The following is a 72,089-nucleotide window of genomic DNA, read 5'->3' on the forward strand; positions in this document are numbered from 1 at the left end:
GAAGCACCTCTCTTGCAGCCATGGCCAATAGTAGCCATGCAAATTACAGAGCCTATGGCAAGTGATCATCTCCAACCTTAATGCTCTTGTTATGATGTTTGTGTTCTCTGATTATTGAAAGAATTCTGTGAATGAATGGTCATCTAGAAGATACAGGTCAAGAAGAAGGTGACTGTGGTGGCAACACTTCCCAGATTTCACCAAGGCAGACCTATCAGGAGCCAGTTATCCACAGGACTATCTGGATGGGTAAAATCAGAATGGGGAAACTTGACTTCCGAGTTCGGAACTCTTTCCTCTGTTCCTTCTTCTTTTTATAACTCTTCACTCCTATGCACTTGACCCAGAGATTTCATGCATTTAGGCTCAACACCTCCTTTTATTGTTTTGTTTTCTTAAAATGCTTATGCTCCCTCTCCCTTACCTCAGTAGGCTCATATTAATTTTAACAGAAAACAAGGTATTTGAGCTGAAAGAAAAATACCCAATTACATTAGCCAGTAGTTGTAGTTAGGAATGGAGTTTTGTGGTTAAGCATGGAGTTCTGCTGATAGCTCCCATCTGGACCAAGGACACCCAATTTTTCACCAACAAATAATCACCTATTTTCTGTGTAATAGCAAATCACTTTTAGGATAAAATAATCATTATTCATTGACAATATAGCAACTCCCATTTTTGAGAGCTTAATAAGTGGCAAGGTCCTTATTATACCTGTTACGTACCATGATTAAATGGTCCTCACAAAAGCCTATGAAGGTGAATAGCCTACAAATGTGTGATGATTCACACATTACAAATGAAAAAATGGAGGCACATAAAAATTAAGCAATTTGCCTCAAATCACTGAGGCAAAGGGTGGATTGAAATGCAAATTTACTTCTCAGTAATTAATTTATTTTCCAATTTTTATTAATTGCACATAATTAATACTTTTGCTTAGTCTGAAATAGAGTATCCAGAGTGAGTTGATGCAATTTTATTTCAAAAAAATGTCCATGTTAGTTTTCATAAATCTACAATTTTAATAGCTTTTGGAAAAATTGACAATTGTCCTCCACTGTCACCTTGGCAGACCCAGGGGATATTAATCATTATAACAGTCGATCTAGGGAATGACTTATTTTAACTACAGCTGATATTGGGCCCATGTGACTTTTTATTCCTACCTACTTTTATTTTATTGATTCATAACTTTAAAATGGTCCTCAAACTTTTAACAACTGATTCATTAATTTACTTAAATAGTACAATGATAATGAATAGGAAGATGATGATGAAATAGGTCCAAATTTTGTATATAAATATGCAGATAGTGTAACTGTTAAATGCCCCATGCTGGAGCCAGTCTACTAGAGTAGATTCCCAACTGTGGAACTTACTGCCATAGGGACCAGCGGCAAGTTCCTTATTTTCTTGTGTCTCATAGTAAAATGGGGTTAATATGAAATTAACAATTAAGATGAGGCCAATGTGAAAACTACATGGGTTAATATATTTTTATAAGAAGAATGACTAGGATATTTAGGTACTTGTTAAATATTAGATATTGTTACTGATGAAGGCAGAAATATGAAGAGTAGAAATGTTTGTTACTGTACCCTAAAAGTTACTGTCAATTTGTCTGTTTGATATTTAAAGCCTCTTAGTATGCAAATACTTTTCATGATAAAATTAGGCCACCTCATTTCATAATGCCTACGGCTTTCTGTAAGAATAGCATTTATTTCACATTTTGGAGCACTTATCTCCAATGAAATTCATTTTAAAGGTCTAGTTTAATTGAAGTATGCAATATACAAATGAAAAAATATAATCAAAAATATCCCAAAGTATAAAAAGCTTCAAGAATCAGTGAGCTACATGTTCCCCATTGCTGGTTTTTATATCCTACCTTTATAAGTGGGTCACTTTGTTCCTTGGGTTTTCTACATATTGACTTCTTTCCTTCTTCCCTTTCTTTCTCTTTCCTTCCTCCTCCTTCCCTCCCTTCCCTTTTGACTTTCATACCTCCTTCCTGTCTTCCCTCCCTCCCTTCTATCCTTCCTTCTGTCCTTCCTTCCCACCTTCCTCCTTTCCTTCTTTCTTTCCTTCCCTCCTCTCTTCTTCTTCCCTTCCATCCCTCCTTTTCTCTTTTACTGCTCGTAAGGAGTAATAAGCAAAAAGTAGCTATTGCAAATAATTTGTGCTTTCCTCTGCTAATTTAAGAAGTTTGCATCAATCAATAGTTCTAACTGTTCTCTTTGAACAATGCAAATCATAATGACACCATTTACTACATATGAGGCCCAAAGTAAATCAAACTCATCGAAAGTAACAGTCTCAGATCCCTCTTGAAATGCCATTGCCTCAGGACTTCGGATCCCATGGGACCCGAAGCTGCTTCAGATGTCATTAGGACAAATAATGATGCCCACAGAAACATGTCAATATTTTCCCACTTCAGATGAAGCAATTTTACCTTAGAATGTAAATGTTTCTCACTCTATGACAAAAGACTTTTCAACACAAATATATATAATTTTTTCTCTTATAGGATGGTAATACTTCAATAAATGAAACGACCTCTTAAAATTCTCACTTAGTGTTATAAGTGTGATTGTTTTCCAACATGAAAGAAAACTTTTAGGGTTCTATGTAGCATAAAGATTTATGCACTACTAGCAATAAATTATGAAATTCCTAGTTGGAACTATTTACCTTAGATTCTGACAAGGGCTATGAGATTCCTTGAACAAGGGTGCCTCTCCCCCTAGAGTTGGGTGAATCATTGGGGTATCCATGAAAAAATAAAGGTGTGAGTATGATTTTGCTTAGGAATAGGTATAGCTACATTGTCATTCTCTTGGCTTTCAAAACAGTTATTTATACTGTAGTAAAAAAAAAACAAAACTCAACTCATTCCTTCAGAAAGACCAGAGAGAGACCTGTGTAGATAATTCCCTTCTACCTGCTGTTTTACAACAGTATAAGAAAGCAAGAAATTGAAAATTATACTTGGGTGAACTTAAATAACTTGCTCAGATACAAGATAATAGACATAATGCAGGAGGTTCCTGCCACCACTTTGTCTACTTTCCACTTTTCTTCCTCTGTCCAAAACTGTAGAAATTGGTGTATAACATGAAGCCATTCAAAAACTATTCAGCTATCTCCTGGTCATACAGTTGCAGGGAGCTGCAGAGTGCAATTTTTCTCCCTACTTATTCTAGCTTTTTTTAAAAAACTTATTTACTACCTACATCTACATAGGGCTAAAATTTAAGTAAAGTGGCATTTTCTGATCATATTATTTTATCTATTCATCCATCTTTTGGCTTAAGACTATCTGAAGCTGAAAATGTGTTTTGAGGAGAGTTAGTGGGCATTGCGCGCTCTGAATTCCTTATATTTGAAATTTTAAGTTTGCTTTCACTCTTTAATGACAACTTGATTTGGGACCAAATTTGGGGCCTCACACTTCATTTTCCCCCAAAGCATATAAAGCTCACTTTTCTCCCTTCTGGTGTTGAATCTTAGGTGGAGAAGTCCAAGGCAGGGGCTTCTTTCCCCAGGTGACTTAATATATGCCTGAATGTTCAAATGATTTTTTCTAATCCTTGAAAAACTTGAAAGATTTGGTAACTCTAAAAATATGTTACCTTTGTTGAGAAATAATGCGTTCACTTAACCTGTGGCTTTAACTCTTTTTCCATTTGCAAAAAAAATATTAAATAGTTCTTTCAGTACTTTCCCTGCCATTATTTTGGTTTGCTTTTGTCACGGTCACCAACTCTATGTCTGTCTTTTATGTGTGTTACAGTCTGAATAATCCTCTTTAATTCTTTTTAATTTTTATTTTGCATAACATTTAAAAGACTGTTCTCCCTGTTCTTTACTGAATTTCCAGCAGTATATTGTTTCCTTATTTTATTTCCCTCCTTCCATCCTAGACCTGATTTCTGTGATGGTTTTTTATTTCTTCCTCTTCATCATTACTCATCTCCTTTTATTGCGTTTCTGCTAAGCTCTTGCATCTATTTTTGTGAATTTTTTGGCTTTTAGAAGGTTTTTTTCTTCAAGTCCCTTGATTTCACAATATGCTTGATCAAAATTTCTATCTGTCCAAGGCAACATTCTTTGATTTATTTTCTTTGCCTGTTTATTTTTTTCCTGTTCTTTTCTTTCTTTTCACTCACAATGTTTTTGTCTTGTGTGGTGGCACCTTTTCATGCTTAGAATAAGGCAAGATCTTCAAGGACTAATTATTTGTGGGAGGATGTAGTAGGACAATGGCAAGGAACTTTCAGTTGCTTCTAATGAAACTATGGGCGTATTACTTAAGGTTGACACTTTCATTCTTCTCAGCAAACATTCTTGACAGATATTGGCTGCTTACCATTCACGGGTTATTTTCTGCTCTCTTTCTTCATCGTTATGTGTTAACCTAAATGACATATTTCAATAAAATAATCTACAAATAATAAATAACTATATTTTACAAAAAATATTTAGTGAAAATAATAACATTGTCTTACAGTTTTGAAAATCTCCATAATGTCTGTTTAATAGAAGGCAGCTGGATTCTTATCTCTGTTTCTGCATTCAATCTGTTACCATATAGTCTGGTTGGAGTATATGAAGAAAATCTGGCCTCATATTTGTAATTGGAAAGGGGGACATCTTCTAATAGTCTTTTATGATAGTTTTGTATAATCTTCTTTAATAAACCAAAACTCAGCAAGAGGTAGTTTCTTATAGATTAGTTGAGATGCAAAACCTAATACCATATTAATGAGCTTTTGTACTCAAATATATTGAAATCAATTGGTCTACCTTGATTTTGAATTGATCTTCTATTCATGTGTAATTTTGATCTTCAAGACATTCTGAAATTGCCTTGGGCACATCCAATGGCCCCCAAACCCCACTTGGACAATGGCTGCTCTAGGAAATATACTTAGTTTTGGAGCTAGAGATTTACACCATGTGTACATGTTTGTTTATATTAGGAATTACCGAACTGTTTTCCAGAGTAGTTGCACCAGTTTGCATACCCAAAAGCAGAGGTTGAGGACTCTTGCTATTTGTTTTAGTCAACCCTTGATATTGTCCAACTTCTTGGTATTTACCAAAATGAGGAATATGAAACTCTCTGTTTTAATTCCATTTACTTAATTATTTCCTCTCTATTTAGGAATTCTTTTACATTATAATAAAGGTTTATAATTCTTTCCCTGCACAATGTTTCTTGACTTTTTTCAAACTTATTACTGTGTATTATTTCAAAAGATGCTTTTTTTGTTTTTTGGGGTTTTTTGCATGGGCAGGCACCAGGAATCGAAGCTGCATCTCCTGCATGGTGGATAAGAACTCTGCTACTGAGCCACCATGGCCTGCCCTCAAAAAACACATTTTAATTAAATTTTCTAACTATTTTTGCGGCAGTTTAGACATTCATTTTTGAATACTGATTTGAATGTTTATGTTAATGTTGCCAAACTCATTAATTCTAATGACATTTGTACATTCTTTTGGACTTTCTACATAGACATTCAGATCAACTGAGAATAATGATTAATTATAATAATTGTTCTTTTGAATTTTCTACAAAAGGTAATCAGACCTTTGGGAGGTAACTAAAGTACTTTTTTTTCCTTTCTTATTTTCAGAAGTTGAAACTCTCATAGTTGATGGGAAAGTACAATCTAGTGAAAGATATGGTTTGTAAACTATATCTCAATAAAGCTGTTTAAAAATGGTGCAACCACTGGGGAAACACTTTGACAGTTTCTTATCATATAGCCCCACAATTCCATGCCAAACTATTTACCCCCCCAAAAAAAATAGAAAAAAAAAGTCTATACAATGACTTACAAATGAATGTTCATGAAATGTTTATTCATAATAGCTAAGAAAATTAAAAACAATCCAAATGTCCATGGGTGAATTGATAAATTCACTGTGATATATCATAAAATGGAATATTGGCCATTTAAAAGAATAGACTACAATGAACACAACTACGTGGATAAATCTCAGAAACATTTTGTTGAATGAAAGAGGACAGACACAGAAGAGTTCATACTGTTTGATTCTATTTATTTTGAAAGCTTAAAGAAACTAAACCTAACATAGAATTACAGAGAGTAACTCTGTTTTCAGTCTTTCTTCTTTTGTATGTATTTAAGATACAATTGTTTTTCTCTAAGTACATCTTTAGTTAAGTTCATAAGATTTGATAAATAGTATTTTTCACTATATTTAAATTGTATTTTCTAATTCTATTATAATTTCTTCTTTGACTTCTGAATGGTTTAGAATGTCATTAGCTTCCAACTGTTATTGATTTCTGTTTGTATTTCTTAACCTTTGAAATTTTTAGGTTTTGTTTGGTCACCTGCATACGGTCAATTTTTCCAAATACTCTGTCTTTGCTTTAAAATTATACATAGTCAGCAGAAGTTCGGAGAAGAGTAGTTGGTGTTGATCAAACTTCATAACCATATTGTACTAATATCCTGTACCTTTACTGAATATCTTTTCTAGTTAATCAGTCAATGAAATGCGTTGAATTCTTTCATGATGTTGAGTTGGTCCAACCTTCTTTGAAGTTGTCAATTTTTGCTGCATGTGTTTGGAGACATGTTCATTCAAGTTGATAATCTTTGTTAAGACAATCTTTATATCTTTCTGATGAATTGCCCTTTAGTCTATTTGTTTGATCAACATCTAGCAATACCAACTTTCGTTTTGTTAACATTTGCCAATATATGTTTGGTACTTCTACTTTCAAAGTTTTTGCATCATGTGTTTTATCAATGTCTCTTGAGAACAGCATTATAACTAAATTTTTATTTTCTTGTTTATCCTAATTTTTTTACTTTTAACTGGAGAATTTATACTAGTTCTATATATTGGTACCATTGATATAATTAGTTTTTATTTTTTGCATACTATATGGAGAGGTCATGTCTCATTATTTTCCCATGTGAATATCTCATTATTGCAGCATAATTTTTGTTTGTTTTGCTTGCTTGCTTTTTAGGAAGTGTATGGACAGGGAATCAAACTTGGGTCTCCTACAAAGCAGGCAAGAATTCTACCACTGAATTACCCTTGCACTCCCAATATAATTAGTTACCTTTTTTTCATACTTTGGATTTTTTCCAATCTTTTAATGTTTTGTTTCCACCATGTCCTTTCTTTCCTTCTTTTGGAATGATTGCTTTCTCCCCATCCTTTATCTTCCTTCTGTGTCTTTGAAATTGCTAAAAATGGACTTCCAGAGAAGATGGCGGCTTAGTAAGATGCGTGGGTCTTAGTTCCTCCTCCAGAAAAGCAACTAAAGAAACAGAAACAATACAAAACAGCTCCCAGAGTCATGACAGAGACCAAAAAGACAGCGTACCCCATTCTGGAACGGCTGAATGGGCAGGGAGAATCCGCTGCAGTGAGATACCCGAAGGGCGCGCGTTTTCCCGGCCAGGGCGGCTGGCGACTGGGGTCCCCTCCACGCACGTGGCTCCCCGGTCTGACTGGGAACGTTGGATAGCGGGGCCCTCCCATCACGCTTGGTGTCTCGGGCCAGCTGGGCAATTCGGACCGGCACTCCCCCAAGCCGCGGCCAGTGACCCCCGCCTCCACGCACGGTTTCCCGGGCCGACTGCCCCGCAGACAGACGACCACCACGAGCGCCACTTACTGGGCAGGAAAAGAAAAACAGAGCCTAGAGATTTCACAGAAAAACCTTTCAACCAGCTAGGTCCCACACCCAGGGAAATCTGATCAAATGCCCAGACACCAGCAGAAAATAATGGATGACGCTCGGAAAATTGAAGATATGGCCCAGTCAAAGGAACAAACCAATAGTTCAAATGAGATACAGGAGCTGAGACAACTAATGCTGAATATATGAACAGAAATGGAAAAACTCTTCAAAAACCAAATCAATAAATTGAGGGAGGACATGAAGAAGACATGGGCTGAACAAAAAGAAGAAATAGAAAATCTGAAAAAGCAAATCACAGAACTTATGGGAGTGAAGGACAAAGAAGAAAAAATGGAAAAAACAATGGATACCTACAATGATAGATCTAAAGAGACAGAAGATAGAATTAGTGAACTGGAGGATGGAACATCTGAATTCCAAAAAGAAACAGAAACTATAGGGAAAAGAATGGAAAAACTTGAGCAGGGGATCAGGGAACTGAATGACAATATGAAGCGCACAAATATACGTGTTGTGGGTGTCCCAGAAGGAGAAGAGAAGGGGAAAGGAGGAGAAAAACTAATGGAAGAAATTATCACTGAAAATTTCCCAACTCTTATGAAAGACCTAAAATTACAGATCCAAGAAGTGCAGCGCACCCCAAAGAGAATAGACCCAAATAGGCGTTCTCCAAGACATTTACTAGTTAGAATGTCAAAGGTCAAAGAGAAAGAGAGGATCTTGAAAGCAGCAAGAGAAAAACAATCTGTCACATACAAGGGAAACCCAATAAGACTATGTGTAGATTTCTCAGCAGAAACCATGGAAGCTAGAAGACAGTGGGATGATATATTTAAATTACTAAAAGAGAAAAACTGCCAACCAAGACTCCTATATCCAGCAAAATTGTCCTTCAAAAATGAAGGAGAAATTAAAATATTTATAGACAAAAAGTCACTGAGAGAATTTGTGACCAAGAGACCAGCTCTGCAAGAAATACTAAAGGGAGCACTAGAGTCAGATACGAAAAGACAGAAGAGAGAGGTATGGAGTAAAGTGTAGAAAGAAGGAAAATCAGATATGATATATATAATACAAAAGCCAAAATGGTAGAGGAAAATATTATCCAAACAGTAATAACACTAAAAGTTAATGGACTGAATTTCCCAATCAAAAGACATAGAATGGCAGAATGGATTATGACCCAGCAATACCACTGCTAGGTATCTACTCAAAGGACTTAAGGGCAAAGACACAGATGGACATTTGCACACCAGTGTTTATAGCAGCATTATCTACAATTGCAAACAGATGGAAACAGCCAAAATGTCCATCAACTGACGAGTGGCTAAACAAACTGTGGCATATACCTACAATGGAATATTATGCAGCTTTAAGACAGACTAAACTTATGAAGCATGTAATAACATGGATGGACCTAGAGAACATTATGCTGAGTGAGTCTAGCCCAAAACTAAAGGACAAATACTGTATGGTCCCACTGATGTGAACCGACATTCGAGAATCAGCTTGGAATATATCATTGGTAACAGAGACCAGCAGGAGTTAGAAACAGGGTAAGATAATGGGTAATTGGAGCTGAAGGGATACAGACTGTGCAACAGGACTAGATACAAAAACTCAAAAATGGACAGCACAATAATACCTAAGTGTAATGTAACTATGTTGGAACACTGAATGAAGCTGCACCTGAAATATGTTTTTTTTGTTTGTTTGTTTGTGTGTTTGTATCTTTTGTTTTTGTTTTTTTCTTTTTCCTTTTTATATATATATTTTTTATTAGTATTATTATTTTAATTTTCTTCTCTATATTAACATTCTATATCTTTTTCTGCTGTTTTGCTAGTTCTTTTCCTAAATCGATGCAAATGTACTAAGAAATGATGATCATACATCTATGTGATGATACTAAGAATTACTGAGTGCATGTGTAGAATGGAATGATTTCTAAATGTTGTGTTAATTTCTTTTCTTTTTTTGTTAATAAAAAAATTAAAAAAAAAGAAATTGCTAAAAATGTATTCCTAACCTTTTAGTAATTAATCACAAAATATTGACACTAATTTTTTATCACAAGATTAAATTAATCAGTATATTTCTCCTACTCAGAAACAATACTGAGCATTTAGAAAACTTTTCCCCCCAATTGGGTACTCTCTCCACTTATATATATTATTTTGTTCATGTTTTTAATCTTTGTTTTATTTTTCCATACAATGCATTATTATTTTTACTTTATATGATCAATATTTATTTATTTAAATATTTGCTAATTTATTTGCCCTTTATTCTTCCGTATATCTCAGACCTTCCTTCTGGGATCAAGTTCCTTTTGTCTGAAATATAATCTTTAAAATGTTTTTAGTGAGGTATGCTAGTAACAAATTTATTTTATGCCTGGCTGAAAATCTCTTTATTTTACTCCCATTCTTGAAAACTGTTTTCACACTTCATAAAATCAAGGTTGAAACTTAATTGTCTTAAGCATTTCAAAGACAGTCTATGATCTTTTAGCTTCCAATGTTTTTTCTTTGCAGTCTTCTGAAGTGAGGATTAGGGATTTATTTCTATGTATTCTTACACTTAAGCTTTGCAGTGTCAGCTTTATATGTGGTTATCTTATCAGACTCTCCATCCTGGGAAGACAAGTTTTTTTTCTCTTGACTCAGAGCTTTATTGCCTGTAAGAATTAATGCTTGGAGCAATCTGGTTGGCAAATGATCTCATAGCCAAAGCTGGGTTCACTGTTGAACTCACTATCCTGGGGCCCCAGCTTCACTTTGGTTCTGATCTGGGTATTTTTTTCTTCCCAGACCAGGTTGTTTAAATATATTTAAATTAGTGTATTTTAAATTTTTATTTGTTTTCAGCAGAAGATTGTTGTCTGAGTAGATGGTTCAACATGTCACCAGAAATTGGTTTCCCTGTCAAACCTTGATAGAAAATTCACTTCCTTATTTTTATTTAGTAGTTCTTGCATAGGCTGTACATTTATTTTTCAATGTTTATTTATTTCCTATGATGGCTTTCTAGGCTTACTGTTTCTTCAAAAATATAATGAGCATATTCTCTTTTCTTGATTACAGAGGAACCATTTGAATCTTCCATTTTGCGATTTAAGGTTCACACTATTAATTCATTAATTTCATAGCCTTAGACAGGTTGGGATGGAGATATCATTATCTGCCTTCATTAAGAATTCCTCTGCAGAAAAAAGATATTTTAGAAACCTGTGTTCAGAAAATAACATGATGTACCATTAATAGGGAAATAAATTAATTTAGGACAGATTGTCTAAGAACTCATTTAAAAGATTTTCATAAACAGAAGTACTTCCAAACTAAACTAGAGAGATACTCTCTATCTTTGCTTTATTTATGGCAATTATTCTGTGCATGGCAGGGGCTGTACACACATGAACTAATGTAACCCTCAAACAATCTTTTGAGATAGGGTCTATTATCCCCATTTTGCAGACAATGTAACTTGGGCACAAAGACATAAGATAAATTGTTATGAATCATAGAGTTTGCAGGTAGCAGAACCACAACCCCAAAGTGGCTGTCTGACATCTAATTTCATACTCTTATCTATTAACCTATATACAGGAGTTATCATTCTATCAATAGCTTAACATTTCTACAGTATTTTTTAAAAAGTGCTTTATAGATACTGTTATACTTTCTTTTCTCTTTTTAAGAGCTGATGAGCTAAGAAGGGGGGTGCTGAATGGCTAATGATGAAGGTGTAATTATCCCTTCTTACATGTGGGAAAATTAATGCACAGAACCATTGGTAGTTATCCAAAGGCAAAATAAACCAGGGATTTTCCTGTAAAATGGCTCAGTATTTCTCTTTTTTCTGTGTTCACTGTGGGTAGAAAGTAATTTATTTCAATAGAAATTGAAATGACAAGTGAACCTAGAGATTCATTCTCTTCTTTCTTTACAGATCCCAGAATCGCCAATACAGTAACAGGGGGAAGGAACAGTACCATTACTAAGTTCATCCTCTTAGGATTCTCTGAATTCCCAAACCTCACTGTTGTCCTCTTTGCAATATTCCTAGGGATCTACCTCATGACAGTGTCTTGGAACGTGAGCCTCATCGCCCTAATCAGGATGGACTCCCATCTGTACACACCCATGTACTTTTTCCTCAGTAAACTGTCCTTTCTGGACATCTGCTATGTTTCAACCATAGCCCCAAGAATGCTCTCAGACTTCTTCAAGAAACATAAATTCATCTCTTTTATAGGGTGCACCATGCAGTACTTCTTTTTCTCTAGCCTGGGCTTGACTGAGTGCTGTCTGCTGGCAGCCATGGCTTATGATCGATATGCTGCCATTTGCAATCCTCTCCTCTACACAGCCATCATGTCCCCCACACTCTGTGTGCAGATGGTGGCAGGGTCATGTGTAACTGGGTTCTTTGGCTCATTTATCCAACTGTGTGCCTTACTTCAGCTCCATTTCTGTGGGCCAAATGTCATTGACCATTTCTTCTGTGACCTGCCCCAACTGCTGATCCTATCCTGCTCTGACACTTTTTTCTTTCAAGTCATGACCTCTGTGCTCACAGTCATTTTTGGACTTGCATCTGTCCTGGTTATCATAATATCCTATGGTTATATCATTACCACTATTCTGAAAATCACTTCAGATGAGGGCAGGTCCAAGACTTTCAATACCTGTGCTTCTCACTTGACAGCAGTGACCCTCTTCTTTGGCTCAGGTATATTTGTTTATATGTATCCCAACTCTGGTGATTCCTTGAACCAAAATAAACTTGCATCAGTTTTATACACTGTTATAATCCCCATGTTAAATCCAGTGATCTACAGCCTGAGGAACAAGGAAATCAAAGATGCCCTAAACCGATGGAAGAAGAGAATCTTCTTTTGGTGTTACTGATTATGGAATTCAATTCATGTGTACATACAGTGTAAGCAAAATTTCAAGTCAAATATTGATCTTAAACTCTGCTAATTGTGGGGAGAATTACAGATGCTATATTCTTCTGATATAAACCCAAGACTGGCACAAGAGCAGGTAAATCCATGTGAAGAATCTGTGAGTTCAATAATTCTACCATACATCAATTTATCCTAAATAAATCAATAGGCCAAGAAATATGCAAGTACTTTTGTAACTATGTTTGGGGGTATGTCACTTCAACTTCAATTCTCTATCCCTATCTAGAATGGCAATGACCTCAGTGATCAAATATGCCAGTACTGGTCAAGGTTTCCACGGGACTAGCAAGTATCCTGAAAACATCTCATTTTAGGTATGGCAGGAATTACTATTAATAATGAGATATTTTTAAAAAATAATTTCTTGGCTAACTAATTTTTTTCACACCTAACTTATTCTTTCACCTTTGGACATTGTAGATTAATTTCTTCATTTTTGGTTGTGTCCAAAGCAGAAAAACAACCACTCTAGGTGAAATATTTGTTACCTTCACATCTAAATACATTTGTTGAAATAAGAACATGTACCATGTCAGCCAAAGTTAAGGTTTCAGTTGACCAGGTGCTAACAGGCATTACTAAAGCATTTCTTATAATGTCTACAATAGCATCATTTTTATTTCTGTCTTACCTACAACATGTAACCAGAAAAGGAGATAAGAAACTAGCTGTCTGCTGCTGAAGTGATCTGTTCCCTGATTTTAGCACCTCAAACAATGTCTTCATGTTATTTTTTCTGTTTGTGTGTTCAGTAGGAAAAGTCTCTATTGGGCAGTTGGCTTTCCAAAAATCAACAAATGACAAGTAGATGAAAAAATTAACTGTAAGGAGATGAGCTTCTGGGAGCATTAAAAAGTCTAAATTTGGCTGTTTCCTTTGTAACTTTAGTAGGAATTGTCAAAGGACATAAGAAAATACTGGCTAACTAAGCTTAAAAAGACCAACCAAGGAAAGGAATCTGAGACACAAAGAACAGTCCTGTTGTTCATTTTCTGATAGGATTGTGGTGTCCACAATCTTAACTCAGATTTCTGGAATATTTTCAAAAAATTATTCTGGAATTAACCCTTTGTTTTCAGAAGATTAAATACCAAACCTGCATGTGTATTCGCATAGTAAGAACTTAAAGCAAATCATTTGGACAGCCATAGACACTTCAGCTTGGGAGATCCTGTTTCTAAAACTTCATTTCCCTGGAGTAGAATCCATATATGGAGCTTGGAACTGGAAGGCAAAGCTTCTTTGGAGAATGACTGATTTGTACTTATTGGGTCAAATTTGTACAGAGAAGTTAGATATGGGACTGCAGTATAGATTTCAACTAAGATCTTTTTCTGCATTAACATTTCTTATGACTCCATTCAGACTTCATTCAAATGTAGCCTAAAGACCAAGAACCTCAACTATCATCTCTACTATGGATAAGGGAGAAAAATAACTCCCTAAGTGTTATTCATTTTCCTTGGTTGGACACTTAATGTTTTATGATGACAGATTACTAAGATCTCTGAAGAGACTTAAGTGTGCTTAAAGTCAATGTTATAGCTAGCAGAAGTATCTTATGATGTAAAATTTAAAATATCCTAAACTATGGGAAATGTAATCTTCAAAGAAGTATGATGTGGCCCTTGAATCAGGGAACAGCATCCCTTTTATTCTGACTTTCAAAATATCTGTGGGTATGGATATACAGGGCACGTGTCCCTTGTAGAAATTTCTCATGAATGACAAAGGTCCAGAGATTAATTAGTCATGATTAATTAATTAATTATGCCAGGATTCAGAAATTAATAACTCCAGGATTGTATCATTTGTTTCTCTATTTGTAATTACTTATGCTTAGAATTTTTGCCTTGGTGATATTTTTAAAGGAAAATGGTAATCTGTATCATGTAGTACTAAAGAAAAACTGGTCTACATCTATCAATTTTGTCATTTATGGATTTCTAGACTACTTCAGGCACTAAGTACCATGACTGGAAATAAAAACATTCTGGGATATGGTGAACTGAATCCTGTGTTCTAAGAGGTTGTATTTTTCTTGTGCTAGTGGAAGAGAATTGGGTAAGACAGCTTCTGGATGCCAAGCATAGGCTAAAGAAATTTTAACTAGGAGATTTGCTGTTCTGTTTGGCACTATCTCAGTGCATATTCAAATTTGGGAAATATACATTTTATCACATGTTGCATCAGTTCCCCTATATACATTACTTCTGGTGAATGAAGATATTGTTGGGTGTGGATGAGACAGAGGTCACTTGCTCGCTGCAAAGATATAGCAAAGATGTCTCTGTGGGAATAGGCACCTGATGTCCTGAAAAAACTAAATGTTGCAAAACTGCTTGAGTCTGGGGTGGAAGGAGGCCTTGGGAAACGTGTAACTTTTGACTCATCCCCGCACAGGGGAGGAGATGGTTCAGTCCCAGCTTCCGCCTTAGCCTTTAGTTACAATTTTGTTACTTTCTTTACCTTCCAGCTCTATAAAATAAATGATGCTGAACCTCTTGGGGTCTTTGAGGCTCCATCAGAGCTCAGAGTCTCACCTGGTCCCAGCTTTAACTATGTTTTTGTCTCTTGTTTTTCTTTCTTAATTCCTGGTCACCTCCCTTCAGTCCTGACACTAAGCTGTGCGGCAGGTGGTGCAGGTGGTGCCGTAACAGGGACCTGAGTATGGAGGAGCTCCAAGCCGAGACTAGGGAATGCTCCCATGCTGTGTGCACAATTTGAAACTAAGGTAAGGGGGAGTGCATAAAAATATAGCCAGGTGTAATAATCATGGGACATTTTGGTTCAAAGGAACAGGAAACATATGTGAGTATGTTAAAGCCTATGCTTAAGGCTAGAGGAGGAAATGTTAAGAGAAGCCAGCTTAATACCTTTTTAGATTTTGTTCAAGAAACTCATCTTTGGTTTCCTGAGGAAGGAATGGTCAATCCAGAGACCTGGGTTAAGGTGGGAAAATGGCTAAGAGACCTTTACCCAGCAGAAGGTCCAGATAAAATACCCATTTGTACCTTTTCTATATGGTCCTTATTTCAGGAATGGATTGATCCTGGCCCACAGAGTGGCTGGCTTCTGAAAACTGAGACAGCAGAGTCAAGTTATGAGGAAATTCTAGGAAACTGTATGTAGTATGACATACATACCCTTAAATATCTTTAAAGAGCTCTGCTTCCATAGAACTTACCACCACCACCCCCTAGTTCTGAGAAACTGACTCCACATAAACTGTGATGGGTGTGATGAAATAAAATTATAGAAGGGAGCAAGAACAAAAATGTATAATTCTGACCCTGAGGAAAGGAGAACTATCTGAATTCAGTTTTGCAAGATATTCATTTGAGTACTGCTGCTAGTGGGGCTCCTAATAGTAGGAAAGTGACATTGGAGTCTAAATCCCTTCTTCTGCCTCACTTTCCTCCCTACAAAAAAAATGTTCTTGGGGCTCAAGCTGTTGGTAAAGATACCACCAGGTTTTGGGTTTTTCCTGTCCTGGAGAGACTAGACCCTAACAATCCCACTAATTATTTGTGTTATTGTGAGCCAATCCCTTTAAAAACTTTGAAAGACTTGAAATCAGCTACTGCCATGGATGGCATCACTTTCCCTTTTGTGCTTGGCCTGTTGGAGATGCTCAGAACCTCTCCCATGGCTCCATGTGACTGATTGACCGTAGCTAAAGGCTTTCTTAACTTTGGGGGTTATTTGCTGTGGAAAACTAGTTTTCATGAACTTTGTGTGGAGCAAGCAGGACATAATCAACAGCATCAAGTTCCCATAGCAGCAGAGATGCTTACGGGAATGGGTCCTTTTCAACATGTGTAACAACAGCTTTGTTTCACCTTATCAACAGATGGCTGTAACCACCCAGAGGGATTGGCATGAATAATTCAATAAAGGAGAAAATATTTTAGACATCACTGCAATCAGGCAGGGACCTGATGAGTCTTTTCAGGACTTTGTAGCTCGAACGCTTACTGCAGCTGGACACATGGTGGGGGATGTTGAATCAGGATTAATGGTAAAGCAATTGACCTTTGAAAATGTTAATAAAGTCTGCAAGGAAGCATGGTGACCCTATAGAAAACAGACCAATATTCAAGAAATGATTCCCATTTGTGCAGACATTGGGCCAGCCCACATTCAGAGATTAGCCACAGCTGCTGCCCTCAGAGAGGTATTTCAGATCCAAGAAAAGAGGGGTGGAAACTGTTTCAAATGTGGTAAAGCAGGACACTTTGCAAAACACTGCAAAGCCATAGGCAAAAACTGTCAAAAATGTCACAGTGACCTCCAGACCCTAAAGTGCCAGGCACATGTCCCTAAAGCCAATGCAGTAAACACTGGGCCAATGAGTGTTGGTCTCAAACTGATATCCATGGTCAGCCTTTAGGATACCATCAGGGAAACTATCTTTGGGGCTTGCCCCAGCCCCATTAAATAGTAGGGATTACTGCTGTCGGTCTAGCCACACCCCAAACTGGCAATTCATTCAGAATCTCTTCTGAGCAACCCCAGGGAATACAGGATTAGACCTCAGTCCCACCTCCAGATATGTACTAACTCTAGAAATGGGACTGCAAGCCATCCCTACAGGGGTATATGGGCCTCCCCACAGAGGGACAGTCAAATACTAGGGAGAAGTAACATGTCTCTTAAAGGGTTTCAAATTTTACCTGGGGTTATAGATGAAGATTATACCGGGGAAATAAAGATTATAGCCATCACTACTCTTACTATTGTTCAAATTTTACCAGAAAAACAAAATAGAACAATTTCTCATTTTCCCTAACATTAAGGTCAAAAAAGTGTTAATGTCTGAGCCTCGAGGAAATAAAAGGTTTGGGTCATCTGATGTGGCATATAGGATTCAAGCTGTTCAAAAGGGTAGACCAAAGTTAGACTTACAAATCAATGGAAAATCATTTAAGGGTATTATTGATACCAGGCTGATGTACCTGTCATTGCCTCTCAATACTGGCCAAATGCCTGGCCTTGCCAAAATGCAAGCTCAGAGATTCAGGGTATTAGGGGTGCTATGGCCCCTCTGCAAAGTGCTCAAGCCCTTTTATGGGAAAGTGAGAAAGGAAACATAGGCTATTTCACCCCCTATATTCTCTCAAATCTCCCTGTTAATTTGTGGGGAAGAGATATTCTGGAACACATGGGAATAATTTTAGTTAGCCCTCACAGTATTGTCACTCATCAAATGTTTCAACAAAAATTTATACTTAATAAAGGACTAGGAAAACACCAGCAAGGGCAGATGAGCCCATAAAACCAATCAGACATCAGGGTAGTAATATCCTAGGTTACCAATCTCAGGATTTTTAATGGGGGCATTGGTCAAAACTCCCACCCAGTTGTGTGCATCTCCAACTACTTGGCTTTCAGATGACCCTGTCTGGGTGGACCAATGGCTCTTAACAGGAGAAAATTGTTTGCAGCTGAACAATTGGTCAAAAATCAGCTAAATCCTGGACATATTGAGCCTACTGATAGTCCATGGAAAACACCTATTTTTGTTATAAAAAAAAGAAATCAGGGGAATGGCATCTATTACAAGACCTTAGAGCCATCAATAAAACTATGGAAATTATGGGTCCTTTGCAACCAGGTTTGCTGTCTCTGGCAGCTATCCCTTTAGCTCATCATTTATTTGTCACAGGTTTGAAGAATTGTCTTCTCACTGTTCCTTTGCATCTTAGTGATTGTAAAATATTTGCATTTAGTGTTCCCTCCTTAAATCATAAGGCTCCTGCAGAAAGGTATTGCTGGAAATTTTTACCTCAAGGCATGGCAAATAGCTTGATACTCTGTCAAGAGTTCATGGCCAAAGCTGTACAACCTGTCCAGCAGTGTTTTCCTGATATCATTCATTATAGGATGACATCTTAATCAGCCATGCCGATAAATGCAAATTAATTGATGTTTCAGTAAGCTAGAAATTTCTCTCACCACTCATGGACTTCAAATAGCCCCCGAGAAATTCCAGAAAGTCACTCCTTTTTCATACCTAGAACAGATTATAGGAAACAGAAAAATCTGTCCCCCAAAAATTGGAAATTAGAACAGACTGTTTAACAACTTTAAATGAGTTCCAAAAATTATTATGAGTGAAATTAATTGACTCAGACCGAGCCTAGAATTTAGCACCAGAGTCCTTGCCCCTTTGTATAAAACCTTACAAGGTGATCCTTCACCTACTTCTCCCTGACAGCTGTTGGAGGGAGGATGCCTAGCCCTTCACAAAGTTGTAACCACCATGCAGGAAGCACAATTTACTCATTTTAATCCTGACCAAAGCCTCCATCTTATACTAGCCACAGCCCATACACCCACTGGTGCGCTGTGGCAGGAAAATGGGTTCTTGGAATGGATACACTTGCCACATTCTCCCTCCAATGTGCTTACTTCTTATCATGACCTAGTGGCTCAGATAATTAGCAAGGGTAGGACATGGTTATTACAACTTGTGGGCCTTGAACCTCAGTATGTCACAGTTCCTTTTACCACTCAGCAACAAAATTGGCTATGGCAATTTTCTAGCTCTTGGCAGTTAGCATTAGCCAACTTTACTGGTGGACTCAATACCCATTATCCAGCTAACAAAATTTTGCAATTTGCCAAGCAAACAGCATTTGTTTTCCATCAAGTCATAGTTCAAACTCATTCACCCAGGGCCTGTACCTTGTTTACTGATGGTTTGGGTGCAGGAAAGGCAGGACATTATTCCCCCACCATCTTAAAGGTAATTCAAACACCATTTCAGTCAGCACAACAAGCAGAAATCCAAGCCATTATTTTAGCTCTTACTGACTTTGCCAATGAAAACCTACATATCCACAGTGCTGGTATGATGAAAATTATAGAAACTGCCATCGTTGGACACACTAGTAATGGAGAATTATTTCATCTATTCTTTAAACTTGAGTCACTGATTAGGGCCCGTGAGGATTATTGCTTTATTGGCTACATACGTGCCCATTCTAAACTTACCCAGTCCTTTAGCTTTTGGCAGCGCAATGGCTGAGCAATTGGTAGTGGTTGTTGTATTTCCTACTCCCTACGAAGAGGCTGTTGTACAGCATAACCTCCACCATCAAAATGCCAAGCCACTAAGAAAACAATTTAAACTTACTAGAGAGAAAGCCAGACAAATTATTAAACAATGTGGTTAGTACAGCATTCATCACCCAGTTCTTAATACAGGCATCAATCCAAGAGACTTAACTGCTAATTGCCTGTGGCAGATGGATGTTACTCACATCCCAGCTTTTGGAAATCTGCATTGCATCCATGTTCTCATTAATACTTTCCTGGGTTTCAATTTTGCTTAGGCACAAACTAGAGAAAGTACCAAAGATGTAATCAACCATTCTCTCTCTGCTTTCGCTGTTGTGGGAAAACCTAAAGAAATTAAAACTGATAATGGGCCTGATTATGTATCAGCAAAATTTCGAGCATTTGCTCATCAACTACACATTAAACTTAATACAAGTATTCCCGATAACCCCCAAGTTCAGGCAATCGTTGAACAGGTACATTCAACACTTAAAACAAAAATTTCAAAGCTAAAAAAGGTGAATCTGGACTATTTCCCTACACTATATAATCTACTGAATCATTCCTGATTTACTTTAAATTTTTTGAGCTGTGATGAGGAGGGTACTACTGCCATAGAAAGGCATTTTCAGAACTCATCTTCTAGTTCTAAAGGACATGCCTTGTGGAAGGATTTCGCTACCAGGCAGTGGAAGGCCCTGATCATATTCTAATTTGGGCTAGAGGTCATGCTTGTGTTTTTCCAGAGAATTCATTTAAGCTGGTATGGGTCCCAAAAGGTTTGTGATAAAACATGAACCCAGAGGAGCATCTCATCCCACCATTCAAGAAATTGAGAATCATTCCTAAAATAACCATGACTACTGAGGCAGGACCCCTGAAACCAGCCATCTCCATTCCAGCAGAACAGAGTTTTGTCAAGACTTGATGCTCAATAACTAAAGCAATGAGGGGTGTGGCATACCCTATTTGGGGTCAGTTGAAGAAATTAACATCTGACACTCAGGAAGTCACTTGACAAGGGGTGGAGAAAACCTGGAATGTCTCCTTCTTACCATGATGGTCCTGATAACTTCTCAGGTAAGTATGGGAAGTGGCCACCTAGAGCAAAACCAAACTTATTGGACTTATTTTCCTAACCCTCCCATAGCACACATAGCTACCTGGGAAGGAGAATCAGTACCAATATTTACTAGTGATACCCTCATTGTTGGGGGATGTACTGATCATATTACTCCTGAGCATAAGCTATTTAATTATTCAGGTTTTAGTCTCCAAGTACCTATCTGTATTTCCATAAATACAAATAAAACTTATTGTCTTGAATCACGACCTCAATTTAAAATACAATTTTATCCAGTGGGTCTTCTTGGATGATGAAATGTTATAATTTCAAGGATTTAATGACACCAGCCTTGAACCCCTTAATTCCAGCCAATCTAGGCCACCTATTCTAGTATGCCATCCCATAAGCTTAGATGGGTCCAAGGGGTCTATCCCCCTTGGTGACAGTGTATATATCCACAACCCATGAGATATGAGACAATGAGTAACAAAAGTATTTTTGATTGGTCCCATAATATCAGGGACACCAGTAACAAAGAGGAAAATACCACCTGAGGATTTATTACAACCATCCTCGCAACCAGTGAAGGACATTATCAAAGGGAAATTTGGAAACTTGCTATAGCCACATCTTTCATTAACCGAACTAGCCATAGTTTTGGAGACTTAGGAGATGTGGAGGCCAAAAGTGCTGGACTCTGAGCATGAACACCCTATGTGCTACTCATTGGGAATATTAATATCAGCAAAACTGAAAATCATTATTCTTTGAGTCTTAACCAATTGTATAAATTCAATGATTCAAGCATCTGGGTGCAAAATTGTTGTACTTTATCAGCCTTCCTTTGTGTTCCCCACCAATATCTCTGGACCTTGGTTTAGTGATACAGGTTTTCAGGTATTAAAGGAAATACATAACCAGCTTGCTCATCCTCACTGAACAGTGGGATTATTTATTTTTTGGAATAGTTACTCTTGTCACATTATTAGTCACTTTAACCACTTCTGCAGTTGCTCTTTCTCAAAGTATACAAAATGCCCATTTTGTTAATAACCCAGCTCAAAACACTTCTGTTTCCTTGCAAGAGAAAGAAAAAAATGATCTTAAATTAGAAGTCAAGTTCAATGCTTTAGAGGCTGCAGTCATAGGCATTAATAATGATGGAGAAAGTTTAAAATTCAGACAAAAGTTGCTATGCCACAGTAATTATCAGTGCATATACATGACATCAGTTCTGAATAATAAGTTATTATGGAATTGGCCAAAAGTTCAAAAGCATTTGCAGGGAGTTTTGAGCCACCTTAATATCAGTTTAAATTTAAAACAATTACATGAAGAAATTCTAAGCTTGCAAAAAAGTCACGGTGAAATTGTTGATCCCACTACGGTGACATGAGACATCTTGAGTGAATTACAAGGCTTTCATCCTCTAAATATTTTGAAATACTCATCTTAGTATTTGATGGCTATAATCCTTTTGCTACTAATCTTGTTTCTTATAATTTCAGTCAGAATCCAGATCTCTGAAACCAAACCCAAACCCTGCAATTAAACACCTTTGAGCTGCGTTTAAAAAATAGAAAAGGAGGAGATGTCAGGCATGGATGAGATGGAGGTCACATGCTCACTGCAGAGAAGTAGCAAAGCTGTCTCTGTGGGAGTAGGCACCTGATGTCCTGTGCCGCTGTCCAGCCGCAGCAGAGGGAATGGGCTTGAAGGTGTGGAGGGTCGTCGGCGCGAGAAGAATACCAAGAGACAGCTTAGAGAATTTTTTTCTGAGAAGAGTTGCTTAGATTTATTTTTGCTTAACTGATTTTATACCCTTATTCTTGGCAAGAAAACAGGTATCACAGGATCATGGTTGTGTCATGGCTTACATTTTAGGTAAAGTTACAGGTTCAGGGAAGCAAAGTGAAAGTACACGTTCTGATTTTCTTAGGAAAATTTACACAAGATTTCAATAGCAGCAAGATATTGGCTTAAACCGCAGACATTGTGTTTGCAGTTTTCTGAGTTTAGACTTTCTTTTCCTATTATTCTACAGGTGAGGCAATATGTCAAGACCTATTTTAATCTGGTTAAAGGTTAGCTTGTTTTGATTAAAAGGTTACATTGTTTATTTAGATTTTTTATTGTTTCATAGCAATGGACCGGCGCCGTGGTGGGGAGTAAATTTCTAGGATGGCTCAATGCAGGGTTTTTTAATTGTAAGTGTTTACTCTCTATGGGGTACTTTTCTGTGACTTGTTCTAAAAGCACTTCTGCCTGCTGCATCTGCAGCATGACTTGCTTAATGGGGGTATCCCAACCTAATTTTTGCCAAACAGTCATTAACAAAGTTTTGCAATTTGTACAATTTGTATCATTTTTTCCAGTTCTTAATACAAAATTTTTGCTTTCTGATTCATTTTGATATAATGCTTGGAGCACAACCAGCAACAAGAAACACACAATTAGTGTCATTAATCCCAGTATTTTTCTGTTACACCATTTTATGCCTCGTCCTCTTTTGGGGCATTGAAGGCCTTGCCACCGCCCTTCCTTCCAGGGAACCATGTCAAACCGGGGAGGAAAAAGAGGACACGGCATTTCCCCCTTTATTTTTTAAAATTTCTTTTTGCTGGACTCTCTCGATTTGCTTGATAGATGCCTTTATGGTTTTGATTGCTGTGGGAAAACAAAAAATAATAATTAACATTATAATCACAGTAAGGCCGAAGTTTACTACATTGGGCCATCCAATAATTGGGTTAAGATTTTGTAAGGAGGACCAAAGACTATTTGCTAGGGTTTCATGTTCTGTTATATGTGCTTTGCTTATATCAGTTATTTGTTGTTGTAAAGCTAGAATATCCGGTGCTAGTTGAGTGTTATGCTATATTTCCTGTAAATGGGTTTTTATTTTTTTCCATGACTGCTCTGTTTCATTATAGGGCAATGGGGTAATACATATCCATTTATAATTAACATTACACCAGGTGGTAAGTAGGGTTTTTAGATTTTGAATCTGGTTTCCTAAATAAATAACTGTATCTTCTAAGGCATCTACTCTAGTCTCTAAGTTTCTATCTAATTTTTCTTGTAGGGTTAAAGCTAAAGAAATATTATGAGTTAGAGTATTTACATGATGAGCGGTTTGTTGATTTTGAATGAGGGCTGTAGTTGATATAGCTAAAGAAGCAATAATGCTAATTAAAGTGGTAATTCCTAAAATTAACGTAGCTACAAAATGCTTAGGTCTCATTAAGTTGTTCAGCCTTTCCATAACTTGATAGCCCACATCATCAAACCATGGTTCATTTAACTTAACAGGTAATAAGACATAAGAAGGTTGATGCACAATAAGAAAAGTAGTATAATTTTTTGGCAAGCCAGAATTAATACAATTAGTAAGGAGACAGTTAGTGCACATGATATGATAGGCATTATTCATTTGTGTGATATTAAACATGTGAGTTTTTCCTGCTAGAATAGCATGAGGTGCATTTACACATGCACGAATGCCGTAAGGAACAGGGGTTGAACTAGATGGGCGATATAACAACACCATATTAGTAGCAGCAAGCAGACGAAATAAGTTATTATATAAACCAGTTCAATTATGGGATGAAGCACTACTTTGATAAATGGGGGTCACTAATCCTGGGGTGAACCACCGTGTAAGGGGTTCCCCATCTGTAGGTAGACTCTTGTTATAAGTATATTTGTCTGTATTATTTATAATATATGCAGTATAATTATAATTAGGTGAGGAGACTGAAAAATCATAAATAGTAAGGTTACTTTTTACAAGGTGATATATGTTTGCTTTATGCAAAAAGCCACACTCAAGCCATCGGGGATAGCCTGTAGAGTGAATATTTTTCCAATAGATGTCCTTTTCAGGATATTTTTCATACAAGGCTCAATCAAAGAGTTAAAATTTGAGGAAAGGTTTACATAACTTTCATTGTAGGTATGGTACCCAAGAGAAACCATGTTGAGCCCCCAGATGCTTCTTTTAGTTCCTTTATGACTTGGGGAATCAGTATAATATGACCGATAATTGATAGGCAAACAGCCAGGAAGAGGAGTCCCAGTTGTTACAAAGCATAGAGGGGCTTCATTAGCATATCCGGTAAAATTAACATTATCAGTACTTTTAAAAGGAATAAGTGAACTAGGAAGTCCTCCCATAAGATTGGTATTATTAGTAAAGACCTTTAAGTTTTTATCCCCCCACGCAGTGGGGTGGAAAAGTGGTGGGTTAGGTATATAAGCCCAATATGATTTATTTACAGAAGAACCAGATACCTGACAGGAAAGAAGTGCAATCATAGCCAGAAACAGGTGAATAGGAGTAGTTTTTCCGGTTACCAGGACTACCATTTCTGCGTCAGCAGTAAGTTTTTTTATTTGCCCCCAAGTGGGCAGACTAGCTTGTCTGGTAGATTGAGCCTGCGGGGTAGAAGAGAGAGATAAATCTTCCATTCCGGGCACAAGATCTTCATCCATATTCTCCTGGGGGTAAGATGACGGGTTCTTCCACTGCGGAGGAAGAGGGGCTCTCTTTTTTCTTTTTTATTTCAGGTGCCGAAGCACTGAAGAAGGAACTGACATTGTTATGTTCATATTGAGCCGCTATTCTTTACAATTCATCTACTTCAAAAGGATTAAGTTTATCCTCTCTTTCTGACTCTGCTTCACTTTCACTTTCTGAGGAGCTAGAATGGTCTTTCTGTATATTATAAGCAGGAGGCCTCTCTATACTGGTATAACTGCCTGTTTTAGCCATAGCTGTAACTAATGGTTGCTTTTCTTCAGTCGCCACTTCCCTGGCCATGCAAATAGCCTCATGTGTGGGGTCAAAACTATCTTTAAGGACATTCCATAGGGCGAAAGCATCAATAGGGACTCCATCTGGCCCATTTCTAGTATAATATTCTTTCATCTGTTTTCCTATTTTTTGCCAAGTATCTAAGTTAACAGTCCCTTCTTCTGGGAACCAGGGAGAAACATTTTGCACAAAAGAAAAAAATTCTCTAAGCTGTCTGCTGGTAACATTTATACCTCTCTTTTTCAACATATGCTTTGTTATATCTACAAACAAGGAGCATTCCTTAGAATGTCCCATGATTACTCGCTCTATCCATACTTCCCAAGTACCTGACCATAGCCAGAGGCCTGCAGTGCCTTATAGCGAGAGCCTTATACCCTCCCGTAAAAGAGAAAGCTTACCTTCAAGTCCCTGTTCAGGCCCCACTTGCCACGGTCCAGCCGCAGCAGAGGGAACGGGCTTGAAGGTGTGGAGGGTTGTCGGCGCGAGAAGAACACCAAGAGACAGCTTAGAGAATTTTTTTCTTTCATGCAAAATGTTTCTCCTCTTTTTCCTCCCCAGTTTGACATGGTTCCCTGGAAGGAAGGGCGGTGGCAAGGCCTTCAACGCCCCAAAAGAGGATGAGACAGTCCTGAAAAGACTAATTGTTGCAAAGCTGCTTGAGTCTTGGATGGAAGGAGGCCTTGGGAAACATGTATCTTTTGACTCATCTGGACACAGGGAAGCAGATGTTTCAGCCCGTGTTTTCTCCTTCCCTGTTCTTTGGTTACACTCTTGTTACTTTCTTTACCTCACAACCCTTTAAAATAAATGGTGCTGAACTTGTTGGGGTCTTTGAGTCTCCATCAGAGCTCAGAGTCCCACCTGGTCCCAGTTTTAACTATATCTTTTACCTCTTGTCTTTCTTTCTTAATTCCCCATCACCTCCCTTCAGTCCTGACACTGAGCTGTGCTGGTCATGGCAGGTAGTAAATAAAATGGGGTTTGGAACAGGTCCCTAAGTTTCCTGAATTGAGACACATCCAGGGGAGTGGATCAATTGATTGCTACATTTAAACTATATCTACTTTGAGAACATTAATGTTCGCCTGACATGCAGGGAATTGTTAGCTTGTTTTTATCTAAAGTCATGACCACAGTCTCCTCTGCACTTTCAAGAGCTTTAATGGCCAAGGACTCACTTATATGGAAAGAATAATATTGTATAAAATTATGCTTTCCAGGAAATTCTGAAATAAGCATTAAATACATCCATAATTCACTCCCTTCCTTAAAGCCATTAGGATTGATTGCAACAGAAATTAACTGTTTAAGAATATAAGCTGAATTCTCAGGTACTTCTGGGAAAATGGCCAAATAAAGTAGCTCAAGATTAGCCCTGCTCTAGGGAAAAGTTAGAGAAGGGACAGGAGGGCGACTGAGGCAGCAATTTGGGAGTGCAGCTGACCTGGGAGAGCCTTCTGCACCACATGGGACAGCCTTGATTGCAGAGGCTGAGGAACTAAGAGGCAGAAAGCTGCAGCTGGCACAGAGATGCAGAGCCCACAGGAGTGCACAGATGGGAGCTGGGGACTAGGCAGTAAGCCAGTACATGTTCCTTGGGTGTACTACCCTCACCAGTGACTCACTCCACACCCTAAGCACCCAAGCTCTGTTACCTGCTCCCATTCCCTGTGCTCCAGGTGCCCCCACCCCACCAGCACCCTGTGAATGTACCTGCCCCACACCCCCACCCCATGTGCTGCCCAACACTTCTCCTATAACCCTCCTGAGAAGTACCTCCTCCTCCTTGTTCCCTGCAGGCTGTTGCCAGTGCACGAAGGCTAAGCGCACTAACCTCTATACCCAGGTTACCTTGTCCTCCCTGCCCATAGTGTCGCACAGCCTCACCGTGCCCCCTCCCAGCTCTGTGAAATAGTTTATGGCACTCTTAGGCCATAAACACATGTGCACAGCCCCCCAGTCATGTCATTAAACTCTGGGAACAGCATTTTACAGCAGTCTTAGAGCTGCACATGTGCACAGCCCTCAGCCATAATTCCCAGGGATAAATCCAGACCTGGCACCACGGGACTAGCAATTTCATCCTGACCAAAAGGGGGGAAATGAGTGTAATTAATAAAGTATCAGTGGCAGAGAAAGCCCAAATAGAATTGGACTGCTACTCTGGAGGTTGCTCTTACACAAGCTTCAGGTAGACCTTGCTACCTATCAGAACCTGCCAACCTCCAACCAAGACCATTCCAGCCAATGCTAAAGAACACCTAGGGCAATATATAAGATTCCACAAGGGTTCCAGGCACTAGAGTAACTTTCCAGAAACCTACAACCTCCAGATGAGTCCCTGGTCCAGATAAGTCCTAAAACCTAGAGGGTCCAGCCTTTCCAGAACATTAGATAGTTCCATCTCCCTACCCCATATTAGTGACAGACCCTTCCAATATAAAAAAGTTAGAATGGGCATAGCTTAAACACCCCTAAAGAGAGGGATGGAAAGATCAAAGGTGATGCTGGAGTTATACAGAGTAGATAGTATTTAACAAATAAATATGAATGCTGAATCATTAAGTTGATATCTCTTTTAGTCTCCAGTATTCTGGAACAGCTAGAAGTAAAAACCTAGAATTTTGAAATTGTAACCCATGCCAAGCTCTAAAATATGTGAAATATATAGCTTTTTTGTATATATGCTATTTTTCACAAGAAAGGGGAAAAAAGCAATTGAAATGATAAAAACATATTCAAGCCCTCTAGTCTCCTATATTCTGGAGCAACTAGAAGGAAAAATATGGGAAGATCGTATGATAGCCTATGGCCAACCCTGGTATCTGTCCTATAACTACTTGTTGAAAGTCCTTTGAAAACCATTGCTTTTTTTATTTCTTTGCTTTGTATATATGTTATACTATACAACAAAAAAGTTAAAAAAAAATAAAAGCAAATAAAAGAATGTATTCACATAAAAAAAAGAATATAAGCCAAATATTTACTATAAACAATTGTGGACAAATGAATTACTATGAAAAAGAAAAAACAGCCAATATTTAGACATTATCACACAAATTCAGGCCCATTTTAATCAGCCATTCAGATATATCTTTTTTAAAGAAATGTGTTGTCAGTAATTTTTCTTGACTCTCAACATGTGTCCTATCTTGAGTTTATGTCTTAAAGTAGATAGCTAGAGGAAAAGACTTATCGAACTTATATGAATAACTACTTTTTCAGTTAACTTAGGCATAATTAATACTATGTAACAAACCACCCCAAAATTTAGTGGCTTAAACATGTTTTAAAGCCATGTTTTAATCAAAATCCCATTTCATAAAGGTAGAATAATCCCTATTCAATACTGTATGTTTGAAACTGTAATGAGATCATCTCCCTGGATGATGTTATTTAGTCAAGAGTGGTTGTTAAATTGGATTTGGTGATGACCTTACCCATTTGGGTGGGTCTTGATTGGTTTATTGTAGTCCTATAAAAGAGGAAATGTTTTGGAGAATGGGAGATTCAGAGAGAGCAGAACAGAAGACATAGCCATGAGAAGCAGAGTCCACCAGCCAGCGACTTTTGAGATGGAGAAGGAAAATGCCTCCTGGGGAGCTTCATGAAACAGGAAGCCAGGAGGAGAAGCCAGCAGATACTGCTATGTTCACTATGTGTCCTTCCAGCTGAGAGAGAGACGTTGAACATCGTCGGCCTTCTTGAACCAAGGTATCTTTCCCCAGATGCCTTAAATTAGACATTTCTATAGACTTGTTTTAATTGGGATATTTTCTCAGCTTTAGAACTGTAAACTAGCAACTTATCAAATTCCCCTTGTTAAAAGCCATTCCATTTCTGGCATGTTGCATTCTGGCAACTAGCAAACTAGAACATATATCAAAAGTCAATAGTCAGCTGGATGGTTCTACTGCCCTTGACTGGCCATATAAACATCTTTATAAACCAGCACTAGAGGTTTATAAATAGAGGAATGAATTAGAGTTAGACTATAGAGGAATGAATAAGATCCCCCCCACCATGTCTTTCACATTACCTTAGTGAGAACCCTATTATTTTCTTGTGTTTGAGGCAAAATGTCTAAAAAAGAAGCAGTGACAGGCAAATATTTTTATAGCATTCTGTTGGAAACATTTGATACTGTCCAACTAACCAAAGTAAGTCAGAGGGCCATGCCCAGAGTTCAGTGTGAAAGAATTCTACTGAGGGCATGGATATATGAAGGAAGGAAAATCAGGGCCATTGATAAACTGAATCTAATACAACTATTTTCCCTCCAGAGAACTTAAGGAAAAATTATCATAGTAAATAAGCAAAGGATTTTTTTAATTCATATTTCTATGATTTATTATATATCAGTGCTAAAATCCAGGGAAATAAACCTCTAATTACAGAAACTTACAATGATTTCTGCAAGATAGAATGAATATAGAAAGCAGATTATAAGAACGAATTGTCTATTGACATTTATGCAAAAGAAAACCCCCCTGGAGGAACAGCTACAATTTTGCAGTAGTAGAATCACAGGTCATTTGGTGTGGTACGTGTATTGTAAGTATACTAATATACCCATGATATGGAAGAAGTTCTTCAAATTGGCACACCAAGTGATTCATTGGGGTACATCTCACTCCCTAAGAGGTTGTTTATCCTTAGAGAAGGAAAATAGTCTTTTAGATAATTTTGCTTGCAAAAAGAAATATTAAAAAGAAATCCCCTACTTGCACACAGCTTCAAATTGCAGTTCTCTCCCTAATTCTTACAGAAAACTAAGTATGTATGACCTGACTGAGAGTGGAGAGGGGAGACCTAAACATTTCCATTTTTGGCTGAATTTGAAATAGTGAAATAGGAACTAACATACCCTGCACAAACGTCCATTTGAGCTATCATAACAACCAATAAAACTACTCTCTCTAAGAGTAAAGGTTTAGAGTAGGATTATACATTATATGAAAGAGTTTGAGAATTCAAAACAATAATATGCATTTAGGTGTCAGGGCAAATGTTCCCTTATGAAATATTCTCCTGGGAGAAACATAAAAAGATTTAAACATTCTCAAGTTGGTATTCTTTGCAAAATACCAGAACAGATTGCATCTTTAAAGGAAACATTGTGATAACTCAAGATTAACTTTAGGTAGAACACAAAGTTGCTGAATTTTTTTAATGATTGAGGCAATGAAAGGCAAATTAGATGTTTCATAAAACTAAACATCAAATTAGAGAACTATCTTGAAATCTTTCCAAAGAATTTGGTGAGAAAGTATAAAGAGATTAATAGTATGAGCCAGATGATGAAGCACCCAGCAGATCCAACATAATATCAGAGGAAGTTCAAAAGACAGCAATGAAACAGATAAAGACAACAAGATTATTGCATTATAAGAAATGCAATATTTTGAACTGAAGAAAGAATATTGTGAAGTTTGTTCTAACTAAGAAATTTGTTAAAATTGATTCTAGTCCAAATCCCAAGAGGATTTTTTGAAGGCAGAGAGAGGAAGAAATTTTGTAAAATAGTACTGTTGTTCAACTTGGAAAATAAATACTGGTAATAATGAAACATTTTGAAAAAGTAGCTAATTAGAAATGGCTAATTAGTGGGCAAAATGGCAGCATAGAGAGGTGTGAGATTTACTTTGTCCTCTAGGGCAGCTAGTCAATAGCCAGGAATTGTTTGGAACAACTATTTCAGGGACTTCTGTGGCCAGTCACCCAGCATATGTGGAATGTATTAAAGGGCCAAGATCACAGTGCAAAGGGCTGGCACCCCTCCTCCACTGGCATGGTAGGCTGCTTAGGAGTTACTTCCCTGAGAGAAAAAGAAGCAGTCTCTACTAGGAGCCAGGGAAGTTAGTTTAGCTAAGCTCCAATTGTGTTTTGTGACCATTCATATTTCTTCTTTGGAGTAATTTCTATTCAAGTTTTCTACCCATTTTGAATTAGGTTGTTTGTCATTTTGCTGTTGAATTGGATAATTCCATTATATATTCAGAATATAAAACCTTATCAGCTGTGTAGTTTCCAAATATTTTCTACCATTATGCAGGTTGTTATTTTACTCTCATGATAAAGTACATTGATGCCCTAAAGTTTTTACTTTCAATGAAGTCACATTTATCTTTTTTTGTTGCTTGTGCTTTGGGCATAAAGTCTAAAAATCCATTCCTAATGCAAGATTCTAAAGAGGCTTCCTTTGTTTTCTTCTAGGAGCTTGATAGCTCTGGCTCTTATATCTTAGCATATCTTATATATGGTTTTTTTTTGTTTTTTTTTATTAATTAAAAAAATTAACTAACACAACATTAGAAATCAATCCATTCTACATATGCAATCAGTAATTCTTAATATCATCACATAGGTGTATGGTCATCATTTCTCAGTACATATGCATCGATTTAGAGAAAGAAATAGCACGACAACAGAAAAAGAAATAAAGTGATAACACAGAGAAAACACAAATAAAAATAAAAAGTACAAAAATATATAAGAGAGAAAAAAAAAACTATAGATCAGATGCAGCTTCATTCAGCGTTCCAACATAATTACATTGCAATTAGGCAGTATTGTGCTGACCATTTTTTTTTTTTAGACATCATACCATTCTACATATGCAATCAGTAATTCTTAACATCATCACATAGATGCATGATCATCGTTTCTTAGTACATTTGCATCGGTTTAGAAGAACTAGCAGTATAACAGAAAAAAATATAGAATGTTAATATAGAGAAAAAAATAAAAGTAATAATAATAAGAACAAAACAAACAAAACAAAACAAAACAAGAACCTATAGCTTGGATGCAGCTTCGTTCAGTATTTTAACATGATTACTTTACAATTAGGTACTATTGTGCTGTCCATTTTTGAGTTTTTGTATCTAGTCCTATTGCACAGTCTGTATTCCATCAGCTCCAATTACCCATTATCTTACCCTGTTTCTAACTCCTGCTGAACTCTGTTACCAATGACATATTCCAAGTTTATTCTCGAGTGTCGATTCACATCATTGGGACCATACAGTATTTGTCTTTTAGTTTTTGGCTAGACTCACTCAGCATAATGTTCTCTAGGTCCATCCATGTTATTACATGCTTCATAAGTTTATCCTGCCTTAAAGCTGCATAATATTCCATCGTATGTATATACCACAGTTTGTTTAGCCACTCGTCTGTTGATGGACATTTTGGCTGTTTCCATCTCTTTGCAATTGTAAATAACGCTGCTATAAACATTGGTGTGCAAATGTCTGTTTGAGTTTTTGCCCTTAATTCCTTTGAGTAGATTCCCAGCAATGGTATTGCTGGGTCATATGGCAATTCTATATTCACCTTTTTGAGGAACCGCCAAATTGCCTTCCACAGTGGTTGCACCATTTGACATTCCCACCAACAGTGGATAAATGTGCCTCTTTCTCCGCATCCTCTCCAGCACTTGTCATTTTCTGTTTTGTTGATAATGGCCATTCTGGTGGGTGTGAGATGATATCTCATTGTGGTTTTGATTTGCATTTCTCTAATGGCCAGGGACATTGAGCATCTCTTCATGTGTCTTTTGGCCATTTGTATTTCCTCCTCTGAGAGGTGTCTATTCAAGTCTTTTTCCCATTTTGTAATTGGGTTGGCTATCTTTTTGTTGTTGAGTTGAACAATCTCATTATAAATTCTGGATACTAGACCTTTATCTGATATGTCGTTTCCAAATATTGATTCCCATTGTGTAGGCTGTCTTTCTACTTTCTTGATGAAGTTCTTTGATGCACAAAAGTGTTTAATTTTGAGGAGTTCCCATTTATTTATTTCCTTCTTCAGTGCTCTTGCTTTAGGTGTAAGGTCCATAAAACCGCCTCCAATTGTAAGATTCATAAGATATCTCCCTATATTTTCCTCTAACTGTTCTATGGTCTTAGACCTAATGTTTAGATCTTTGATCCATTTTGAGTTAACTTTTGTGTAGGGTGTGAGATATGGGTCTTCTTTCATTCTTTTGCATATGGATATCCAGTTCTCTAGGCACCATTTATTGAAGAGACTGTTCTGTCCCAGGTGAGTTGGCTTGACTGCCTTGTCAAAGATCAAATGTCCATAGATGAGAGGGTCTATATCTGAGCACTCTATTCGATTCCATTGGTCGATATATCTATCTTTATGCCAATACCATGCTGTTTTTCATAATATGCCTTAAAGTCAGGCAGTGCAAGACCTCCAGCTTCGTTTTTTTTCCTCAAGATGTTTTTAGCAATTCGGGGCACCCTGCCCTTCCAGATAAATTTGCTTATTGGTTTTTCTATTTCTGAAAAATAAGTTGTTGGGATTTTGATTGGTATTGCATTGAATCTGTAAATCAATTTAGGTAGGATTGACATCTTAACTATATTTAGTCTTCCAATCCATGAACACGGTATGCCCTTCCATCTGTTTAGGTCTTCTGTGATTTCTTTTAGCAGTTTTTTGTAGTTTTCTTTATATAGGTTTTTTGTCTCTTTAGTTAAATTTATTCCTAGGTATTTTATTCTTTTAGTTGCAGTTGTAAATGGGATTCGTTTCTTGATTTCCCCCTCCGCTTGTTCATTGCTAGTGTATAGAAATGCTACAGATTTTTGAATGTTGATCTTGTAACCTGCTACTTTGCTGTACTCATTTATTAGCTCTAGTAGTTTTGTTGTGGATTTTTCCGGGTTTTCGACGTATATTATCATATCGTCTGCAAACAGTGATAGTTTTACTTCTTCCTTTCCAATTTTGATGCCTTGTATTTCTTTTTCTTGTCTAATTGCTCTGGCTAGAACCTCCAACACGATGTTGAATAATAGTGGTGATAGTGGACATCCTTGTCTTGTTCCTGATCTTAGGGGGAACGTTTTCAATTTTTCCCCATTAAGGATGATATTAGCTGTGGGTTTTTCATATATTCCCTCTATCATTTTAAGGAAGTTCCCTTGTATTCCTATCCTTTGAAGTGTTTTCAACAGGAAAGGATGTTGAATCTTGTCAAATGCCTTCTCTGCATCAATTGAGATGATCATGTGATTTTTCTGCTTTGATTTGTTGATATGGTGTATTACATTAATTGATTTTCTTATGTTGAACCATCCTTGCATACCTGGGATGAATCCTACTTGGTCATGATGAATAATTCTTTTAATGTGTTGTTGGATACGATTTGCTAGAATTTTATTGAGGATTTTTGCATCTATATTCATTAGAGAGATCGGCCTGTAGTTTTCTTTTCTTGTAATATCTTTGCCTGGTTTTGGTATGAGGGTAATGTTGGCGTCATAGAATGAATTAGGTAGTTTTCCCTCCACTTCGATTTTTTTGAAGAGTTTGAGGAGAGTTGGTACTAATTCTTTCTGGAATGTTTGATAGAATTCACATGTGAAGCCATCTGGTCCTGGACTTTTCTTTTTAGGAAGCTTTTGAATGACTGCTTCAATTTCTTTACTTGTGATTGGTTTGTTGAGGTCATCTATCTCTTCTTGAGTCAAAGTTGGTTGTTCATGTCTTTCCAGGAACCCGTCCATTTCATCTAAATTGTTGTATTTATTAGCGTAAAGTTGTTCATAGTATCCTGTTATTACCTCCTTTATTTCTGTGAGGTCAGTAGTTATGTCTCCTCTTCCATTTCTGATCTTATTTATTTGCATCCTCTCTCTTCTTCTTTTTGTCAATCTTGCTAAGGGCCCATCAATCTTATTGATTTTCTCATGGAACCAACTTCTGGCCTTATTGATTTCCTCTATTGTTTTCATGTTTTCAATTTCATTTATTTGTGCTCTAATCTTTGTTATTTCTTTCCTTTTGCTTGCTTTGGGGTTAGCTTGCTGTTCTTTCTCCAGTTCTTCCAAATGGATAGTTAATTCCTGAATTTTTGCCTTTTCTTCTTTTCTGATATAGGCATTTAGAGCAATAAATTTCCCTCTTAGCACTGCCTTTGCTGCGTCCCATAAGTTTTGATATGTTGTGCTTTCATTTTCATTCACCTCGAGGTATTTGCTAATTTCTCTAGCAATTCCTTCTTTGACCCACTCGTTGTTTAGGAGTGTGTTGTTGAGCCTCCACGTATTTGTGAATTTTCTGGCACTCTGCCTATTATTGATTTCCAACATCATTCCTTTATGGTCCGAGAAAGTGTTGTGTAAGATTTCAATCTTTTTAAATTTGTTAAGACTTGCTTTGTGACCCAGCATATGGTCTATCTTTGAGAATGATCCATGAGCACTTGAGAAAAAGGTGTATCCTGCTGTTGTGGGATGTAATGTCCTATAAATGTCTATTAAGTCTAGTTCATTTATAGTAATATTCAGATTCTCTATTTCTTTGTTGATCCTCTGTCTAGATGTTCTGTCCATTGATGAGAGTGGTGAGTTGAAGTCTCCAACTATTATGGTATATGAGTCTATTTCCCTTTTCAGTGTTTGCAGTGTATTCCTCACGTATTTTGGGGCATTCTGGTTCGGTGCATAAATATTTATGATTGTTATGTCTTCTTGTTTAATTGTTCCTTTTATTAGTATATAGTGTCCTTCTTTGTCTCTTTTAACTGTTTTACATTTGAAGTCTAATTTGTTGGATATTAGTATAGCCACTCCTGCTCTTTTCTGGTTGTTATTTGCATGAAATATCTTTTCCCAACCTTTCACTTTCAACCTATGTTTATCTTTGGGTCTAAGATGTGTTTCCTGTAGACAGCATATAGAAGGATCCTGTTTTTTAATCCATTCTGCCAATATATGTCTTTTGATTGGGGAATTCAGTCCATTGACATTTAGTGTTATTACTGTTTGGATAATATTTTCCTCTAACATTTTGCCTTTTGTATTATATATATCATATCTGATTTTCCTTCTTTCTACACTCTTTTCCATATCTCTCTCTTCTGTCTTTTTGTATCTGACTCTAGTGCTCCCTTTAGTATTTCTTGCAGAGCTGGTCTCTTGGTCACAAATTCTTTCAGTGACTTTTTGTCTGAGAATGTTTTAATTTCTCCCTCATTTTTGAAGGATAATTTTGCTGGATATAGGAGTCTTGGTTGGCAGTTTTTCTCTTTTAGTATTTTAAATATATCATCCCACTGTCTTCTAGCTTCCATGGTTTCTGCTGAGAAATCTACACATAGTCTTATTGGGTTTCCCTTGTATGTAATGGATTGTTTTTCTCTCGCTGCTTTCAAGATCCTCTCTTTCTCTTTGACCTCTGACATTCTAACTAGTAAGTGTCTTGGAGAACGCCTATTTGGGTCTAATCTCTTTGGGGTGCGCTGCACTTCTTGGATCTGTAATTTTAGGTCTTTCATAAGAGTTGGGAAATTTTCAGTGATAATTTCTTCCATTAGTTTTTCTCCTCCTTTTCCCTTCTCTTCTCCTTCTGGGACACCCACAACACGTATATTTGTGCGGTTCATATTGTCCTTGAGTTCCCTGATACCCTGTTCAAATTTTTCCATTCTTTTCCCTATAGTTTCTGTTTCTTTTTGGAATTCAGATGTTCCATCCTCCAAATAGCTAATTCTATCTTCTGTCTCTTTAAATCTATCATTGTAGCTATCCATTATTTTTTCTATGTTTGTTACTTTATCCTTCACTTCCATAAGTTCTGCGATTTGTTTTTTCAGTTTTTCTATTTCTTCTTTATGTTCAGCCCATGTCCTCTTCATGTCCTCCCTCAATTTATCGATTTCATTTTTGAAGAGGTTTTCCATTTCTGTTCGTATATTCAGCATTAGTTGTCTCAGCTCTTGTGTCTCATTTGAGCTATTGGTTTGTTCCTTTGACTGAGCCATATTCTCAATCTTTTGAGCGTGGACAGTTATCTTCTGCTGCTGGCGTCTGGGCATTTATTCAGATTTCTCTGAATGTTGGACCCAGCAAGGTTGTAAGATTTTTCTGTGAAATCTCTGGGATCTGTTTTTCTTATCTTGCCCAGTACGTGGCGCACGTGGCACACGTTTGTCTCAAGTGTTTGGAATGGGTCTCCCCCAGTCACCGATCTCCGTGGCCTGGGGATTTCGGATCCAATTCTCTCCGTTGGTTCAGGGGCCGCGCGTGGTGGGGACGTCAGCTGCCGCGGCTTGAGGGGACCCTGTGGCTGGTTGTGGGCTGCAGCGGGCCTGGGGGATTCCCACCGGACCAGGAAGCCTCCCGTGGGGGGGGCTACCGCGGCTTGGATAGCCCTCCTATCCAAGACTCGTATCCGCGGACTCGAAGCAGAGACTCGAAGCCGCCCGCAAAAGAGGGGTGCCGCCTGCCTCAGCTTGGGAAACTTGCTTCTCCAATACTCTCAGCCAGCCCGGGAAGGAGGGAGGGAGTAGCTCGGACCACCGCAGCTGCCGCTGATCGGGAAATCGCGCGCCGCTCGGGGGTCTCACCGCAGCCGAGTCTCGCAGTCAGTCTAGCCAGCCCAGACTTTGGATAGCCCTCTGATCTGAGATTCGTAGCCGTGGACTCAAAGCCGAGACTCGAAGCCGCCCGCAAAAGAAGGGCGCCGCCTGCCTCGGCTTGGGAAACTTGCTTCTCCGATACTCTCAGCCGGCCCGGGAAGGAGGGAGGGATTAGCTCGGACCGCCGCAGCTGCGGCTGCTCGGCAAATCGCGCGCTGCTCGGGGGTCTAGCCGCAGCCAAGAGTCGCAGTCAGGCTTGCCAGCCCAGACTTTGGATAGCCCTCTGATCCGAGACTCATAGCTGCGGACTCGAAGCCGAGACTCGAAGCCGCCTGCAAAAGTGTGGCGCCGGCCACCTTGGCTGGGAAGCTTGTCTCTCTGAGTCTCTCAGCCAGCCCGGGAAGGAGGGAGGGATTAGCTTGGACCGCCGCAGCTGTGGCCGCTCGGGGGTCTCACCGCAGCCAAGTCTTGCAGTCAGACTTGCCAGCCCAGACTTTGGATAGCCCTCTGATCCGAGACTCGTAGTCGCGGACTCGAAGCCGAGACTCGAAGCCGCCCGCAAAAGTGTGGCGCCAGCCGCCTTGGCTGGGAAGCTTGTCTCTCCGCGTCTCTCAGCCAGCCCGGGAAGGAGGGAGGGATTAGCTCGGACCGCCGCAGCTGCGGCTGCTCAGGAAATCACCCGCCGCTCAGGGATCTCACTCACCGCAGCCAAGTTTCACAGTCAGACTAACCAGCCCAGACTGGGTTACACTGTGTGTCCATTTCCTGCTGTAGCCCCGGGAGCTGTTCTGTACTGTTTCTCTTCACCTATTAGTTGATTTGGAGTCGGAGGAACTAAGACGCATGTACCTTACTAGGACGCCATCTTGGATCCCCCTTATATATGGTTTTTGATCAATTTTGAGTTGAATTTTATATATGCTGTGAAATAGAGGTCCACCTTTATTTTTTTGCCTATGGACATCCAGTTTTCCCAGCACCATTCATTGAATTGAGCAGACTTAGCACCCTTGCCAAAAATAACTTGGCCATAAATGTGTGGGTTCATTTCTGAACTCTCAGTTCCATTCTATTTGTCAATGTCTCTCCTTGTTGCAGAAGTGCCAATCTGTTCTGAATACTGTGGTGTTGTAATAAGTTTTAAGATAAGAAAATGTGAGTCCTCCAACTTCATTCTTCTATTTCAAGATGGCATTGGCAATTAAAGGCAATTTACACATCCATATAAATGTGATTGCTGACTTTTTCATTTCTGCAAAGAAGGATGTTGGAATTTTTAATGGGATTTGATTGAATCTGTAAAATACTTTGGGTAGAATTGGCATCTTAACAATATTTAGTCTTCCAATCCATGAACATCGGATATCATTATATTTATTTAGATCTTCGATTACTTTTAACAATGGTTTGTAGTTTTTGTATGCATATTTTATACCTTTGAATTGATTTATTCCTAGATAAATGATTCTTTTTTATACTATTATAAATGGCATTTTTTCTTGATTTCTTCTTCAGATTGCTTCTTACTGGTGTATAGAAACACTACTGATTTTTGCATATTGCTGTGACCTGCCACTTTGTTGAATTCATTTTCCAGTAGCTTTGCTGTAGATTTTTCAGAATTTTTTTGTACGTCAAGTACTGTCATGATCAAATAGAGAAAGTTTCACGTCTTTCTTTCTAAGTTAAATGCTCTTTATTTTTTATTCTTGCCTAATTCCTCTAGCTTAAACTTCCAGGACAATGTTGAAAAATTGTGATTCATTGGGTATCCTTATTTTGTTCCTGATGTTAGAGGGAAAGCTTTTAGTCTTTTACCATTTAGTGTGATGTTAGTTGTGGGTTTTTCATACAAGCTCTTTATCATGGTGAGAGTGTAGAACACTTCTATTCCTAGTGTTCTAAGTGTTTTATCAATAAGGGGTGCTGGATTTTGTAAATACCTTTTCTGCCTGAATTGAGATGATCATGACATTATTTCCTTTCTTCCATTAATGTAGTATATTATATCAATTAATTTTCTTATGTTGAACCACACTTGCATACCTGGGAAAAACCCCTCTTGATCATGCTTATAATTCTTTTAATGGGTTATTAAATTGGTTTTACTAGTATTTTGTTGAGGATTTTTGCATTTACATTCATAAGAGTTATGGGTCTGTAATTTTATTTTCTTTCTTTTTTTTACACTCTAGGCATTCCTACAGTATACCATCTCAGAGTTTATTATCTGTCTTTCTTTCTGATTTCATTTGTGCCCCCCAGCCCTCCTCCCTCTACCATTCTCACATTCAGCTTCATTCAGTGTTTTATGATAATTGTATTACAGTTAGGTAATATTGTGCTGTCCATTTCTGAGTTTTTACATTCAGCCCTGTTGCACAGTCTGTATTTCTTCAGCTCCAGTTACCCAACATCTTACCCTCTTTCTATCTCCTGTTGCTCTCTGTTACCAGTGAAATTTGGAGCAACCATCTTTTGATATCCATCCTTTGATATCCTAATATCCTTTAGTTCTTTCTCTGTGTTTTTCTTCATCTCCTTCAGCATTTTTAAACTTTTTTAATTTTATTTTTTAAATACCAAAAAACACCTAACAAATGCAAACATTCCTATTTTGATCATTCCATTCTACGTATATAATCAGCAATTCACAATATCATCACATGGTTGCATATTCATCATCATGATCATTTCTTGGAACATTTGCATCTATTCAGAAAAAGAAATAAAATGAAAACAGAAAAAAAATTTATACATACCATACCCCTTACCCTCCCTTTCATTGATCACTAGCATTACAAACTAAATTTGTTTTAACATTTGTTCCCCCTATTATTTATTCTTATTCCATATGTTCTACTCATCTGTTGACAAGGTAGATAAAAGGAGCATCAGACACAAGGTTTTCACAATCACACAGTCATATTGTATAACGATAATTGATCGTTATACAATCATCTTCAAGAAACATGGCTACTGGAACACAGCTCTACATTTTCATGCAGTTCCCTCCAGCATCTCCATTACATCTTGAATAACAAGGTGATATCTACTTAATGTGTAAGAATAACTTCCAAGATAACCTCTTGACTCTGTTTGAAATCTCTCAGCCACTGACATTTTGTCTCATTTCACTCTTCCCCCTTTTGGTCGAGAAGGTTCTCTCAATCCCTTGATGCTGAGTCTCAGCTCATTCTAGGATTTCTGTCCCACGTTGCCAGGAAGGTCCACACCCCTGGGAGTCACGTCCCACGTAGACAGAGGGAGGGTGGTGAGTTTGCTTGTTGCGTTGGCTGGAGAGAGACGCCACATCTGACCAACAAAAGAGGTTCTCTTGGCAGTGCCTCTTAGGCTTAATTTTAAGTAGGCTTGACCTATCCTTTGTGGGGTTAAGTTTCATATGAACAAACCCCAAGACTGGGGGCTCAGTGTATAGCTTTGGTTGTCTACACTGCTTGTGAGAATATCAAGAATTTAACTTAGGGAAGTTGAATTTTCCCCTGTTCTCACCATTCCTCAAAGGGGGCTTTGCAAATACTTTTTTATTCACTGTTCAAATTACTCTGGGATTTAACGGGTCATCACTCTGGGCAAACCAATAAAATCTCATGTCCTACTCAAGGTTCCATGTACTTATGGTGTTCAATTAAGCTGTCTACATAAGTTATATTAGGAAATGCACTAGTCAAAATATAAATTTTGTACCAAATAAACATTATTTTGCTTTAGTCTCACAACATAAGTTGAAATTTTAAGCTATTAATTACCATCTATTTTGAGGACCCTGCAGTAATGACATTCCTTTGTTCTTCCTCATGCAAAAGCATTCTTAAAATTTGTACATTTAGTAACTATCATTATACACTCCAGGCATTCCTAGATTATACCATCTCAGTCTTTATCATCTATCTTTCTTTCTGATTTCATTTGTGTCCCCAGCCCTCCTCCTTCTATCGTTCCCACACTCAGCTTCATTCAGTGTTTTAACATAATTGTAATTTTTTTTCTCATGGTATCTTTATCTATCTTTGGACTGAAGGTGATGTTGGCCTCATAGAATGAGTTAGGGAGTTTGCTGGTTTGGAGCTATTATGTATCCCACAAAAGCCCATGTTCTTTTGACCATCCCTATGAGGGCAGACTTTTTGTGGGTGGGACTTTTTGATTGGATTGTTTTAATTGAGAAATGACCCAGCCCATTCAGGGTGGGCTTGATCCTTTATTAGAGTCCTTTAAAAGAGAAACACCTTGGAGATTCTAAGAAGGACCAACAGGAGCTGATAGAGAGAAAGCCATTGAAACTGGAATCCAGGAGAGAAGGATCAGCAGACATCACTTTGTGCCTTCTCATGTGACAGAGGAACCCTGGATGCAAGCAGCCTTTCCTCAGAGAAGATATCTTTCTCTTGAGGCCTGAATTTGGACATTTTCATGGCATGAGAACTGTAAATTTGTAAACCAATAAATCCCCATTGAAAAAGCGAACTCATTTCTAGTAGGTTGCTTTCTGGTGCCTTTAGCAAACCAAAACAGGAATTATTCCTCTTTTTCAGTTTTTTGGAAGAGTTTGAGCAGGAATGGTACTAATTCTTCTGAGAATGTTTGGTAAAATTCACCTGTGAAGCCATCTTGTCCTGGGTTTTCTTTGTAGGGGGTGGTTTTGATTACTGATTCAATCTCATCACTAGTCATTGGTTGTTGAGATATTCTATTTCTTCTTGGGCCAGTAGAGGTAATTTTTGTGTTTCTAGGACTTTTTCCATTTCATCTAGGTTATCTAAATTGCAGGCATACAGTTGTCCATAGTATCTTCTCATAATCCTTTTTATTTTTGTGGGGTTGGAAATAATGTAACCTTTCTATATCTGATCATAGTTATTTGTATCCTCTCTCTTTTTTATTCTTCAATCTAACTAAAGGTTTTTTCACTTTCATTGACCTTTGCAAAGAAATAACTTTGTTTTGTTGATTCTTTTTATTATTTTTTTAATTCTCTATTCCATTTACCTCCACTGTAAGCTTTGTTATTTCTGTTTGCCTGGGTTTAGTTTGTTCTTTTTTCTAGTTACTCCAGTTTTGAGGTTAGGTCTCTTTCTCTTTTAATGTAGCATTTAGGGTTATAAATATGAATATCTCTTCTATTCCCCAGGGAACAGACTTTCTCTCCTGCACAGCACATAAAGTAGGTAAGCCTTTGTCCTAGGCTGCCATACTCAATTGCTTCTTAGTCTGCTTTCCTTGTCGCAATCTGCTTTTGACTGGAGGGCAAATTCTCAGAGTGGGGCACACTGGAAAAGAGTTTCCAAAGTCAGTCTTTCCCAGCAGGAACAAAGTTAGGGACCCACAAGTGGAGCTCTGGTAGGATTCAAACTCACCCGCATAGGGGATGAGAAAAAGACCAGGAATTGCACCTGGAGCTTCTCCTCTGGGTTCCTAAATCTATGCTTTCTCTGACTCGGCAAGCAAGTGCCCAATAAATGAAGCCCTTTAACTGTCATCTTCAGTTCTGAAGAAACATACCGTCTTGAATTCTCCTCTGCCCTATTTGTCGGTGAGGGGCAGGGGTTTGAAACAATGGCCACCCTCCGAGCCATACTGCAAGTGATTTGAAGTAGCTAAGTAAAAGCAATGATCAGTGTTCAGGCTACACATCCCCAGATCTTGGGAAACTAAGTCTTTATGTTCCATACCAGTACCGGCATGCTGTACAAGCCATAAGATTGGGTTTGGGGAATGATAGGCACTTCCCAGAGAGTGCAATCACTGGTATTTACTGCAATTTATCAGCCTCTTCCTTCCACTCTTCCCTGGGTGCTACTCAGTGTTCTAATGGACTCCACAGGCTCAATACAGTTGATATTGGAGCACCAGTGGAAAACCCACCTTCAATTGGCAACCGTTTTAGTTTGCTAGCTGCCGGAATGCAATATACCACAAACAGAATGGCTTTTTAAAAGGAGAATTTAATAAGTTGCTAGTTTACAGTTCTAAGGCTGAGACCAATTAAAACAAGTCTATAGAAATGTCCAATCAAAGGCATCCAAGGAAAGATACCTCAGTTCAAGAAGGCTGATAAAGTTCAGAGTTTCTCTCTCAAATGGAAAGGCACATGATGACACAGTCAGAGTTTCTCTCTCATCTGGAAAGGAACATGGTGAACATGGTCAGGGTTACTCTCTCATCTGGAAGGGCAGATGGCAAACACGGCATCATCTTCTAGCTTCTTCTCCTGGCTTCCTGTTTCATGAAGCTCCCCAGGAGGCATTTTCCTTCTTCATCTCCAATGTGCTGGCTATTGGATTCTCTGCTTCATGGTGCTGCAGCATTCTCTGTTCTCTCCAAATCTCCTTCATTCTCCAAAGTGTTTCCTCTTATATAGGACTCCAGAAACTTATCAAGATCCGCCCAAATGGGTGGAGACATGTCATCACCTAATCCAGCTTAATAACCACTCTTGATTAAATCACATCTCCAGGGAGATGATCTGATTACAGTTTCAAACATACAGTATTGAATAGGGATAGTCTGCCCTTATGAGATGGGATTTTGATTAAAACTTGGCTTTTCTAGGGGACATACATCCTTTCATACCAGCACAGCAACCAAAGCTTCTGAGCTTGCATGGCACAACCCACCTGGATTATGCTTTGGGTGTCAAGTCTAAAAACTATGATCTAGCCTTATGTCTTGGTAATTTTCTAATTTTTTTTTAAGTTTTACTGTCTCATATTTTACATTTAAATTGATGATCCACTTTAAGTTCATTTTTGTATAAGGTGTGAGATTGATGTTGAGATTCTTTTCTTTCCCTATGAATGTCAAATTACTCCAGCATCCATTTGTTGAAAAGTCTATTTTTCCTCCTTTCAACTGCTTTTGAACCTCTTTGGTAAATCAATTGGGTACATTCATGCTAGTCTCTTTGTATTTCTTCTGTTCTCTTCCATCATCCCTCAGCACTAGTACATCATCTTATATACTATAGCTACATAATGTCTTGAAATTGGACCAACTGTGCCCTACCACTTTATTCTTCTCTTTCAAAATTTTTTAGCTATTCTAGTTCTTTGCTTTCCTATGTGAATTTTAGAATAATCTTATCTATTTCTACAAAATATCTTGCTGAGATTTTGATATAAAATGCATTAAACCTGTATATCAATTTGGGAAGAATTCACAGCATTACTGTACTGAGTGTGCAGGTCTATGAACACAGTTTGTCTATTTACTTAGATCTTTGATATTTTTCTTAGTGTTTTCTATTTTTTAACATATCCATGATTTGTTAGAATTACACCTATTTCATTTTTGTGACATGGTAAATTACAGTTATTTTTATTTTAGATTTCCATGAGTTTATTGTTAGTATATAGAAATACAATTGATTTCTTTTTTGTATGCTATTTGGAGGGGGGTCATATTTCATTTCTTTTTCTATGTAAGTATCCCATTATTGAAGCACCATTATTGTTAAATTTTTGTTTGTTTGTTTTTCTTTCTTTGTTTTTCTTGCTTGTTTGTTTTTCAGGAAGTGCATGAGCTGGGAATCAAACCCAGGTCTCCCACAAGGCAGGCAAGAATTCTACCACTGAACTACACTGCATCCCCCACAATTGATTTTTGTTTGTTTATTTTTGCTTGCTTGTTTGTTTTTTGGGAAGTGCATGGACCAGGAATCAAACCCGCACGGCAGGTGAGATTTCTGTCACTGAACTACCCTTGCACCTCCTAATAATTGATTTTTGCATGTTGATCTTGTAGCCTACAAACTTGCCAAATTTTTTGTGGATTTCTTGGGACTTTCAATGCATAGAAATGGAGACAGTCTTACTTTTTCCTTCACTATCTGTATCCTTTTTTATCTTTTCTTGCCATATTACACTGGCTAGAATTTCCAGCAGTGTATTGCAAAGAGTGGTGTAAGAAGACATTCTTGTCTTGCTCGCAGTCTTAGGGAGAAAACATTCAATTGCAACCATTAACTATAATGTTAATTATATGTTAACTATAGTTTTTTATAGATAAACATTATCTAGTTTAATAAGTTCTCTATTAATCTTTTTTCAGTTCTTAAAATGATGAGTCTTGTTAAATGCTTTTTCTCCATCAATTGAGTGTCATGTGATACTCTTCTTCTTTCACCTGTTAATATGGTAGTTTGCACTGATTGAGTTTTTTATTTTTTGCACTGATTTAATTTTGAATACTGAAACAGCATCTCTGGAATAACTTATATTTGATCACGGTGGTTAGTTATCTTTGCACATTGCTGAATTCTGTTTTCTTAATCGTGTTAACGATTTTTAAATTTTATATTCACGAAGATTATTGTCCTGTAGATTTCTCTTCTGATAAGGTCTTTGTGGGGTTTTTTATATAATTATATTAGCTTCATAAAATGAATTGGAAATGTTGCAGCCTCTTCTGTTTTCTAGGAGAGATGGTGCATAATTTATTTTAATTCTTTAAAGATCTGATACAACTCTCTAGTGAAGTCATCTTGGCTTAGGTATTTCCTTTCTGGGAGTTTTTAGATTATTAATACCAATTTCCTTATTGCTCTAGGACTATTGAAATTATCTGTTTCCTATTGGATGATTTATGTTAGTTTGTGTTATTCAAGGAATGAACCATGTCATCTAAGTTGTCAGATTTATGTGTGTAGGATTGTTTGCAATGTTCCCTTTTAAACTTTTGCTCTCTGCAGTCTATAGTGATATTCCCTGTTTAATTTCTTATATTAATGATTTGTGTCTCTGTCTTATTTGCCAGTCCTGGTAGAGGCTTGAGTATTTCGTTGATTTTCCAAAGAACCAGCTATTTGTTTAACTGATTTTCTTTAGTTTTGTCTTGATTTTTACCCTTATTATTTTTCATTTTTTAGGTTCTTGCGTTGACCTTAATTTAGATTTGAGATCTTTCCCTTTTTCTAATGTAAACATTTGGTGCTATAATTTTTCTTCTCAGCACTGTTTTGTCCCACAAATCTTGGCATGCTTTATTTTCATTTTCCTTTGATTCAACATATATTTTTGAACTTTTCTGAGCTTTCCTTTAATCCACAGGTTATTTAGAAATGTATTGTTTAGTTTCCTAGTGTTCTGAGATTTTCCTTTTATCTTCCTGTTATTGATTTCTAGTATGATTTTAATGTGGTCAGAGAATGCACTTTGTATGATTTCGCTTTTTATTTTTAATTTGTAGGAGTTTTTCATGACCCAGTATATGGTCTATTTTGCTATATATTCTGTAAGTATTTGAAAAGAATTTGTATTTTGCTGTTGTTGTGTAAATTATTCTATAAAGGTTAATTAGATGCTGTTGGATGGTGGCACTGAGCTCTGCTATTTCTTTGCATCAGGGTAGTTGTTTCATCAATTATTGAGTGAAGATTCTGATTCTCTAATAGTAACTGTGTATTTGTCTATTATGTGTCTCTGTCTCTGATGATTGTTTTTACTCTAACGTCTATTTTACCTGATATTAATATTACCACCCCTGTTTTCCTTTGGCTGTTTTCATTGTATACATTTTTCCATTTTTTTACTTTTAAGCTTCCTATACTATTACATTTTAAGTGAGTTTATGTAGATAGCACAAAATTGGATCATGTTTCTCAATTAGAATTCACTCTGTTCATCTTTGTCCTTTAATTGGGGTATGTATCTGTGCTTGTTTGAAATGATGTATGTACCCTAGAAAAGCCATTTTCTAATCCCATTTTGTAAAGGCAGTCATTTCTTCTAATCCCCATTCAGTTATTGTATGTTTGAAATGTAATTGGATCATCTCCCTGGAGATGTGATTTAGTCAAGAGTGGTTGTTAAGCTAAATTAGGGAGACGCATGTCTCCGCCCATTTGGGTGAGTCTTGATTAGTTTCTGGAGCCCTAGAAAAGAGGAAACATTTTGGAGAATGAGAGATTCCAAGAGAGCAGAGCAGAATGACATAGCCACTAGAAGCAGAGTCCATCAGCTAGCAACCTTTGGAGATGAAGAAGGAAAATGCCTCCTGGGGAACTTCATGAAACAGGAAGCCAGGAGAAGAAGCTAGCAGATGACGCCATGTTCACCATGTGCCTTTCCAGATGAGAGAGAAATTCAGACTGTGTTCGCCATGTGCCTTCTCACTCGAGAGAGAAACCCTGAACTTCATCAGCCTTCTTAAACCAAAGTATATTTCCCCGGACACTTTTGACTGGACATTTCCACAGACTTGTTATAATTGGGATATTTTCTCAGCCTTAGAACTGTAAACTAGCAACTCTTTAAATTCCCCTTTTTAAAAGCCATTCTATTTCTGGTATATTGCATTCCAGTAGCTGGCAATCTAGAACAGTATCTTTCTGCTGTGTCAAATTACCACAAATATAGAAGCTTAAACCAACACAAATTTGTTATCTTACACTTCTGGTCATCAGACATATAAGCTAATATTAAGGTGTTAGTTGAGATATGTTCCTTCTGGAGCCTCTAAAAGAGAATCCATTCACTGCTTTTTCCAGTTTCAAGAAATTAGTCTTATTCCTTGCCTTCCTCTGCTTCTGTTATCACTTTCCTGCCTCTCTCTTATAAAGACCCTTGTAATAACATTAAGGCCAAACAAATAACCCAAGATATCAGCCCCATCTCAATATCTTTAGCTTAATCACATATACAATGTAATATATTCACAGGTTCTGGAAATTAGGACAAGGTCATCTTGTCTTAATCACTGTGTCCTAATCACAGTCCCACCACAGTGTAGTTCAATCACTTATATTCATGTAATTATTTATATGTTATAGCTTGCCTGTGATTTTATTTTTTATTTCTGTTTATTCTCTCTGTTCTTCTATTTATCTATTTCTTTTTCCTGATTTTCTGTGTTACTTCAACATTTTTTACAATTCCATCTGGTTTATCTGTAATGTTTTCTAGTATATCTCTTAATGTAGCTTCTATAGTGGTTTCTTTAGGTATTATATGATAATATTAATAACTTATCATGGCCTACTGGTGTCATTTTACCAGCACAAGTGCAGTATAAGAATCTTACCTCTTTTTACATCCCTTCACCCTCCCCTGTTTATAACATAATTATCTTAATTATGTCCTCTATATACAGTTAGAGCTACATCATACAGTGTTAAAATTTTTGCTTTCATTATTTTCAGTCTATTTTGTCTCTGTTGTTCAAATTTAGCAATTCCTTTTATGCTGTCTTCCAGTTCACTGATTCTTTCCCCTACTCCCTCCATTCTTCTATTGAGCTTATCCAGTAAGCTTTTTAATTCAGTTATTCTGTTTTTCACTAAAAAATTTCTATTAGATTCTTTTGTAGGTCTCTTATATGTGGAGACTTCATTTTTTTGCTGAAAATCCCTATTTTTTCATTTGTTTCAAGCATTTTCATAATAACTCAATGAAGTATCTTAATCATGGCCATTTTAAAATTTTTATCATATAATTTTGACATCTATCATCTCTATGTTGGCTTCCATTGATTTTCTTTATTCATTCTTTTTGAGATCTTCCTGGTTCTTAATGTGACATGGTTTATCAATTGAATCCTGGGAATTTTCATATAATAATGTATGATTCAGGATCTTATTTAAATCTTCAGTTTTGACTTATTTTATTTATTTATTTTTTTGCACTGCACTGACAGGAGAAGAGGGGCTCTGTATCATTATTTCCAGGTGGAGGTAGAAGTTCAGGCTCCTTATTTGGCTTGTACGTGAGGGGAAGTAGGTCCTCAATACTTTCAGGCAGGGCTGGGAATTCCTGCTCCCCACATGCTCTCCACTGACATTATGAAGGGGTGGTCGACATTATATTAGGCTACCGTGGATGAAAGGATCAACTTCTTACTTTGCCTTCTCCAACTCCACACTGATAAGGGTATTGGAATGTCATGTTATAACCATGCAAATGTGAAATTCCATATTCTCCACTTAACCTTTGCTGGTTTGGGTGGGGGTGGGTCACCATTTTTTTCTGTAGTAGTTAGCTGGAGTTGAGCATTATTATCTAAATTTTCTTCATTGGTAGGCTGTCCTTTTCCCAGTCTTTTGGCTAGAGAGAGCAGGATTTTGCCAGGATTTTTCTTTTTTATTGTCTGCAACCATTGATCTTCCTGAATTTCCAACTACTTTAGCTCTACGTCTGGGATATACAGGGCAAAAAGAAAACTCACCATCATGCAATCCTGAGCCTTGATGTCCCTAGATGGTTGGCTTTTTTTTTCTTCTACTTTTCACAATCTTCTTATATTTCTTTTATATAAAATATCCAGGGCTTTTGGTATTGCTTAATGGGGTAAATAGAGAAAGTATGTCTACTCCATCTTCCCAGAAGCAGAAGTCCTCCTTGATGTTTGAACTGACTGGTTATCATCTTGTCTTTATAGAGATATTTGAAGGGATGTTATGTCAGCTAAAAAATAAGCAAGTTAGCCTTCTCTTAAATGTATTTGATACATGCAATTTATACATAAACATCTAATCAGATGATAAGAGTATACAATCATGCTTTTATTTCAACAATCTTTAACAACAACAGCAACAAAACTTGCCTTTACCAATCTTTCCCTGCCAACCATGGCCTCATTTCTCTGCCCCACTTTCAACAAAACTTGAAAGAGCTGTCTACACTCTCTATCTTCAATTTCTCCTGTCTCACTTAAGGCCACTACAATCAGGCCTTCAACCCCAAGATTTCATCAATAGTGTACTTGCCAAGGTCCCCAGTGATATCCCCATTGCTAGGTTCAATAACCAATTCTCAGTCTCATTTTTTCATAAACCATCAGCCCTGTTTGGCCTGGTTGATCACTTCTTCCTCCTCAAAGCACTGTCCTCACCTGACTTCCAGGACACCACTCTCTCTTGTTCCCTCTTACCTTCATGGGTGCTGCTCCTCAGTCCACTTTTCTGATTCTTTGTGTCCTCCCTGATACCTTAACATTGGAGTACCTTAAGCCTAACTCATCCTTTGTCCACTTTTCTTCCCTTTTTAGACTCACTTCATTGATAATATTATCCAGCTTTCAACATCATCTGAATGCTGACAATTTCCAATGTAAATATTTACCATAAATCCCTCTCTCAAACCCCGTATTTCAATATTCAACAATCTACTCAATATTTTTACTTAATTTCTATGTTCCTCTTTTCTACATGTCTAAAAATGAGCAGTTTATTCTTTCCTACCACCATGGAAATCTTCTCCCCTAATTCTTTTGTCTATGTCAATCAATGACAATTCTATTCTTCCAGTAGTTGAAGCCAAAAAACTTGTGATCATTCTTCAATCTTTTCATCCTCATGGGCTAAATGTAATCTATTTAGAAATTATGTAGGGTCAGCCTTCAAACTATATACAGAATCTGACTATTTCTCACAACTGCTACTGCTACTTTCCTGGTATGTACACCAGCAATTCCTACTGGGATTTCACTACTAAACTTAAAATTGGTCTCTATCTTCTCTTCACTCTATTCCAGCCACACTTGCAGGCTTTGAACATATCAGATATTCTAAGCCTCAGGGCCTTTGCATGGGCTTTTCTTCCCCCAGTTATACACCCTCCTCATCTCCTTCAAGTTTTTACACAGCTGTCACTTCTTATTGAGGTTTACCCTAACTACCTATTTAAAACTGCAACCTGCTCTCCCACTCCCCCACAGTTCCTTTGTTCTGCTGGGCTTTTTGCCAAAGCACTTAATTCAGTTCATACTATGGAACTTATTTATTATATTTATTGCTTATTATCTGTTCTCCCTATTCTGGTGAGAGAAATAAATGAGTTAATTTACTTGTTGAAATCTTTGAATAATTCCGGACATATAGAAAGTTTTAAATAAATGTCAGCTCTTGTTTTTATATGATTTTATCTGCAGAATATTTTCAAAGGTCTCACATTGAAGTTTTCTCTCCATTTGCTCACTGAAATAAAGAAAATGTACAAGTGTTAGATTAGTGCCTGGCATATACCAAGATATATATAAGTATTTTCTATAATTATCTTAATAGAGTGACCATTATCTGAGCAGATAACACAAAGAATGGGATTGAGAAAAGTGAAAAATCAGGAAGGATTCAGGAACAAAAATTATGATTACTGTGCAAGTTGGATCTAGTAAATGGGAAATTAGTAAAATATCAGGAATTACATTACAAGAAAAATATTTTTGCTGAAAATTCTTTTATTTTTGTAAGGCTCTTTTCCTAAAATATTTTGGAATATTTCATAAAAACACTTTCTAAAAAAGCTACTGCATTTTCAGAGTTGGCACAATTTAGTTAGTTCATATTAGTGAGGGATTATATTTGTCTTTTTGTTTCTGGCTTGCTTCATTCAACATTCTCTCCTCAAGATTCATTCATATAGTTGCATGCCTCACAACTTCATTCCTTCTTGCAGCCACTCAGTATGCTCTTGTCTGCATACACCACAGTTTATCTTTCCATTCATCAGTCAATGTACCCTTAGGCCACCTCCATCTATTGCAAATCATGAAAAATACCACCATAATCACTACTGGGTTAACATACATTTATGTCTCTGCTTTTAGTTCTTCCAAAGATCTGAATTCTCTAAATGAAAGCCACTGCCTAAGCTGGACACTGCCTTTCCTTTTCTTGGGGAAAGTACTCCCTTAGGGAATTATCTCTTTCACTTGATTGGTTACTATGTTTCTCAGGTACATCTTAACTCCACCCTTGCCTTGGTCAGTGCTGACAATTGAAAATTCCTGAAATTTTCCCTGATAAGCTACTCAGAAGAGTTAAAAAATGAAATAAAAATGAGGAATCCCTTTCAGAGTCTACCCCTAGTCCCCAAGATCTGCCAATCAAGAGTCAGAGTGGTACCTGGCTCTGTGTGCCTCCTTTCTTTGGGCACAGCCATTTTCTTTTATTCTGAGCTCAGCTGACTCCAAAAGCCTCTACTTTTTTATTAGCCTCACTTCCTCTCTGTTGGGAGAGACCTCAGGGTTCCTTTCTTGCTTACTCTGAGTTTATCTGTGCTCAGCGCTTATATTCCACAGTCCAAATATATTAATTAAAACCACAGTTGGAGCTTGGTTAAGCTACCTTCCCTTGCTCCTAGTAGAGACTGTTTCTTTTCCCATGGGGAAATGTTTCCAACACAGCCTGCTGTGGGAGTGGCGGAGAGATGGCAAACTCCACAGTTTCGGGGAGGGTATTTGCAGTTTTGTGCTGTGAGCTTAGCACTTCTACCCATTTCAGAATGGTATACAATGTGTCATAGATATCCCCCAAACTGTTGTTCTAGACAGTTCCTTGCTATTTACTAGCTGCTTTAAAGAACTAATTAAATTCCACATCTCCCTATGCCACCATCCTGCCCCACCTCTACTAAATTCATTTTTCCTGTATTTCTTTTTCTTTTTCTTTTTTTTTTTTTGTATTGGGTTCTGAAAACATTGTGTTGCAGTGATAACCCATAGGAAAAACTCTAAAGATGTGAAATTTGTAAGATTCTGTCTGGTTACTGTGTTTGACATTGTTCCTTGATATCACTGGTAATCTGACTTTCACTACTACAGCTTGACCAGCTGACCTATTTCACAGCTTCAAAGCAGAGTAAAGGAGCAGCATTTGTTCCACTGTTCTGAGTCCCATATTTCTAATCACAGCCAATAATTTTGGTTGTCATATGTTTAATCTTCAATGGACAATGGGAAAAAGAAACAAACAATAAAAGGGGAATTGAAATAAAAATGACTTCAAGAATCCATATGAAATAACCTCTACTTTTATTTTTCCATTTATACAACTATCTCAACTACTGGGTGTTTTTATTCCTATCATTAAATCATCATCAGCTAAGTATTTTCATATTATTTCCTCATTTGTCACTGAATTAGAAAAAAAAATACCACAATGGGTATTTTACTTTTTATCTACCTTTTCATTAAAAACAACAATGAAAACAAAAACATATCTGTCAATGATGTAAAGAACCAAGACCAAACCAGATTCACTGATAGCATTTTTTTCAATCTCAAAAATAAGTTTATGGCTTCAGGACCTATGGCCTCAGTATCTTCTGAAGACAGATACAAACCTTACCATGGAAATACCACAGTAACTACGGTTTCCAAAAGAATCACTTGCTGATTTCTTGAAATGTAGATTCACTAAATATTTAGCTGATGGAATCTTTCTATCACTAATGAATATATTTTAAACCTATGTAGTATATGATTCAGACCTTGCTGTAGGAACATAACCTGGATCTTGTGGCATGGACAGGGGTATTGATAGATGGTATTGAGACAATGTCCAATTTTCCCTTCCCACACAGTTAAATAATCCTTTTCTTGGGGAATTAAAATCACACTAATATCTTAGGATATTAGATCACTCTTCTTTCAATGTGCATTGCTCATTTAAACATAAAGCAAATTCCTTTGATACAAGAATAGCAATCAATACTTCATTTTAAGAAAGTTAAAATACACAGCGAAGTTATAGCAATGTAGAACAGATTGGGGAACCTAGAGTATATGTCACTAGATCCAGGGGCTTCAGTCCAATTTGATAGTGTTCTTATTATTATAATATTATAAAAATATTTAGTGTATGAACTACGATGGCTCAGCAGGTGGAGTTCCCACCTGCCATGCTGGAGACCTGGGTTCAATTCCCGGTGTCTGCCCATGTCACAAAAAAACAAAAATATTTAGTGTTATCTGTTCTATAATTTAACAACTGAGCAAGAAGGAATTTTGATCTATTATAGTTCTCAAATTAATATAAAAATGAAATTCTGTTTTATTCATCTTGATGAGCACATACAAAGATCTTTTCAAGGCATAAATATGAGAACCATCAAAAAAATTTTCCACTCAGTTATCAAAATGTTTTATAATTTATTAATAAAATATTATTATAGGTAATTAGTAAAATGTGCTGCAGGACTGGACAGATGGCACATGGACTGAAAGAAAATGAACCAAAATAGGGACTCAATAAACAGTTTCATCATAAGAGTGGCTTTAATCAGTAGCAAAATCATTCAATTAGTTGTGTTGGGACAAGTGACTATCAGTTTGAAAAAAAAAAACAAAGCCGAATCTCAGATTTATGCCTCCTACTAGGCACCTAAACTTTCCCAGAAATATTAAGTGTAAATATAAAAATACGAAGTAACTAAAAAACAGAGGTTGATTTTATACTCTTGTGGGAAGAGATTTTTATCAATAAAATACCAAGATCAGGAGCCATAAAAATCACACACAAAAAATTAACCCAGAAAAAAATCTGTATAGAAAAATACACTGTAAACAGTGCTGATAATTAATGATAAACTTGGAAAATAATTAGTCAGTAACATGTGTGAGGGACAAAGGGTTACCATCCTTGATATTTAAAGGGTTCCTATAATTAAATTGAACAATCCTACTGAACAAATAAGCACAATATGCATATGAGAAAATCACTAAAATAAATGCAACTTTTAAAAAACTAAATTAATATGTTTACCAGTATTTTGTCAAAGATTAAAACTGTTGATAACAAGATACTATGCTAGTTTGAAACTGTTATGTACCCCAGAAAAGCCATATTCTTCTAATCCAATTTTGTGGGGTAGGCCTACTGTTGGGTAGGGCTTTTTGATTAAGTTGTTTCCAAGAGGATGGGACCCCACCCATTCAAAGTGGGTCTTAACCCACTTACAGGAGTCCCTTAAGAAAGAAACATTTTGGAGAGAACTAAGAAAACCTAAGAGACAAAGGAAATGCTCCCAGGAGATGTTAGAAAGACACACAGGAGCTGAGAGAGCCATTTTGAAACCAACCCAGGAGAGAAGAATCAGCAGACATCACCATGTGCCTTCCCATGTGACAGGGGTACTCCAGATGCCATCGACTTTTCTTCAGTGAGGGTAGCCTCTCATTGATGCCTTAGCTTGGACACATTTATGGCCTTAGAACTGCAAATTAGTAACCTAATAAATCCCTTTTGAAAAAGCCAACCCATTTCTGGTATATTACATTTCAGCAGCTTTAGCAAACCTGAACTAGATGGCAAGGGGCATTATCAAACCTTTTAGACAATTTGCAACATCTGTGTGTATGTGGATGTAGAAAAAATATTGCAAGAATATAACCTAAACTGTTAATAGCAATTTGGAAATGGAATTCCAATATTTTTAACAAATAATTTTTAGATTGCTTAAAAAGTTACCTTGACTATGGATCACTTTTTGTCTCAAACATGAGACCATATTCAAAACAAGCAACTTTCATGATATTAAAATAGTCCATCATTGTGTAAAACTTGTGTCTGATGCTCCTTTTATCTACCATATCAACAGAAGAGTAGAACATATGGAATAAAAATAAATAATAGGGGGAACAAATGTTAAACTAAATTTAGTTTGAAATGCTAGTGATAAATGAAAGCGAGGGGTAAGGGGTATGGTATGTATAATCTTTTTTTTCTCTGTTATTGTTTCATTTCTTTTTCTGTTGTCTTTTTATTCCTTTTTCTAAATCGAATCAAATGTTCTAAGAAATGATGAATATGCAACTATGTGATGATATTAAGGATTACTGATTGTATATGTAGAATGGGATGATATCTTAATGTTTTGCTTGTTTGCTGTTAATTTTTTTAATTAATAAAAAAATGAATAAATAAAAATTTTAAAGTGAAAAAACTAAGTTTGAAAGGCACACACACACAAAAATAGTCCATCATTAGAAGTGAAGGCAATTCACTACTGGGTCTATAAATAATATTGCCATTTTGAAGGTGAACATGATTGAAAGGGGTTGTACAGACTCATGTGTCCCACTAATTAACAACACAAATATAAATAAGTTCTTGCATGCAAAAAAACAATAGTCCATCAGTAATCCAGTGATTTTTCTGCAGACTGAAGAAACTTCAAGACAATGGCTGGAGAAAGGAACAATACAACAGATACTCAATTCACCCTTTTGGAATTCTCAGATTTTCCCAAACTCGAGATTATCCTCTTTAAAGTATTCTTGGTGACTTATCACTTCACAGTAGCCTGGAACCTGGGTCTCATCATCTTTATTAGGATGAACTCTCACCTAGACATACCCATGTAATTCTTCAGCAACTTGTTCTTAGATTTCTGCTGTTACCTCCACAACCCAAAAAATGCTCACAGACTCTTTCCAGAAGCACAAATCCATCTTCTTTATGGTGTGCATCAAGCAGTACTTCTTTTTCACTAGCCTGAGCTTGACTGAGTTCTGTCTTCTGGCAGCCATGGCTTATGATCAATACACTGCCATTTGTAATCCTCTGCTCTACACAACCACCATAACCCTCAATCTTCTATGTGCATGTTGTGGCTGGAGCCTATATAACTCATCTTTAGTTCACTGATCCAATTGTTTGCTTTCCATCAGTTCAATTTCTATGGACAAAATGTTATCAGCCATTTTTTCTGTGATCTGCCTCAATTGTTTATCCTATCCTGCTCTGACACCTTTTTCCTACAAGTCATGAAGTTTGTGAAAGCAGTGATTTTGGGCATAACACCTGTATTAGTCATTGTGATACCTTATACTTATATTACTGCCACTATCCTGAAGACCACCGAAGTTGAAGGTAGATAAGACCTTTAACACCTGTGTTTCTCACCTGAGAGTGTGTGCCCTTCTCTTTGGGGTCAGGACCCTTTGTCTGTATGATCCCCAGCTCTTGCAATTCCTTGGGCTATGACAAGATGGCATCAGTCTTCTACGTGAGATAGAATCCCTTGATTTACAAGCTGGGGAATAAGGAGGTCAAAGATGCCCTTAAAAAGTGTGGGAAGATCACTTTTCCATTGCCATTGATAATTAATGTTATGGAAGGGTAGTGACCCTGAGGAATTGAAGTTCCTACACCACACAAGGGAAATGCATCTGACATTATTTAACCTCACTGATGCTCTGACAAGACTACACATAAGTCAACCCATCTAAATCCACAACTGGCTCAGTGTCATGCAAGTCCTGTGGCACCTTTGAGTCTTGACATTCAATGCTCCTTTCTTATACCAGCAATGATCAATTGGCATGAAGCAGAAACCTTCAGTTCTGCAGTGCTTGACACTTCTCTTTAAGAACCCCAGACTCCTGCTTGGAAAGAATGGAACTAAGCACAAAAGCATAGTTCTTTCACATACACAAGATCAAACCAGCACTGAAAAACCACAGGTACTCTCTCAACCAGTGGGGACACCCAAGAAAATAGACCAAGCCCTGGATTTTGAGTCTTGCCCCTATGAAACTCATTCCTGTAGGGCAGAAGCTATGACTACCCATAATGAGGCCTAAGAGTTGGTTCCAGGAAACTTCCTTGCTGCCCAGATGTGGCCTCTCTAGCGCGCTCTCTAAGCCCAGTCCTGCAAGGAAAATCAATGCTTTCCCCCTACATTCTTACCTATTCAAGGGTGAAGATCTTCCTGACAATGTGGGGCATGACTCCAGGGGATGAGTCTGGCCCTGGCATTGTGGGATGAACAACACAGCTATCCTGACCAAAAGGGGGAAAAGAAGTGTAATAAAATAAGACATCAGTGGGCAAGAGAGATCAAATGGAGTCAAGAGGCTATGGTGGAGACTACTTTTATGCAAATTTCAAATAAGGTAGTGCTGGGTGGGCTGTGGTGGTTCAGTGGCAGAGTTCCCGCCTGCCATGTGGGAGACCCGGGTTCAATTCCTCGTGCCTGCCCATGCAAAAAAAAAAAAAGAGAGAGAGAGAGAGAGAGATAGTGCTAATTGCCATGATTTGCTAAACTCCAATCAACATCCACTTACACCTAGGGCTTAGACTGAGACTCCATAAAGGTTTCACACACTAGATTTGCTTTCCTGGAACATGTAATTTCCAGAGGGTTCCTAAATCTGATAAATTCTGAAATTCAGAGGGACCAACCTCTCCAAGATTATCTATTAATTACATCCCCCTATCCTTCAGTGTGGACACCCCTTCTTACATGAAAAAGTTAGAACACGCATTCCCCAAAGATCCCTATAGATTGGGAAAATGATTAAAACAGAAGGAGGCGGTATTACAGAGCAAATGGGATTTGCCAAATGAGTATGGCTGCTGAATCACTATATTGATGTTCCTTCTGGCCTCCAGTGTTTTAGAGCAGCTAGAAGGGAAAATCTGAGATGGCGGAATCGTATCCCATAAACAACAGCTGAGATCTGTTCTGTAACTGCTTGTTGAAGTGTGCTTTGAAATATATTACTTTTTTCTTCCTTTGCTTTGTATTATACAATTTAAAATGTTAAAAAAAAAAAAAAGATCAAATCAACATAATGGCTATGAGTCCCGGACCTCAAATATTCTGGGTGCTTAGGCAAGATTCCCGTTGATTGTGGTAGGAATGTGGAAAGAAGCATAACTGTAGACTTTGTACTAACTGTCAAAGAAATCTGCCATAAGGAGTTTGGTCTAGAATTTGTTTTCCTGACTTTTGTTTTTAGAACGAAACAACAATTTCTAAGTGAACGAAAGGGGAATTTCTAGGTTGCTATCCTGATCTTGGAGACCTAAAGTAGAAAGGAAAGAAGAGATCATTTGAATTCTGAAATATATTGGAAAGATTAAATGTTGATGAGTAAGGTAGTTAGGAGTCTATAAATGTACCCCCATTGACAAACAACTAAAAGTATTGGATAAAATATATTTTAGAAAGTATTTTTAAATGTATTTCTGACCAGGCAAGAGAAAGGAGGAAAAAGAAAGAAATTACTAACTTCCAAATATAAACTCAGAAATCAAGAGCGGTAAGGCAGCTCTGAAAATGACTTTTTGGAAGGATCTGCTCATCTTTGTTAATACTCAATGGATGGTAATATCTGGTAATATCTGGCAGCCACGTGGTACTTGGGGGAAAGGGAAACGAAACCTGGGGCTTCCTAGCAATCTGATAGAGAGCAACCCATAAATATAGAGTGCAAAGGGCTATCCCTCAGTGTGAGAGGAAATTCAGCAAAAGAAAAAAAAATCCCTTCTCACTAACAGGAATCTTAGCTGCTGCAAACTGGAATGAGGTAAAGTAAACTAAGAATTTGTAAGCCTAAGTTCTAATGCAGGTTTGTGATCTGGCATTCTTGGACTCTCTAGCTGAAAATTTATTTTAGAGTAGTCCCAGTTTGGAAGTGTCCTCAGTACCAGTTGGAAGCAAATGTAAATACCCTCTTAAGATTCAAAATAAAAGAAACTTAAACCCAGGCTCAAACAACTCTCTAAAATCACTTTCTAAAGAAAATCAGATTACTCCTAAAGTACACAAGGAAACAGGACCTTATGGGTGAAAGTCAACAAGGCATGGCAATATCAGACCCATCAAGACTTAAGAAATGACGATTTTCTGAATCAAATATGAATTACGTGGGACTAAGTTCAAAAAGATATAGGGGAATTGGAAATATGGTTAAAGAATAGGAGAATAAAGTTTACTGGGGACTTCTGCTTTGGGTAGTATGGGGGGCAGGGCGCGGTGCCTGGGAATGGGGGCCCAGTCTGACTGTGCACCTGACTTCTGAACTGAGCTGCATCTGCTGGGATGGACTAGAATGTGGATCCCAGCTAAGGGAGCACCAGCCGTGTGCTCTGCCCCTGGGTGAATGCCAGGCCAATCATTTTAGGGTTGCCCCTTCAATGCTGGTCTCAACAACCCTAAAATTGAAAAAATATACATATATTTTGTATATATATATATAAGATCTTATTAACTGAACACCTAACATGTTAGATTTGGGGCAAAAAACAGCTTTTAAAATACATTTCAACTTAAGGAAAATGAGGAAAAGACAAGTGAAGTGAAACCAGGAACACAGGAAAGTAAACGATTGCCAAAACAACTTTTGCTTTGAAAGAATCCTGCTGAATGCTGGAGATCTTAAACTTGTGCTGAGTCAACTACATGAGTCGTGAGGACTCAGTAAAGCAAAGACAAGCGCATGTCCTGTAGAGTGATTTGGAAGGAGAGCTGCACAGAAAGCCCTCTGTGTAGGTGAGCAAGAATTCCCACAGATTATGTTCAAGAAAAATAAGCAATTTATAAAAAAAACAACAACATACATACAGTCAGGACCCCATAACTGAGAAGCAGCAGAAAAACAAATGAACAAACAAACAAACAAAAAACAGACCTGCAAAGCCTTCAGATCTTGGAATAATCAGAAAAGAGGAGTTAGGGTTAGCGATGGTAAATCAGATGAAATCTCCCCCAAAAAGAGATACTCCTTTCCCAAGGGGAGAACTCTGAGGATAGGTCAGTCAACATAGTGTTGGGTTTTTCTTAATAAAGCAACCTTAAATACTTTCATTTGGTGAAATAAACCCAGTTACATAAACGGATATGATTGATTGGTTTGAAATCATACCTGTTCTATTATTTTATGTTCTATTTACTATTATATTTCCTATATTTCTTCTCTACATGGTCTGTTTGCATGCTCTTTTTTTTGTTTCTTTTGGTACTTAGAAAAGTTTTATGTTCATTACAGCTCCCTTAGTCTCTGATTTCCTTACTTCAGCTTCTACTATTTAGACTACTAGCTTTAAACTATATCCATTGACTCCCTCCTATTTCCTAAGGAGTAAATGAACTCATTCTCCCTGACGCTCTTTTTTTTCTATTTTTAAATTGCATTCAGAACATAATATATTTGCATATTATTCTTCCATGCTTTTTGCCACCTTTTAAAAACTTCTTTTAAAATGTATTCGAAAGCGGGAAAAGGGAGCTCAGTGGCAGAAGTCTCGCCTGCCATGCTGGAGACCCAATTCCCGGTGGCCTGCCCATGCGAAAAATATATATATATTCAGTAGTCGTCAGTAGTTCTGCAAGTTTTACTAATCATTTTTGTTTTGTTGGATGATCATCCTCTTGTGCTTCCTTCAAGAAGGTCTTATGAGTTTTTGCATTCCATGAGTTCAAAGCACATTTAAAACTGCATTTGTATAGTCTTGACACTTGAAAGACTGCTTGACTGGATGTAAAATTCTTGGCTAATGCCTTATTTCCTTAAGTGTCTTGGATATTTTACTCCACTTTTTTTTTCATTATATGGCTGTCAAGAAATCTGCTGACATTCTAAATTTCCTTCCCTTTTAAACTGACTTTGTCTTATTGCCATTTTATTTTTGAAAGCATAATAAATCTCAGTATAAAATATCTCAGAGTAGAATGTCAATTTTCTGAGTTACTAAAAATATAAAAAGAAGCATGGCAAAGAGGAATGAAAAGAGTCAAGAGAATTAAAGCAAAGAGGTAAAAGGATCAGGAAAAAAAAAGAGATAGACTTAAAACAGAGGCAAGAAGATGAACTGTACCTATATTTGTAGTCCCTGAAAAAGAAAAAGAAAATAACCAAACAGAACTAACCCTTAAAATTATAATCCAAGAAATTTCCTGGAAATAAACAAAAACCTGACTCATGAAAGCCAAAAACAAGGCAGGTGGGGAGGGGTGGATATAATAGGTCTAAAGAACATAGTAAGTTGGATCTTACAGATCCATATTAAATTTTTCCCTCAAGTGCATATGTTCTCATAAAAACTAATGCTGCCTTAGGGTACAAATGGGTTAAAGAAGTGGAACAAGAGTACAGTTAAGAAAGAGTAGCACAAAAAAGTTTCTTCATGGTGACAGATCAGTTCTGTATCTTGATTGTGGTGGTGGTTATAAAAATCTATACATGTGATAAATGACATAGAATTATACACAAAGACACGCACAAAATAAATGAATGCAAAACCAGTAGAGCCATGACTGGAAATACCTCCTGGATTCTAGCAATCACAGCAATTGTAGCTGTGGTGTGATCCATGTAGATCATTGAGACACAAAGACATACACTGTATGAGTCTATATTCTTTGGACAGAAGGGAGCCAAATGAGAAGGAAAGATAAAGAAATCTACCCTGGTTTTCTTTAAACCATATCTCTTCATGCATGCAATATATGGCTTGACTTGTACAAATACAGTTGCATATAGCTTGACAGTAATATATCACATGGCTGTGAACAATACCAAATTAACAAAAGAATCTGAAATGGCATGTAAAATGAAACAAAGGTATACATCTATATATGACTTATTTGTTATGACAAAACTCCAAAACGTGAAATCTTTTAGACTGTTATCAACCAGTAGAGGGAGACCTATTCCAAGTTTCTGCGGTAACTAAAAAAGCAGACAAACAACGGGGTCTATGTAACGATGGTATTGTTACTGGTTTTTATGTTTGTAACTCTTCACAGTTTATATCCATGAACAGTTGGTCTTCATGGCAGCTTAGATGTAAGCCCCTCATTTATGGGTAAGGAAGCCGAAGCTCAGGCTCACACTTGTTTCACATGAGCTAGCAAAAGAACAATAGAGAAGGGACCAGATGTACAGATGCCCCAGTATCACCCATCGAGGCAAGATGTTAACATACATTCCACGATGATCTAGACAGATTGTTCTTTGTCCCAAGTAGTTGCTACTTCAGCTGGAATTATCCCTTCAAATATCCTGACATGCGTGTCTGAGAGAGGCTCAATATCTCTGTTCTGTGCCCAGAAAATATGGATACTTCTCTTCATTCTGAGGATTCACAATCTTTTTAGTCAGCCCTTTTTTATCTTTGGATTGTTCTGACTATGAGAAAATTCTTCCTTGAACTGAGCAACAAGTTCCTTCCAAGTAACTTTGACCTGTTAATTATTCTCTGCTGAAAGGACATTTAAAATATTCTTTCTCCTTACTTTGCAAGATCCAAAAAAGTTGACATTCTGCTGGAACATGTGGGTGAAGCCACATGACCCCAATATCCTCTTACCCTAGTCAGGATTAAGACCCTGAGCAGAGAACCCAACTACACTGGACATTTCACTTACAGAACTGTGAGATAATGCATGTCTATTGTTTTAAGCTGCTACATTTGTGATAATTCAGTCTGCAGCAACAGAAAACTAATAACCCTCATTGCATGCTTTCTTTTGCATCTCTGTAAAACTATCCCTTCTAAACTTTGAAGCTGAAGTCCCAAATAAGCTATTATTTTTAAAAATTGCTTTTGTTGCAAAGCTGTCCTATTCAATTCAGGAAACAGTCACAGAGCATCCATTTGATGCTAGGCACCAGAATAAAAAGATAAATAAATTGAACTCTAAAAGACATCAAAGAGAAATAATACAAGTAAACATATAATTGTGCTCTGAGGCAGAGAGTCATGGAAGCTTGGAAGGACGAACATGGTACAAACTATGAGAACTCTGAAGAGAAAGAAATCACATCCAATTGAGAATGACATGAAAGTCATTTGGGGATGGTTATGGGAAATATGATAGAGAATCATGAGCAGATATGGAAAAGGAATTTGTACAGTAATGAATGTCCTTGTGGGGTGAAAGGCCACTTTTAAATATCTCAATCCACTGGCAGCTTAAGCCTGGAGGTCATACTGGAAAAGGAAAATGCTGATGGGTGGTGGTCAGAATCAATTAGGACTAGGATGGTGGGTTCAAGAATTGAGGAAGTCTGAGAAGCAAGCCATGAAAACCAATAATTGACTCATTGAAAGTCACAAAATAGAAAAACAGGAACTTTTGGTGAAGGGGGATTTTTAGAGTTTGATAGAAGTAGAGCAGTTTCCCATGTTGGTGAGGTCAGACATGGGGTTGCCAATTCATGTGATTGGGATGACACGGAGTTTGAAGTTGGTGGAGGTTGAGAAGTTAAGACAGTGTGCAACGTGTCACTTGAAATCATCTGACTTATCTTTCTGGTTGTTACTATATTGGCTCAGTGCCCTTCATATAGAGGGCTAAATAATAATTGGCTTGAGAAGCTTGCAAGAAGAATGGAATAGTCCCAGAGAGGTATGAGAAATACACTTGTGAGCTTCATCTTGAAGAGAGGAAATAGATGGATGGGTAAGAGAGTATGCCATTCTTTGCCAGGTGTGGCTGCCCCAAGCTAATTGCTCAGACCCATTGGTGTTTACCTTGAGAAGAGTGAGACGTCGTGAGGGCTCAATCAAGGATCTAAGAGTGCGCACAGGAAACCTGGGTTGCTTTTATTTTCTTCCCCTCTCTCTGCCACATCTGGAAATGTCAGACATAGTCCTTTAAAGACAAATTCATTGTTCAGTAAAATAAACAGATACTTGATAACCTATGACTATCTTTTCCTCTCTCCTCCTCTTACCTCCCCAAGTCATCAACATCCATGTGGACAGATGTCTCCCTTTTTTATCTGTTGTCTTTTAGGGCCTCCCCTAGACAAGGACTTTCCCACCATCTGGGATCCAGCTGGGCAGCTCCCCAGTGAATATTCATCAACCTAACTGGCGGCCTCTAACCACAGCTGCCTCTTTTCCTTGAAATCGAGCCTTGCCAACAAAATGCTACTTTCAGGATGCAGCAAGCTCAGGGTGGTTGCTCTTTTCCCAAGTCTCATTAGCTGTGGCTCATGTTCAGGTCTATTCTAAAGGAGAACTATATGTTGCAATGGCGAGAGTTGATTGGATGTATGATTCACAATGTATAATTCTTATGCTTGCCCAAGCTCCGTCTCAGGTTTCTTTAGGAAAAGCTTAGGGATGGGCTCTCAGTGGGAGTTACCGCAGCAATGTGGCTGCCTGGCAGACCAAAGGATCCATCTGTTCAAAAAATAGATGACAGGCATTGTGTGGGGAGGATCACAGCTGTCTGACAGATGTGGTTGGCCAATGAATTTCTAGGCTTACCATGCATTTATAGAGCTATTCTAAGGCTGGGAATAGATTTCAGAGAACTTCTCCCATGTACCCTTGATCCACAAAAATAAGTTCTTATTATTTTAAATGAGTTAAAACAACTATTTACAAAGGCATGTGAGGTCAGCTTTAAGCAAAAGTGTAAGTCTGTACACTGTGCCATCTCCTTCCATTCTAGGCCCCTCTTGTCCTAATTTTAGGTTCCTTAATCTTCCCATCACTGCTAATTTTGGTGTTGGCACTCAATTTTGGTTGCTCATTATCAAAAGCACAGGTTAAAATTCTGGCTCTACCACTGACTGGCTGTGATCCGGTGAGCAGCCAGGACCGAGAGCCATTGATACAGAATCTCTTCCTCTCTCTGTGGTCTTCCCTTTAGGCTCCAGACTTGTCCCAGTTTCCCAAATCTCGAGAATTCCTTCACTTGACAATGGCAATCACTGGAGCTACTTTTCTGTTTTTTTCTCTTCTGTCCCTGTTAAACTGGCATCTTAGTTTCTTCAGCCCCTGGCCTTGCACAAAATCTCTCTGAAACCCACCTAGATATCCCTTATCTTGGACTGAGGAAACCCACATCCACCACTTCATTGAAACTTCTGTGAAGACCAGACCTTCTTTGTGCCATTTCTAGTGGTCTTTTATTTATATCTTTCCCTCTTTGATTCTTATGCCATGTTCACCATGCACCATGGGGTTGTGAGAACTTTGAGGAACAGGCTAAAAAATGTGGATACCATTAGGTAAAACTTATTAAAGTATTCTTTAGCAAAGAATGACATAGCTGGATCTGTGACTTAGGGTTAATCTGCAGAGTAAGGAGGGAGAATTGAATTTGGAGAGAGTCTGAAGGTAGAAAGACTGGCCAGAAGATTGTGGCAGGTCATGAATAATCAGATAAAAACAGCCTTAAAAAAAGGGCCTGGTAGAGGAGATGACATGAAAGGAGGTCTCATTGTATTGATGATGTTTTCATCCTTCAAGTATCAAAGAAAAAAAGAATCCTTTTTGAAACTTTGCCTTGGGTAGGAGGGAGGGAGGCAAGAGTTTTAAAATGCCACAGACTTCAATCATCGTAGCTTTACACCCCTCAATCTGCAATTAGAAAGAGAAAGAATCAAGATTTCCTTTTAATCTAGAAATGATTCATTACCTACAAACTGTTGCATTGGCCATGGTGATCCTCTCCCCATACCAGGCCTTAGAGAGGTGCCAAGAATATAAGTATAATGTCAAAAGCTGGGAATGCAAGGAAAGGGCATAAAGAGTTTAGCTGCATAGTAGGAGACTCTATCTCTAGCAGAAGAGAGGTGGGTGGGGCTGGGGGTGGAGAAGAGAAACTGCAGCAGATTTTTCTCATCTAGATGCAAGTTGAAGAGTTGCCAACCTAAACAGGGTGTGACCACCATCTTTCATGAGCCCTTGGAAGAAGCCACAGCGTCCTGTGGTCTTGCACAATGCCCACTTCCTTCTGATCCCTGCATGTCTTCTCCTCCAGACTCACAGACTTCCCTTTTTAAGTGGGATATTTGGTAAATTAAAAACAAAAGACGTTTGCAAGGGGAACCTGACCAAAGAAGTTTTGCCTCAACAGCAAAAGATTATTTTTCTTTTAAACTCTCTGCTCAAAGATCTTTTGGAAGATGAGGGCTATAAAGTGTTTTTTTTTTTTCCAATTTCATCCATTTTTCATGTGCTTTTGAGGGCGGTGGGTTGTGGGGTCAGAGTCTTTAGATTCTTGGAAATCTTAGTATAAATCCCAGCTTTGCCACAACCTCTCTGTTTGACCTTTGATAAGCTACTTCTCCAAAATTCGATTTTCTCATCTCAAAATGCATTTAAGAATGTCTTCTTTTTAGGACTACTGTGACGATATTATTGAAATAAAGTATGAAAAGGGGCCAACCTATAGAACTAAAAGCATTAGTATCTATTTGAGCCCTTTCCCCCTTTATTTCACAGAATCATAGACTCTCAGGATTTTGTTTAAGGAACCTTAAGGTAAACTAATTTAAAATCGTTTTAAATCTTAAACCCCTTCCGCAGAGTCACAGTCAAGTGTACTATCTTCTGCTTATATACTTCTAAGTGATGGGGAATTTACTCCTTTCAGGACATTCATGCGTTCTTTGAGCTGTTCTATAATTTTATAATTATTTCTCTTGCTCTCTCTTTCTCCTCTCTCTCTCTCTCTCTCTCTCTCTCTCTCTCTCTCTCTCTCTCTCTCTCTCTTGCTCGCTCTCTCTCTCTCTCTCTCTCTCTCTCTTGCTCTCTCTCTCTCTCTCTCTCTCTCTCTCTCTTGCTCGCTCTCTCTCTCTCTCTCTCTCTCTCTTGCTCTCTCTCTCTCTCTCTCTCTCTCTCTCTCTTCTTTCCCTTTCTCTCACCCTTTTAATCCTAGTTTCAATCCTGAGTCACCCAAAAGAAATCCTTGCATTGAGGTGTTCTATAAAATATCAAGTGCCTTACAAAGGTAGCTGTTGTCTGAAATAGTTACATACTTTGAAGCCAAAAGCCAGTTTTGGCTTTCACCACCTCCAGGGATAGATTATTGTAGCCAGCCCAGGGATAACAAATAATATAACAGAAGCAGGGACGAGAAAAATCAACTCTGCCCAACCAAAGTTGGCAACCTCATTTCAGGAAACCAAACTGCCCATGGGTTCTCTCTGGGCCGTGGCCTACCCCAGGACTTAGAGAGATCCAAATGGTACCCACGAGAGAAGTGGCCTGTTTTTAAAACTCCATCAAGCCCTTCCCTTGGTGGCCAATTTAAAGTAGTGACATCTAAATCTTCTTTATATTTTTTGGTGGAGACCTGTCCTCCAAGTGCCAGCAGAGAAGCAGAGAGAGTTTCATTCTTGCTCCTGCTGCAAGGTCTTAGCCTTGTACTGAAACCAAGGGCTTTAGGAATTGTAGGTGAGTCTGTCCTTTTTCTTCCTTGAAGACGGGAAAGGTGGGACATGCTGGACACTGGAATTCACCAGCTTTAAACAAAGGAACTCAACGTTTCCTATTTAATTTTCTGGAATTCTGCCAAAGATTTTGTTTTTGAAAAGGTTTCTGCTATTTATAAATGAAAATCTTAGTTTAAGTTGAAGTGAGCTAGAAAACACTAATCTGGCTATTCTATTTATCTCATTTGTATTTAAGTAATTTATTGTATAGACAGGAGAGGAGAAAATTAAGATTCAGAGAGACAAATAATTTTTTCCACAGTCACACAGTGAAAGGTAGGAGAAACTGGACTTAAATCTGCATTATTTTAAACTCGTAAGCTCATGATTTTTTTGTTATGGTATTCTAGACTCATTGGTGTGTTCATATGTGAGTGTGTCTACAACTTAAAAAAATATATATCAGCATCTAGTATCCTGGAGTCCTCTCTATCTACCATTGAATTGAGACTCCAGGATTTAGAATAAGGTAGAGCAGAAAGAACTACAATAAGAAATTGAGATCTTACAGGTCTTAACTTTGCTTCTGGCACCAAACAACTGTGAGGACACTCATTCTAACTTTCTGGCTTCAGTTTCATTAACTATAATGGGAAACAGCTAGAATAGCTGGTTTCTAGCTCTGATATTTTACTGTTAGATACTTCCCCATAATTTTCTAGATATCCATACAGTATTTAAGAGGGCTGATGTATCCTTTTATCTACCTTGTCAATAGGCGAGTAGAACGTATGGAATCAAAATAAATAATAGGGGACTAATGTTAAAATAAACTTAGTTTGAAATGCTAGTGATCAATGAAAGGGAGGGGAAAGGGGTATGGTATGTATAATCTTTTTTTTTCTGTTTTCATTTTATTTCTTTTTCTGTTGTCTTTTTATTTCTTTTTCTGAATTGATGCCAATGTTCTAAGAAATGATCATGATGATGAATATGCAACTATGTGATGATATTGTGAATTACTGATTGTATATGTAGAATGGAATGATCATATGTTAAGAATGTTTTTGTACTTTTGTTGTTAAATTTTTTTTAATAAATAAATAAACAAATATATAAATAAAAAAGAGGGCTGATGTAGTGGTTATGGAATTGGGACAAGTTTATAGTGTCTATGTAGTGAACATTAGCTAACACTTTAACACTCAACAAATATTCACTGGGCACCTCTAATGTGCCAGGCACTGGAACAGATAGAAGTAAAACCTGATCAGTGTAACCAACACAGTTTTTTTCCTGCCAGCCAGTCTCTCTAAGTTATCTTCATCATAACCTATAAAATCATCTGAACTGCAAATACCCACCGAATCACAAACAGATCATTTGTTCGGAAATTGCCACATTAGAATCGCGTTCCTGTTTATCTTTGGTATATGGCTATTTATTTTTTTGTAAATAGCTCTGCCCAAGTTGAAGAGAGGGAAACTCCTTAAAATTATTCTCAGACTTTGGATTCCACATAACCAGCCTTTTCCAGTCGGTTGGAGTGAAGGAAGAATCATATCTGTTGACGTTTTTCCTTATAAGGTGATCATATGGATGGTCCAAAACCGTGGTTAGACTCCTTTAGTAAAGGGAACATACTCTGGAGTCAAAGATTAGAGATTTAAATCTTGGCTCAATCATTTTATAATTCCATAACCTTGAGCTGCCATAACTTCAATGTGCTTCTTGCCTGTAATATGTATCTTTTGCAATTGGTATAAACTGTACTTATACAGCAGATATTTATTTAGTGTCTACTATGTGCCAGGCACTGTGCAAGGCACTGCAGCTATAATACCCTCCCAGAGCTTACAATAAATTGGACAGACAGAACAAATAAGCGAGTAATAACAAATGCAAAGTGTGCTAGGTGTTATAAAATAAAATAAACCAACATATTGTTGTAAAGATAAATAATACTCAAGTAAAGAGCAGGGCATATGGGAGGGATAGCCTTTATTATCATGTACAAGTACCTGCAGGTTTGGGCATGAGGAACAGGCACAGTGGAGAGCAAATCCTGGGCAAGGGATGCAGAGATCTGGATTCAGATCCTGACAGTACTAATCACCTGTTAAATAATAAAAATCATCCCTTTCCCTACCCAAATCTTGGCCTATGTTAATTTTCACACCCACCCCATGGAGATTATTGTCTTCATTTTACTGTTGAAGGAAATCAAAAGAATTTAGGAATGAAGCATCATCTTGGCCAAGACCACACAGCTGCTCAGTGGTGATGTGAGGAATAGAAATCAGCTCTGTCTGACATGACCAGAAATAAGCTAATGAATGTAGAAATGCTTCGTAGACTCAAAAAGCAAAATAAGGAGTGGTGGTTACTCACATCATGAAGTGTAACTAATAAAGTTATCAGTGACTGAGAGAGTTCAAAATAAAGTTGAGAGGCTGCTCTGGAGGTCACTCATGCAAGTTTCAGTTCGACATTGCTACCTGTCATAACCTGCCAAATCCCAACTAAAACCGTTCCAGCCAATCCTAAAGAACACCTAGGGCAAGAAATAAGATTCTACAAAGGCTCAATGCACTAGGGAAACTTTCCAGAAACCTACAACCTCCAGGTGGATCCCTGGACCAGATAAGTCCTGAAACCTAGAGGGGCCAGCCTCTCCAGAACATCAACCAGTTCCATCTCCCTACCCCATATTATTGACAGCCCTTTCCAATCGGAAAAAGTTAGAATGGCCATAGCCCAAATAGCCCTAAAGAGTGGGTTAGAAAGATCAAAGGTGATGGTGGAGTTATACAGAGAAGGTAAGGCTTAAGAAACAAGTATGATTGCTGAATCATTGTACTGATATTTCCTTTAGTCTCAAGCCTATTAGAGGAGCAAGGAATAAAAACCTAAAATTGTGGAATTTTAAGCCATCCAAACTCTGAAATCTGTCCTACAACTGATTGTTGTGCTGTGCTTTAAAATTTATTGTTGCTTTCTGTTTTTTTAAGTATATATGTAATTTTCACAAAAAAGAAAAAAAAGTGACGATAAAAATATGCATATTCCTTCGAGCCTCCAATGTTCTGGATCAGTTAGAGGGAAAAAATCTGAAAAAAAAAAGCTAAAGTAAAGAGTGTTGGTTACTCATATCATATAAACTAAAATAAAGAAATATGTATGTAAATAGTTATTTTATATAAAAAATTTAATGTATGTCACATACTCTATTCCTAAACCTTTACCCTCAGGCTATACAAATAAAATATCACATTATCCATATAGTAGTCAAATAAAATAATTGGAATTAGCCTTTATCACAGTCTAAAAATGTAAGAGACTAGAAATCATAGACTTTGGGGTCTGATGTAGAATTGTATCATAATAGACTCTTGCTACAACATACCTTTGATGATAACTATA

The 72,089-nt window shown here is 37.5% G+C and overlaps 1 protein-coding gene, 1 long non-coding RNA gene and 1 pseudogene across 2 annotated transcripts; 2 read left to right on the plus strand and 1 right to left on the minus strand.

The window, feature by feature from the left end:
• The first annotated feature begins 11,619 nt into the window (after positions 1-11,619).
• Positions 11,620-12,624, plus strand: LOC143645565 (olfactory receptor 5AN6-like). Its single transcript, XM_077114851.1, has one exon. It carries the CDS (start codon positions 11,620-11,622, stop codon positions 12,622-12,624), a length of 1,005 nt encoding a protein of 334 aa, XP_076970966.1.
• A 9,697-nt stretch (positions 12,625-22,321) lies between these two features.
• Positions 22,322-26,276, minus strand: LOC143645923 (uncharacterized). The gene is made up of 3 exons (XR_013157210.1): positions 26,035-26,276; positions 25,111-25,254; positions 22,322-23,484 (listed from the first exon to the last, which is right to left on the minus strand). It is a non-coding gene; the product is annotated as an uncharacterized LOC143645923 (long non-coding RNA).
• An 890-nt stretch (positions 26,277-27,166) lies between these two features.
• On the plus strand, positions 27,167-57,772 carry LOC143645566 (olfactory receptor 5AN6-like; annotated as a pseudogene).
• Positions 57,773-72,089: the final 14,317 nt, after the last annotated feature.

The sequence above is a fragment of the Tamandua tetradactyla genome, chromosome 9, assembly GCF_023851605.1.
Source record: "Tamandua tetradactyla isolate mTamTet1 chromosome 9, mTamTet1.pri, whole genome shotgun sequence".
NCBI classification, from domain to species: domain Eukaryota; kingdom Metazoa; phylum Chordata; class Mammalia; order Pilosa; family Myrmecophagidae; genus Tamandua; species Tamandua tetradactyla.

Coding starts and splice junctions, on each gene's coding strand:
- LOC143645565 (XM_077114851.1), top strand. CDS start 11,620: ATGACAAGTGAACCTAGAGATTCATTCTCTTCTTTCTTTACAGATCCC.